This window comes from Notolepis coatsorum (genome assembly GCF_963971535.1).
Source record: "Notolepis coatsorum genome assembly, chromosome: 4".
Classification (NCBI taxonomy): domain Eukaryota; kingdom Metazoa; phylum Chordata; class Actinopteri; order Aulopiformes; family Paralepididae; genus Notolepis; species Notolepis coatsorum.
This window is the reverse complement of record NC_140168.1, coordinates 18,860,255-18,932,343: the sequence shown is the minus strand read 5'-3', so window position 1 is coordinate 18,932,343 and position 72,089 is coordinate 18,860,255. Positions and strand designations below refer to the sequence as shown.

Genomic DNA, 72,089 nt, shown 5'->3' with positions numbered 1-72,089 from the left:
TCGATGCCGACTCATCTTTCTGGCGAGGTCAGAAAGCCTAACTATGTTGATCTTTGTGACCTCAGAGACCTTCATCCTACAGTCATTATTTCCGACGTGTATAACAATATGGTCGAATTTATCTTCAGTGGGTGGGATATGTGGGTTACCTTTTGCCTTGACTATGCTATTCGCCAGAAATCTCAGGTTGGCTTCAATGTCGGTAGCTCTGGCTCCCCCATAACATTTGATCTCGGCTGGCTTACCTAGCTTAATATGCCGGGTGATGGAGTCGCCAATCACAAGGACGGGAAGACGGGGTTGCAGTGGAGGCCGCTGCGTACTGGGACCGGAACCCGCAACACATGTAAAATCATGTTGCGGAGCAGGTGCTGTTGAGGCCGAGGCCGAGCGGTTACACTGCCGCTCCGTAATGGGCGCAAAGGCCTTGTCCTGAGCACTATGTCTGGGACTCTCCAGACGAGAAGACCTCGCTAGAGGCTCCTCAGAAAAGCCTATAGTGTCCGAGACGTCTAAAGCTGACTGTTTTCCTGACTCAAGTTCAAGGACACGACTCTCTAACAGAGTTAACCTTTCTAGGAGAGAGGGACAGACAGGACAGACAGAACACATAGCCAAGCTTACACCAGGTAGAGCAGGAACAAATAAAGATACGAAGTACTATGGATCAACTGCTAAAGGCTATGTGTATGACGCCGATTGAAGGTTTAGCTAAGGAGCTAAAACCAGTGGGTCGAGTAAGTTGACAAGCTAACAAGGCAAGACCAGAAAATGCAGGTACAAAGGAGTGGCCTGCTAGAGGAGGGCAGGTGAGGGGCAGTAGATACTCTAATGCACTCGGTTAACTCCAGCAGGAAAACTCCAAGTCTTTGTCTGTCTTAGTCGGTCACCGGCGCTCTGCTGGCGCTTGGATAGGCTACACTTAAATCCCTAATGAATATTGTCCCACACCTGTAGGGGGCTGGTCTCTGAGTGATTGGACTAATTACACAGGCTGCTCAAGTCCAACCCAATAGGTTGAAGAGAGCCTGATTGATTCATAGAAAAAAACAATTACCAAAATATACAATGGATTGACTACTAACTTACATTACTCAGCAAGATCACAGTGTAGTCAGCTCAGGTTTAGCTAATGAAGAGGCTAATGAATTTTGAGTTAATTTTCATAACGCGATAATTTGCTGTGTAATTAATTAATCTAATTAACGCGATAAACTGACAGCCCTAATTATTATTATATGAGATATATAGTACATGATATATACAATATAATATGGTACCATAATATAATAGTATATACTGCAAATATAGTTCAATATAATATACAAATTAATTATAATACAATTGTTAAGGGGATGCAGACCATAGAAAGACTTTCGACTTGTTTACATCAGGGTCCCCCATTTTCAATTCGTAATGAAATTGCTATTGTGTCTGCATGAACACACAACTGTAACTGTACTCAAAAATAACAAAATAAGGGTTGTCTCAGTTCACAACTATATTGGTCAAGTTTTGGGTGGGACTTGTTTGCGTACCTACAGCTTCTTATTCAATTGAGCGAGATGCTCGGTTATGTCACACAGCCAGTTTGCATCTGACAGTTCAGACAATATTTCTTCAACCCTTTGTTACCTATTCCGCCTGAATCTTTTTTGTATTTTGGGCTGTAAAATTGTCAAAGAATGTCTGAGGAGTAAGTGCTTTTGGCTTTTTTCCTTTGTTACTTCATCAATACCTCAGATGTTCAACATACATGTATGTGTAAGAATGTGTAATAACTAAGGCTGTCAAAGTTAAAGCTTTATTAACGCATTAACCCACAATTCTTTTAACGCCGCTATTTTTTAACCCAAGATTAATGTTTAAAAAAAAGAAAAAAAAAAGTTTTACCATAGCTCTTGGGGGCCACATCAAATGACTTGACGGGCCACATTTGGCCCGCGGGCCATGAGTTTGACACCTATGCTAGACGCTACTGCTGTGTGCTGTTGATCCGAGCCGAGCGGATACGACACATGGGATTTTCAAAATAAGAGTATCGCAATATGAATCGATATTTTTACGTTGCATCAATCCTATTTGATTATTGATAATATATCGATCTGGATCGATGTATCGTCCCACCCTTAGTAATCAGGTCAGTGTCTGCCGAGAAGGTGTGTGTGTGTGTGGGGGGGGGGGGGGGGGGGGCTAGGCATTCAAGAGTCAAGAGAAACTGTTTGTCAGTCTCGTAGTTCTGGCTTTCAGACTCCTATATCGCCTGCCTGATGGCATTCGGTTGAAGAGTCTGTGTTGGGGGTGTGTGCTGTCCTTAATGATGTTGTGTGCTCTCCTGGTGGCCCTGGTAGAGTAAATGTCCTGTAGTGAGGGGAAGGCTGCTCCAGAGATGTACTGAGCAGTTTTAATCACTCGCTGGAGTGCCTTCCTCTCCTTAGCAGTGCAGTTTCCATACCAGACCGTGATTGAGCTGGTAAGGACACTCTCAACCGTACTTCTATAAATTTTGGGTGGCATGCCACATTTTCTCAGCCTTCTTAGGAAGTACAGTCGTTGGTGGGATTTTTTAATTATATGTTGGGTGTTGTGAGCCCAGGTGAGGTCCTCGCTGATGTGGATACCGAAGAATTTAAAGGTTTTAAGCATGATGTCAGGTCAGTAGAATTTTTTAATAAGTCAGTACAAATTAATCAGAATGTTGCTCAATGTTGGGGTTTAAGGTTGAGGGACGGAGGGAGGGGTAAGAAATGGAGAGTTGAAAAAGGGGTAAGAAATAGAAAGGAGAGTAGAACATGTTTGTTCATTTAAAAGTGTTACAAAATTGTATGTAGGCCCTACATATGTTATGAGGTGGTGAGCAACTTAACATTACACTCTGATTATTGCTGTGATGTACTTTTATAATTAATTAAATAAATACATTTCATATACATTTGAAATTCATGGTTTGTTGTGTTCTTTATCAGTAGTTTATAAATGTATGTTATGGCAATTCATGATGTATTTTTGTAAGTTTGGGTCCCGGGGAAACACCAAATTTCTCTTTTGGGTCTCGAGCTGAAAAAGTTTGGGAACCCCTGCTTTAACCTATACCGTTGCACAGGTAAGATGTGACATTACTTTAACCTATACCGTTGCACAGGTAAGATGTGACATTACTTTAACCTATACCGTTGCACAGGTAAGATGTGACAAATGAATGGTTTAATAATTTTCTTGTTCTGATTCAGACAAAATGGCTTTTAAAATCACAGCTTTTCAAGACAAGAGTTTCTTCATTCTGTTCCCGGTCCCTCACTAGTTCAAAGTCAATGCAACTCAACCACAGCAGAATGGTCTCTCTTTCCTGTGTCTTGCGTTCTCATTGGTTGTAGCTCAGTGCTAGATATCTGTCGGGTGTCTGCAACACATCGGTGAGTCACTCTTGGCGCGTCTTGGAACATTTCACATGTAACAATCGAGCTCCGATGCACACGTGCAGAGCGAACACTGAGTTGCCACTGATCTGATCTTTTTGTCGACAATCTCCAAGAACTGTCGGCGAGCACTAAATCAGGGCTGTAATCGTGTCGGATGTGTGCATCAGTGTGTGGTGAGAAGGGGGAGTGAGAGAGTAGAGGTGTGTGTGAGTCTGAATCTTCCTCAATGGTCATGTGTCTTTATTTACACTACAAACTAAATGCTTTATCTCCTGTATGAGTTAACATGTGTGTCTGCAGCTGTGTCTTCCTACTGAACCCTTTTCCACAAACTGAACAACTAAATGGTTTCTCTCCAGTATGAGTTAACATGTGCATTTTTATCGATCTCTTCTGAGTAAATGTTGTGCCACAAACTGAACAACTAAATGGTTTCTCTCCTGTATGAGTTAATATGTGCATCTTCATCCCTCCCTTCTGCGCAAATGTTCTGCCACAAACTGAACAACTAAATGGTTTCTCTCCAGTATGCAATCTCATATGTTTCTTCATATTAGCTTTTTCATTGAATGCTTTTCCACAAACTGAGCAACTAAATGCTTTATCTCCTGTATGAGTTCTCATGTGTGTCTGCAGATGTGTCTTCCTACTGAGCCCTTTTCCACAAACTGAACAAATAAATGGTTTCTCTCCTGTATGAGTTAACACGTGTCTCTTTGCTGTTACCTCATGAGTAAATGTTTTGCCACAAACTGAACAACTAAATGGTTTTTCTCCAGTATGAACTCTCATATGAATCTTCAGATTACCTTTCGCACTGAACCCTTTCTGACAAACTGAGCAATTAAATGTTTTTTCTCCAGTATGACCTCTCATATGACTCTTCAGATTACCTTTCTCATTGAACGCTTTCTGACAAACTGAGCAACTAAATGGTTTCTCTCCTGTATGAGTTCTCATGTGTGTCTGCAGCAGTATCTTCCTAATGAACTCTTTTCCACAAACTGAACAACCAAATGGTTTCTCTCCTGTATGAGTTAACATGTGTGTCTGCAGCGTTACCTCATGAGCAAATGTTTTGCCACAAACTAAGCAACCAAATGGTTTCTCTCCAGTATGAGTTATCATGTGTGTCTGCAGGTTTAACTTCCTACTGAACCCTTTTCCACAATCACTGCAAATAAATGGTTCCCCCCCACTGTGACTTCTCACATGTCTTATAAATTCAACATTTGTAGTAGATTCTTCATCACCAACAGTACATGTCCTGTGAGATTCAAGGTGAACTGCAAAGCTCTCTGTGGGATCTAAATGTTTTCCACACAAACCACAATCACTAGAATGAGTGTGAATATGCAACATTAAAGACACCTCATCAAGAAAAGATGTTCCACACACTTTACAACAATGTGTGGACAGGATGTGACTGGATAATTTGAGTTCATGGGACAATTCCATAGATCTCTTTGAAGTCCTGCTGTTAGATAAACTTGGTATTTTCTGTGTCTTTAAACCTGACTGAGGTTTCAGACTCTCCTCCCATTCATCACTGTCATCAGTCTCAGCTCCAGAACAGCCACCATCACTGTCATCAGTCTCAGCTCCAGAACAGCCTGAAGAGAGGAGCTGACTATCTCTAGTTGGTTCCAGATCACCAGCTGGATCTAAGTTACAGGCTGGTTCTGATAGTCCACAATCCTCTCCACCAGGTTCTGTTTTCATCTGTTCAGTTGAGGTGCTGGGTAAAGAGTAAGCCTCTCTGTTTTTCTCCCTCTGGGTTTGAAGAGACTGGAAGGGCTGACTTTTCTCTTGACCATCTTCACATTTCACTGGGATCCTGGAGCCATCATCCTCCTCTAGATCTTGAGATAGTTCCTCCTGTTCCTCTTTAATCTGTAGGGCTTCTGGGTCCTGGGTTTGGCTGAGCTGTGAGGACTGAGTCTTCTCCCCATCGTGTTGACATTTCACAGAGACAGGACATAATGTGAGCTCTGTGATATCAGTCTGCTCCAGACCTTGAAGGAGACTGGGGCTCCTCTCCTGCTGCTCAGGGTGGACCTCCTCTTCACACATAAGGAGCTGCATAGGGAGGGAGTCTAGAGGGAGGAGAAAACAAATCAAACAGCTTATTTAACTATGTTACCTTTGGTTTAATAGTAATAATGTTAAAGGGTACGTTAGGAATCTTTGACCACTAGCTCTATTTCCTACTTGAGTCCTTTTCTCAGCACAATCCATGCTGATCTTAATACTGGATACGTGCAGAGCTAATGTAAACTAGTAAATGCAGCCACGCTCCAGTCTGTACAAACCCTGAAATAAACGCTGATGCCTACTTTGGGTGCACTGTGGAGTAGTGTTTCAGCATTTATTTCAGGGCTTGTACAGACTGGTGGATGGCCCCATTGATTTTGTATTAGTTGTATCCAGTATGAAGAACAGCACCGATATAGGAAGAATGTGGGTCTTGTGTAATGGAAGCAACTAGCTCTAGTTCTACTAACACATTAGCCTCTCTCTCTCTCTCTCTCTCTCTCTCTCTCTCTCTCTCTCTCTCTCTCTCTCTCTCTCTCTCTCTCTCTCTCTCTCTCTCTCTCTCTCTCTCTGTATTTTGGGTTAGAGAGTTTAGAGTCTGGCTTCTTTTTAAAGGAAACACTATGAGGGCAAATATTGAGAGATTGTACAACTCAAGTGTGTCTGAGTAATTGCCATGTGAGATTTGCATGCCTAGTGCAGAATATTCCAGATTGCTAACAACAGGTACTTAAGTTCTCATATTTGTATGGGTTATTGTCTATTCTGGTGCAGTGGTATTAGGTGGTGTTGTTACCACCGTCACAGATACACTTGACACTAGATATTCTAGAACCCCCCTACACTATAGATACACTTACATTTACATTTACATTTAGTCATTTAGCTGACGCTTTTATCCAAAGCGACTTACAAGTTCTGTACGACAAGCCATCAGGAAGGGCACAACTCTATCAGCTGAGCAACAATGTTCATCATTCAAGTGTTGAGTGCTACAGTGTAGGTTAGTTTATTAGGACAAGTGCATGACAGTACGGTTAGTTAGGGTTAGATTTTTTTTTTTTTTTGTAGTTTTTTTTTTTTAATTCAGATAATGGTTGAAGAAGTGCGTCTTTAGTCGACGGCGAAAGATTGGACGTGATTCGGCTGTCCTAACTGGGGTGGGTAGTTCATTCCACCATTGTGGGGCAAGGACTGAGAATAGGCGACTTCTCTTTGATGACCCTCCCGGAGCTTGGATAGGAGTAGGTCTGAGGCGGCCAGAAGATGCAGAGCGTAGGGGTCTTGAGGGTGTGTAGTTAGAGACCATTGACCGGAGGTAGGCGGGAGCGGTTCCCTTTGCCGCCCGGTATGCTAGGTCGAGGGCCTTGAAGCGGATTCGTGCAGCAATGGGGAGCCAGTGCAGGTCCCTAAGAAGTGGGGTGACATGGGCCGACTTTGGTAGGTTTGAGATCAGGCGGGCCGCTGCGTTCTGAATGAGTTGAAGAGGCTTAGTGGCAGTGGCCAGGAGGCCAGCGAGCAGTGCATTGCAGTAGTCGAGGCGGGAGATGACTGTTGATTGGACGAGGAGTTGGGTGGCTTCTTTTGTCAGGAAGGGGCGGATCCTTCTGACGTTGCTCAGGAGGAATCGGCAGGTTCTGGTCGTCGCTGCGATGTGAGCAGAGAAGTTCAACTGGTCGTCGAGGACAACACCAAGGTTCTTGGCGGTCGGGGACGCAGTCACAGCTGCATTCTCGACTGTGATTGAAAGGTCGGTTAGGGGGGAGGATTTGGCCGGCAGGTGGAGCAATTCTGTTTTGCTTAGGTTCAGTTTGAGGTGGTTGGACGTCATCCAGGCGGAGATGTCGGACAGACAGGCCGAGATCCGCTCAGAGACGTGGATATCTGAGGGAGGGAAGGAGAGGAAGAGTTGAGTATCGTCGGCATAACAATGGTAGGAGAAGCCATGAGACGTGATAATGTTACCCAGTGATTTAGTGTAGAGGGAGAAGAGAAGGGGTCCTAAAACCGAGCCCTGGGGGACACCCGTCCGCAGGGGGCGGGTGGCCGACAGGGTCCCTCTCCATGACACTTGGTAGGAGCGGTCATTGAGGTATGATGACAGCCATGTCAGCGCAGAGCCAGCCACTCCCATTCCTGCGAGGGCCGCAAGGAGGATCTGGTGGTTGACTGTGTCGAAGGCTGCAGATAGATCTAGGAGAATCAGGACAGAGGAGAGGCCTTTCGCTTTTGCTAAGTGAAGTGCCTCTGTGACCGCAATGAGGGCTGTCTCTGTGGAGTGACCAGTCCTGAAGCCTGACTGATTAGGGTCTAGGAGGTCATTCTGTAAGAGATAAGCAGTAAGTTGGTTGGATACAGCACGTTCAAGTGTTTTTGAAAGGAAGGAGAGAAGAGAGACAGGACGGTAGTTGCCTATGACGGTAGGGTTCAGGGTTGGTTTTTTTATGAGCGGCGTGACTCTGGCTTGTTTTAGGGAGGTGGGGACCACCCCCGAGTTGAGTGAGGAGTTGATGGTTGCAGTTAGGAATGGGAGGATGTCTGGTGCTATGGTCTGGAGGAGTGGGGAGGGTAGCTGGTCCAGCTGGCAAGTAGTCGGACGGTTCGACGTTACCAGTGTCAGGGTTTCTGCTTCTGTAATGGGAGAGAAAGATGACAGAGTGAAGGATGAGGTTCTCGATTCAGCATTCACTTGACACTAGAGCTGTCCCTGAAGCCTGTTTTTAGGATTCGAACTTCAGCAGGGTTTTTCGAACGGATCTTCAAACTATCGTTTTTAATCATATGAATAATTTTTCCGGCTCAGTACTGTCGAGTCTTGACTTTAGGCACATAGCACACATTTACGCATATAACGTAGTGTATATTACATTTACGCATATAACGTAGTGTGTAACGTTCTCCCCTGCTGGACTGGCCATTGGACTCTCACCACCTCCATTCATAAACAATACTCTACGGCCATCTGGTGGCCTGATTCAGGTGTTGCAGCTCTGTGGTCTGGCAATTCATCTGTTTTATATTATTTTCACCAATCTGTGTTTTGTACATTTATTGTCTTTGTTGTCTGCATTGTTTCCACTGTTTTAGTCTTGTGTTCCTACTATCTGTGTTTTGTAAATGTTATCTAGTCTTGTGTGGTCTCAGTATTGTATATTTGATTCTAGTTTATTCCCCTGTGTGTTTCAGTCTTGTGTTAGTGCTGTTTTACCACAGCTGTGTCTATTTACCAATCACCCTCATGTCTCTAATTAGTTTGTGTATTTAAGTGTTGTCTGCCCAGCATGCATTGCTGGGTCATTACTCCTGTTACCCTTGTTCCTGTGTGCTGTCTACCTTGTGTACCTCCCGTGAAGCTTCCTGTTTTTCCCTGAGTCGGTTCGTGTATTGTTTGCCCTCGTTTTCCAGCATTGCTAAGTTTTTTTTCCGAGTTTAAGTTCGCTTTTGTTTTCTGCCAAACACTGTAATGTTAACCGTTTGCTACGTTCAGTAAAGCTGGTTATTTATTACCTCGACTCATGCCTCGTCTCTCTCACTCTCCACTGCCTCTCCGTGTTTAAGTCTGTATTTGGGTTCCACTCGTCATGCCATCTAAACGTTCCACTCATCGTAACAGTAGTGTACATATATGCGCATTATTGCTGTGGTCAATATTGGTTAGTAAAAGTAGTAGTCTCTACTCACTGGTCACAGGAGTCTTCAATAACGTTTGGATGGTAATCCATTTTGCGCATATTGCTGTGGTCAAAAATGCATTTGTTGAAATAGCATCTTAGTTGGCAGATGGCTCCTGCTATATTAACGTTAGCAAGCCAAACCTGCATAGTGCGACTAACGTGCATAGCATTTTGATTTATTACCTGATGTATGACGGTTACCCCTCCTCACACGACTCGTTGACTGTGTTGTCTGTGTGTTCGTGCGTGACTTTCGAATTATTGTAAACACAACATAGTACTGTGATATTCTGATATATATCACATTCTGATATATATTTTTCGTGTAAAATAAATAAATAGAAAACGAAAAATTAAGAAAAAAATTCAAAAGCGGAAGTTCGAACCCATTAATTAAGATTCGAGTGCCAATGTAATGAATGAAGGTCCGAACCTTCGAACGTTTGGGCTCAGCCCTACTTGACACTAGAGATTCTAGAACCCTCCCTACACTACAGATACACTTGACACTAGAGATTCAATACACTTGACACTAGAAGTCCAATAGACTAATACAGGCTTTTTCATCACCATGTCATTTTGAGAAACATAAATCAAAAGCTAAATTCACTTAATTTTTGCAATGGTACAAATTGGCACATTATTATTATTTTTTAAATACCGGTATACAGTCAAGAGTTTCTTTATTTTCGGTTTTGGTCAAGATTTTTCATTTGGGTCCATCTCTACCATTTAGAAACAAAAGACAGTTTTGGGGGGGATACTCTTTCATTTCTCTAAAGGTTGTTTATACAGAAAACAGTCTAGATCTAAATTCTATCTATATTCTAAAAGGATGTGCAAAGCATAGTGAACCTTAGTCTATACCGTCCAACCCTCTCATACTTAAAAAGAGAACCCGGCTTCCGGTTTGCAAATGAACAGTTAGGCAGCTAAAAGGAGGAGCTCCCGGTCAATAAGTTGAAAAAGGAAGTAAGAACACCCTAAAAGTAACAATTCAAAACCTGCAGAGCTTTTTTCTTTTTTTACTTTACCAAAATCACTCCTAATCACTCATTTCTGAATGGATATTTATGAAATTTGGACATGTACTATACAAGACTTCAGGCAATGGACCCAGGGTTTTTCAGCCATACCAATATTTTTGGAAATATACTTTTGGATATTGCAACTACTACAGAAAAACGTGAGTACACAAGTTCAAGTTCAACTCAAGTTCAGAAATGTTACTCTATTTCAATTGCACTAAAATTGGATGAAGTATAGTTTTTTGGTTTGCAAAAAAAGTATGCAGTCCTCATGTTCAAGTAAAAAAATTGCCACTTTTCTGGGCGCCAGTTAAGAGGTTAAATTTCATTATACTAGAATTCATATATTCTGAGTCAGGACAAGGTTGGGTAGGTCAGGTTTATCTCTCTCGGTTTCCTCATTGACCTTCGACCCCAGCTGTCTAATAATAATACCCAGTACTAGATTAGTCTCCGAACGAGGGTCCGCTTTGAACGAGACGTGAGGGATTGCAACATTATGTGTTTCACGGAGACATGGCTGAAGGCAACTACTCCAGATCACATCATCTCTCCGTCGAATTCCGTGCGGACCGTACAGAAGAGTCCGGTAAGAGCATCGGTGGGGGACTCTGTCTCCTGACCAACAACAACTGGGTCAACCCAAGGAGATAAAGATACTTTCCCGTTCATGCTCGCCGGACCTGGAACATCTGTCCATCCAATGTCGCCCCTTTCATCTCCCCCGAGAATTCACCGCCATCATCATGACAGCGGTGTACATTCCACCACAAGCAGATACCGCCAGGGCCCTGGCGGATCTACAGGTCCATCTAAACAATCACCAGATCAAACATCCAGACGCAGCCATGATCGTAGCCGACGATTTCAATCAGGCGAATCTGAAGAAAGTGATGCCAAACTTCTTCCAGCACATCGCTTGCCCCACCAGGGGAGGAAATACGCTGGATCATTGTTACACCCCGTTCAGAGCCGGTTACAAGGCAGTACCGGCTCCTCCATTAGCTGGATCAACGAGCACATCGGATCACGATGCCATCTTGCTTATCACCGCCTACCGGCAGAGATCACTTGACGCTGTCGTGTCACGTGAGGTAAAGAAGTGGTCCGACCAATCAGAGGCCATGCTACAGGATGCACTCGATGACGTCGACTGGGGGATGCGTCAGGCGAGCTCCAGTGACGTCAGTGAGTTTGCTGATGTTGTTGTCAGTTTCATAACAACACTAGCCAATAGCATTGTACCCACGAAGATGGTTCGAGTGTTCCCGAACCAGAAACCGTGGGTTGACAATACTATCCGAGTGGCCCTGAATGCTCGCACCACTGCTTATAACCTGGGCAGAGCATCAGGAAATATGGAGGAATATAAGGCTACAGTCTATACTCTGCGCAAGGCCGTAAAGCTTGCTAAGAGGACATACGCTGGCAAGATGGAGGCACAAATGGCCCAGAACGACACAAGAGGTTTATGGCGAGGACTACGGACGATAACTGACTACAAAGTCAGCACCCCCTCAATCGGGAGTGCCGACGCCTCTCTCGTGGATCAACTTAACTCCTTTTACGCGCAGTTCGGTGCAAACAGTGGCGACGCTAGCTCACCGGCTAACGACGTCACTGATGCGCCGACCGTCGTGGAGGGGGGGGGGGTGTCCGCGGGGGGGGGGCACTCTCTCATTGATGGAACACAGTGTGAGAAGAGCATTTATGCGGGTGAACACCAGAAAAGCAGCTGGCCCAGATGGGATAACACGACGTATACTTAAGTCATGTGCTAACCAGCTAGCCCCAGTGTTCACCACCATATTCAATCTATCCCTGGCTGAGTCCGTGGTCCCTGCCTGCTTCAAGGTGTCCACCATAATCCCGGTACCAAAAAAATCCTCTCCAGCAGGTCTCAATGACTACAGACCAGTGGCACTCACCTCTGTGGTCATGAAATGTTTTGAGAGGATGGTTAAGGATTACATTTGTGCCTCTCTCCCCAGTGATATGGACCCTTTGCAATTTGCATACAGGTCAAACAGATCCACTGAAGATGCGGTCTCTCAGGTACTTCACAACACCCTCTCTCACCTAGACAGCCAGAAGGGGGGCTATGTGAGACTGTTGTTCATTGACTATAGCTCAGCGTTCAACACCATAGTCCCCACCAGACTGGTGGACAAGCTGATTGAGCTGGGTCTGAGCTCCGCTCTGAGCGCCTGGATACTGGACTTTCTGAGTGAAAGGCTTCAGGCGGTCAGGGTGGGGGGTCAGACCTCCAACACCATCACCCTGAGTATCGGGTCCCCCCAGGGCTGTGTCCTGAGCCCCCTGCTGTATTCTCTCTACACACATGACTGTGTGGCCAGGTTCACCTCCAACTCCATAGTGAAGTTTGTGGACGACACAGTGGTGGTGGGGCTGGTCTCTGACAACGACGAGAAGGCCTACCGGGAGGAGGTTGATGTACTGGCACGCTGGTGTCAGGACAACAGCCTGCTCCTGAACATTGGTAAAACCAAGGAGCTGATCGTGGATTTTAGGAGAGGACAGCAGGAGACACACACACCACTGTGGATAAACAGGGCTACCGTGGACAGGGTGAGCAGCTTTAAGTACCTGGGAGTCCACATCTCAGAGGATCTGACATGGACAACACACATAGACTCAGTCGTAAAAAAGGCGAAGCAGCTTTTTTTACCACCTGAGACAGTTAAGGAAGTTCAGAGTATCGGGGAAGATACTCCAGTCCTTCCGGAGCTGTAGAGAGCATCTTGACTGGAAACATCACTGCCTGGTATGGAAACAGCAAGGCACAGGACAAGAAGGCCCTACAGAGAGTGGTGCGCTCAGCTGAGCGTACTACGGGTATTGCACTACCACCCCTGCAGGACTTATATAACAAGAGGTGCAAATCCAGAGCCTGCAGAATAATGAAAGACCCTCACCACCCCAATAACAGCCTGTTCAAGCTGCTGTGGTCAGGCAAACGCCTGCGCACACCAGCAACTAGGACAGAGAGACTTCGGCTCAGCTTCTTCCCCCAGGCCATCAGAGTCTTGAACACTGAACTCTCCACACACAAGCACACATGATCACACACACAACACACATACTGTATACGCTCACACACTAACAGTCACTTTAGCACGAACACACACACACACATGCTGCACACGCTCACACTAAACGGTCACTTTACAAAATGAAAAAGGTCACTTTACTTTATAATTATTATAATTTTTTTAATAATGAATGGGAGTGGTTCTTGTATAGCAATAGATGGATTATATATATAACTGTATATTGTATAGTATAGTATTGTATAGTTGTAGCTGTGGCCATTATATGGTTTCATAATTTATATGTTATTTGAGTTTGTAAGTCTAGTGTAATATTTGAGAATGTATTTATGTTGCATTTCTTATTTTCTTTATTATTTAATTTGCTACAATTTATAGTATATTCATTTTGACGTCTGGTTATATATGGTGTCCCGTTAGGCTGCTCTTGCGTTTTACTTTAGGGACTGATTACGGCACCTGCGAGCAAGCGGCAGGGATGGTCGGAGTCAGGGGCGTCGTTCTGGTATGGCAAGGTATGGCACTCGCCATACCTTGGCAAATACAAATAAAAAAATAAAAAATAAAAGATATATATTTTTTTTTAATAATTTTTTTTAATTCGAATGTCAACATTATGAACGAAGCTTCGAACTATTCGGTACAGCCCTACCATGTTTTGATATTGTCAATTATCTCACTTTTACTCAGTGACTTTTACTGTGACTAACTAATATGCCCAAAAAAAAGGAAAATGGACATAGGGATGTTTTTTTATCAAAGGGCAGCAGAGACAAGTGATACGGGGACACAGGTAAGGTCTTACAATGGCTTAGTGATTATAACAGTGCAGTTCAGCATTCAGTAACCCATACTTTTTGTGAATGTTTTTGATACTACATTCTGTTGAACACACACCTCAAAACCGTACCTAAGGAAAATTGGCTCAATTGCAAGAAAAGTAATAGACAGTTATGATATTACATTCTGCATAATTCGTATGCAAAATATTGTGGTTCCCTGCTTTAGTCTGTTGACACATTTCTATACTAAAAATGCTTGTGTAGTCCTGTGTCATACCTAAATGTCATATAACTGAATTGTGTAGAAACAACTCACCAAAAGTGACTATTGCACAACTGATTTGACAAAAAAAATCCACCAAGGGGGGGTAACCCCCCGTTCACCCCCCCCCCCCCCTCCCTCCTCGCCATACCTAGTCTTTTACTGAAACGAAGCCACTGGTTGGAGTTGTACAGGTTCTACCACTATCAAGACTGTTGCCAAGAACAGAAGAATGAAACCCCCTTTTATGTAGCATGCAGCCAACGAGGTATTTAATGTTTGTTTGTATTTTGCTTTGCTGACGTGTTGTTTTTCATACTGTGTATATTATTGTTTGTGTTGACATAACGCGACTTATGTTTTCTGTTTGGATGGATTGGAGGTGTTACTCCTCACCACTGAGAGTCCGCGCTGGCTGGTGAAAAGATGAGACAGGCTGCCTCCTCATGTACCGGAGGGGACACATGATGCAAGGCTTCTATCCTCACTACAACTGACCAGTGGGGGGCATAGTCTAGCAATGTTCAAGACAGGGGAGGAGAGAATTGGCAATACAAAATAAGGATGGGAGAAAAATTTTAAATGAGGAGAAAAAGTGAATACAAAAAAATTATATAGTGTAGGAGTGCGGAACAAACGGACTGCCAGACGGTTGTTAGATGCAATACACGTGAAGTGCCATGTTTACTTCCCACTTCCTTAATACAATCTAATACGTCATCACATCAACCCGTGTGACTACATAACGTCAATGCCCTCTAACCACACCCTGTGCAAACATTGAACATGGATGTGACAGAATGTGAATGTGAATTCTATTGTCCATTATTGTCCCCCACATGCGCCCGCGCCAGAATTCACAAGAACTGGCAGCATGAGCCGATCCTGCCGAAACGGCTTCGGGTGTCCAGAGTCTGTGTAGCGACGGGACCAGTGACCACCAGAGGGTGGCCTGAGGACTTAACGGCCAGGGGGAAACCCTGTGTCATGGTGGAACCCGTAGACCCCGGAGTGTGGTCTGAGGTTTTGATGGCCGGAGCGCGGCCGGAGCGCGGCCGGAGCGCGGCCGGAGCGCGGCGGCTGAGCTACAGGAACCGGACGGTCCAGGTTCACATGAGCTGGTTTCAGACGGTCCACTGAAATGTGGTCCGGTTTCCCTCCTATTTCGACTACAAATGACTTGTCCCCTGTTTCCAGAACACGAAAAGGCCCCTCATATGGTGGCCGTAGTGGCGGCCGATGGGCATCATGGCGGACAAAGACGTACTTTGCTGTATGGAGATCAGGTGGAATATAAGCCTGGGGCACAATGTGCTGTGACGTAGGCACCGGCCTAAATACCTTGGTATTGTCCAGAAAAACAGACCGTTGGTGGCCAGCAGACCAAGGCGTTGTGGTGTTGGGTATGAAATCCCCGGGGACTCGCAATGGCTGCCCATAAACCAGTTTGGCTGAGGAGGACTGAAGATCTTCCTTAGGGGCTGATCGGAGGCCCAGCATGACCCACGGAAGTCTGTCAACCCACCCATTGTCCCAGAGACTGGCCCTGAATGCAGCCTTCATTGACCTATGAAACCTCTCGCACAGTCCATTAGCTTGAGGGTGATAGGCTGTTGTGCGGTGCAGCTTCACCCCGAGACCCTGGGCCACAGCATTCCAGAGCTCCGATGTGAACTGAGACTCCCAGTTGGAGGTTATGTCCGATGGAGCACCAAAACTGGCAACCCAGGTGCCGATGAATGCTCGTGCAATGTCGGCAGATGTAGTTGAAGATAGTGGAACGGCCTCTGGCCAACGAGTCGTCCTATCAATCATGGTAAGGAGGTGGGTGCAACCGTGTGATCACGTCAGGGTCACCAATGTAGGAGTGCGGAACAAACAGACTGCCAGACGGTTGTTAGATGCAATACACGTGAAGTGCCATGTTTACTTCCCACTTCCTTAATACAATCTAATACGTCATCATGTCAACCCGTGTGACTACATAACGCCAATGCCCTCTAACCACACCCTGTGCATAACATTGAACATGGATGTGACAGAATGTGAATGTGAATTCTATTGTCCATTATTTTCCCCCACAATAGAATATCAGGCATATAAATTACCTTATTATAGCCAAGTCGCACATCTATGGATCGGGCCAAATCTCTTTCCAATGGCAGAGTTCAATCTGGACTTAGTATCACCAGGCGTGCAGCAAAAACCATGAATGAAATCTACTCTAAGTGTAACGGAGGTCCGTGAGTATATCCACAGTCGCAGAAACAGGGGTGTTGACAAGCGACTGTGGCAGTAAGCGGGCTGTGAGTTAAACTCACTTCCTCATAACAGGGTTAATAGACGCATAAGTATGGTACATAGCAGTGGATTCACTTCTTAGTGCAGCGGCCTATGTCGTCGCCCGCGGTGCGGTAGCTCCCCTGTTCGACTCCCCCTCGGGACATCAGCATTTAACAACAACACAACGCAGACCAATACGATCCGTCACAGTGGTGCCCAGTGACCCGGATGTCCTGAGGGGTGTGAGTTTAGGGAGGTGAGTGTAACGGAGGTCCGTGAGTATATCCACAGTCGCAGAAACAGGGGTGTTGACAAGCGACTGTGGCAGTAAGCGGGCTGTGAGTTAAACTCACTTCCTCATAACAGGGTTAATAGACGCATAGGTACGGTACATAGCAGTGGATTCACTTCTTAGTGCAGCGGCCTATGTCATCGCCCGCGGTGCGGGAGCTCCCCTGTTCGACTCCCCCTCGGGACATCAGCATTTAACAACAACACAACGCAGACCAATACGATCCGTCACATCGTAAAAGTACAGTTACTTTTTTATTATGTAGATTCCTCCACCATTTCATCAGATTGCAGATTTGCTAGATGTTCACAGAAAGGTAGAGAAACTAACTGCGTTCTAATTTATGCCAATATCGTTCAGGTTTGTGGTAGATAATCCGGAAAATAAGAGAAATAAGGAAGTTTATCCACAAGTCATTTGATTGACAAGAGCTGGCTTGAGCTGGGTAGTGTCGTTTTTTCGGAATTCCAATGCCCATTGAAAGCCCTGGGTCTCCTCTCCTTATAGGCGAAACAGGTTTGCCACCACAGATCATGTGTCCAGCACCCTCACAGCCGTAGCTACAACCACTTACGTCAAAGCTCTTGTTCTTTTGAGAACATACTGGGTAGATTTCAACTTACAGGAAACTGTTAAAGATAGCGTAGAAGCGTGACTCAGGGCCCAGATCAGTGTTAATTTTGGCAGCTATTTTCATTTTAGTTTGAGTCTTAGTCATGTGTCAAGTGCTACTTTTTGTTTTCATCATATTTAGTCATCTTCATTTATTTTTCATTTAGTCAGTTTTAGTCAACTAAATGTCTGAGCATTTTAGTCTTAGTCAGTTTTTGTCTCAATTTTGTCTCTTTTGTTTTAGTCTAGATTTAGTCGATGAAAACGGATGACATTTTTGTCTATTTTTAGTTAATGGAAAAAATGTATTCAACATTTTCTTTTGAGACTCCGCCTCAGACTCTTATCATTTGGCACTAAAAGCTAAACATTGTCACCGGTATGGCTGTCTGCATTATGTCATTACATGTGTGCGAGAGTTCGATCAGTTAGCCACGTTAGCGTGAGCTAGGTTAGCCACTAGCTAACGCGAGCTAGATGGAAATACAAACAATGTGGTGAATAAGTGATTTACCTTGGAGGAATACTCCTTTGCCAACTTGCTGTACTTTGCTTGCAGGTCAGCAGCTGGATTATGAATAGTCCCAACTAGCTTTTCAAATAGCTCCAGGCTAATGCTAATAACACAGAGCTCCCGTCAGAACACTGTTCTGTCGGGACAATGGCATTAAGAAAAGTTATAATTAGTTTGTCTCGTCTTGTTTTAGTCAACAATATCAACATACATGAAGAGAAATTTCATCCTGGTTTTTGTAAATTACATTTTTGTGTGCTCAGTTGTGGTCAACGATATTTAATAAACTATTTAGTCTCGTTAGCGTCACATGGTATTCAATAACGTGACGTCACGTCTCGTTGTCGTCATGAAAAAAACCTTCGTTGACGAACATCTTTCGTCATCAATTTAGTCAACAAAATTAACACTGGCCCAGATAACGGTAAATGGTCGACTCGATATAGAACTAGCTAACCACAGAGACACACAGCATTGTTCTACATTATACACATGACCCAGACGGCAGATATGAAACTGGCTGACCACAGAGAACGCCTTGAAATACAACACTCTAATGTTGCACATTCCATAACTACACAATCTAATGTTGAACATTCCACAACTACACTCTAATGTTGCACATTCCACAACTACACTCTAATGTTGCAGATTCCACAACTACACTCTAATGTTGCACATTCCACACAACTACACTCTAATGGTGCACATTCCACACAATACACACTCTAATGTTGCACATTCCACAGCTTATACATCAGACATACATCCATATGTCGTGCTTTGGCTTTTCCTGCAGTCACACCTGCTTTTGGTGGAAGACACAGATGCCATTCATACAGATCGCTATCGTATACTGTATTTACATTTAGTCGTTTAGCCAGCGCTTTTATCAAAAGCGACTTAACACTCACAGACTCACACCTTGATAGCAAAACGGGTTGAACTTTGATAACCAAACCATTGTTAGGGGCGTGCCCAGCCCACTGTATAACTGTAACTCGCTCTATCATTCTAGAGCTCATTCAGACAAGCTCTCTTGTGACCATGTCACTTTTCATGACCCGTTTTTAGCTTAATAAAAACTAATCTTGAGTACTATGCTCTCCTCTCCGGTTTTTCTCTAAGCTGACAACAAAATAATTGGGTCTTTCACTCTAATCAATATTCATTAATTTGATCCCCCCATGCTCCATTTCTCCCCCCTTCCCCCCTCCAGACCCTCATCTGTACCTTTGATTACACTGCCTACTCATTATGCTTATAATCATACTTAATTATATTGTTTACACTCTTTATTCTACTATAATGTTATTGCCTATATTTATGTATTCTACTATGAATTGAAAATGGAGGACCCTTAAGTCAAAAGTATTTTTCTGGTCTTCATCCTCTTATTTATGTATTTGTTTATTTAGACGGGACAGAGCATTATTACTGGACACTACAAATAAATGCAGTGTAAATACACCAGATTTAGCAAGGATGCTAATTTTCGTCCACAGTCCCCACACGCAGTGGCGAATCCTTATGGAAGCCAACGGAAGCCAGACCTCCCTATCAAAATATGAATTAATATCAAATATGAAAGAAAAAAAAAAATATATATATATATATATATATATATATATATATATATATATATATATATATATATATATATATATATATATATATATATAATTTTCTTTAATATAGTTTACATTCTTTTTCATCTGTGTTATAATTATTATTATTATTATTTTTTTTTAATGTCTCCCTCTTCTCCTTCTCACTCTCTAACACACTGTCAGACTCACTATGCTCACTGCAGTTAGAGGAGAGGCAGGGGGGAGGTGGGTCCGTGTACGTTTTGATAGTTCGTTTTTCGTTTCAAACGGAAAAACAAAAAACAAAAAAAAACGGAAATACGAGGTGTTTTCCTATTTCCGTTTGAAACCAAAATCGAAAAAACGGGGAAAAACTGAAATACGGAGCTGTTTTTTGGTCGTATTTTGGTGTCAGAATCAAATGAAAAAAGGAGTAAATAATGGGCCGTGTACTTTTGATAGTTCGTTTTTCGTTTTTGATGTGAAGAATGGAGAACGGAACCACGTGACAAGTACATTTTTCAATGTAAAAGCCATTCACGATCTAACGTTAACGAATATGTATAACGCTATGAATAAATACACATGCATACAGATCTATACCAGGGTAACGTTATATACATACATTTTTTGTTTTGTGCATTTCATTTAGATATGATATTGTATGTGAAGTAATAGCCTAATCATATGGAAATAGCCTGTGTGGTCTGTCCCAAATAGTGTTGTTGTCTAAACGCACGTTATACAGATATCCTATAGTTCAGTGCAGTGGTCGGCAATAGGCGGCTCGCAGGCCGAAATAGGTCCGCCAGCAATCTGCCGGTCAGATTATTTTGAGAATATGATTTGTGATGAAGACTCGCTTTATTGTATCGGAATCGGGAGACTTAGGTAAAGTTAGAAAGATATTCACAGATTCGAATTTCCGTGTCAATAATTCTTAAGCAAAATGTTTTTAAAACACAAAGGACACCTCTTTCCTATCGTAGTAAGGTAGACAATGAGCTACAACCTTACTTTCACCTAAACAAGGCGAGCCGGCCTCGGAGCTGTACATTTAATAATAATAATTGTCTACCTTAATACGATAGGAAAGAGGTGTCCTTTGTGTTTTAAAAACGTTACCTAAATCTCCCGATTCCGATACAATAAAGCAAGTCTTCATCACAAATCATATTCTCAAAATAATCTGATCGGCAGATATTATTGCTGGCGGACCTATTTCAGCCTATTGCTGACCACTGAACTAGGATATCTGTATAACGTGCGTTTAGACAACACAGCTTGGGACAGACCACACAGGCTATTTCCATATTATTAGGCTATTACTTCACATAAAATATCATGTCTAAATGAAATGCACAAAACAAAAAATGTATGTATCATAACGTTACCCTGGTATAGATCTGTATGCATGTATTTATGTATTTATTCATAACGTTTTATACATATTCGTTAACGTTAGATCGTGCATGGCTTTTACATTGAAAAACGTACTTGTCACGTGGTTCCGTTCTCCATTCTTCACATCAAAAACGAAAAACGAACTATCAAAACGTACACGGCCCATTATTGACTCCTTTTTTTCATTTGATTCTGATACCAAAATAGGAAAAACAGGTCCGTATTTCAGTTTTTCCCCGTTTTTTCGATTTTGGTTTCAAACGGAAATATGAAACACCTCGTATTTCCTTTTTCTTTTCGTTTTTTCGTTTTTCCTTTTGAAACGAAAAACGAACTATCAAAACGTACACGGACCGAGGTGTCTTTCTCCAGCCTCAACCATGTGATTCATGTATGTAGAGTCCAAAACCGATACTACCCAATCAGATTCGAGCTGACTGCCACACCTTAAAAGTTTAAAACGGGGCTGTGAGCAGAATAATTAATCTGGCATCCCCTCTGCACACCTCCCCTCTGCACTCTGAAAATTGTATTAACCCGTGACTGCTCCCACGAGCCGAATATTGCCCCGATCCTCGCGAGATTAAATCCACGGGTACCTCTCGGCGTGCCGAAGCTTTTCCTAAATCACTTCCATCATCGGAAACGAGGGGAAAAGGTCGGCTCGCGACCCTGAAAATGTCGCGTGATTTTAGAAATGCTGTATTAAGTGAGCCTATTATGGGATCCACGCGAGCTTTCTATCGTGGAAACATCTGGGCGTCCCGCAACTTTTTCTCATTCACATGTAGCCCCGGAAATGCTTAGAAAAGGAAAGCCGAAAGCGTGGAATAAACTCGCCGAAACGGAAAAGTGTCCCACGGGCGCGCCGTGATTCCGATCCGCGTGAGAATATTCACGGCCATAGAGGAGACCGTGGGACACCTTTTTTCAACCGAATATGTGTCTCGAATTTGCTCCCACGTGGCGCGCAAAATCGTGCAAGGAAAGATCGGACCAAAAATGAACCAATGCTCCAGCAGTATTAATGACCCTGATGTAAACAAGACAAACGTCTTTCTCATCCCCTTATAAAATTGTGTGTATTGAGCCGTACTGTATTGTACCCATTCTGCAATCTGTTAAATAAATAAAAAGAAAGTTTGACTGGCCGCCGAGCCATACTGTAGTGTACATGGTGACTGCTTGACTTAAAAAAAAAAAAAAAAAATATTAATAAAAATATTTAATAATTTTTTTTTTAATAAATTTTTTTTGGCTTCCCCTGTTATTTTACCCACGCGACGCCACTGCCCACACAAAGCATAAAAACTAAACATGCAGGCAATGAATCATAACATGCTATGAGACACGGCATAAAAACATACAGAAAGAATATTTTTTTCAGATATCTTCAAGTTCGGCACTATATCGAGCAACTACTGAAGCGAAGTAAACAAACGCTTTTGGAAAATATTTTATTAAAAGTCTTCAGAGAGGCTTATGTCTCGAACTCAAGCCAAAAAACCATCTCAAGACTCTATATCGGATTACAACAGACGAAAGGTAATTCATTGTATGTAAAACAGAAATGGGAAAGGGAGGGGAACCTAAATATAACAGAAGAGGAATGGGAGGATTTATGTGAAATACAATGGAAAACATCAAGTTCACCAGTATGGAGATAATTTAGTTGGAAATCCCTGATTAGGTTCTTTAGTACTCCAGCTCAAGGGAGCCACCATACCAAATCTTCCAACTGCTGGAGACAGTGAGGCCTCTCAGAGGCAAATCATTACCACATATTCTGGTCTTGTCCCTTGCTGATGCCTTTCTGGAGGGAGGTCCATACAATTTTTGAAAATATATATCAGGACGACATCCCATTTAAGTTGGAGAGTCTATATTTTGGCGCCAGGCCATCAGAAAATGGGGATAGATATATATTTCAGATACTAAGCGCGGCTAGCAGGAAAGCCATTACTAGAAAGTGGTTAAGAACAGAAATTCCTACAGTGGATGATTGGATTGATATTATTTATGATATTTTTAAGATGGAAAGAATTACTTTTTCTTTTAGGTTGCAACAGGATACGTTTCGGAAGAAATGGGAAAGATGGATAATGTACATTACACCGTTACGATCGTCATTTGTTTAAGGTGTATAGAAAGGTCCATTCGGGATAATTGTTAATTGAACCTTGTGTAAAGGGAGTTGAGTGTCAGGAAGATGCACCCCAACATATTATTTTGTTATTTGTTTGCTTTATGGTAGATGCAGATCTATTGGAGATGTACCCTAACATATTATTTTGTTATTTGTTTGCTTTATGGTAGAGGCTGATCTATTGGAGATGTACCCTAACATATTATTTTGTTATTTGTTATTTTTGGTTATTGTTTTTGTTTGTCAAGAAAAAAAGAAGTATAGGATGTTATTGACTGTATGGGTCCTCATGTATGTACTTGTACTTCTGCACCGTAACTCAGAATTATTAACAATTGATGCAATTTGTACTGCAGAAGGCTGAGATAAATGAAGGAGAAGTCAAGATATTGTTTGAATGGACCATGGTGAAAATCAATAAATTTAAAAAAATAAATAAAAAAGAATTTAAAAGATGGAAATGATGTACAATCTTGTATGGTCAGTGGTAGATCATTCCAGATTAAACAGCCCTGACTGAGAGGGTGTTTTTAGCAAAGGCGGTTGGCCGGAAGGGCACTTCGCAATCCCCTCTGGTTGCTCTAGTGCTGATTCCTCTATCTGGCTTCCTTTCTATGAATTCCCTCAGAGGGGGCGGGCACAGACCATGTAGGGTCTTGTAAATAACAATAGCCTGTTTAAAAAATTTAAATGGGCCAAACTAAAAAAAATTTACCTCTGAAGAATGTGACAGTGATATGAGTGAGGTTTCTTATCGAATACTTTAAGTGCACTCTTGTATAGCTGTTCTATGGGTTTGAGGATCGTCACACCTGTGCGAGACCAGTTTGTGAAGCAGTACTCAATGTGTGATAGAATCATACAGTGAAGATAGGATCTAGCAGCACTGACTGTCAGGAAGGGTCTAATATGTTTGAAGTTTTGAAGGTTGAAGGTTAGCAGTTGTGTGTATTGAGCTGTACTGTATTGTACCCATTCTGCAATCTGTTAATAAAGTTTTCAATCAATCCCTCCCCCATGCTGCTATGATGCCTGAATTTCCACAAGTAGCTACGATTTGCTTGCGATATGAAGCAACAGGGATGCTAACTGTTAGCCATTCTGTAATTTAGTAACGTTCAAAGGTACCGTAAGGAGAATAAGCAAGAGGTCACTGCTGTCAGATTAGCTAAGAACAAAAGTTAAGATCGCCAGTGTATCAAGAACATAAATTAAGATCGTTGGTGTATTAAGAACAAAAGTTTGGATAATCGGTGTACTAAGAACAAAACGTAGGATAATCGGTGTACTAAGAACAAAAGTTAGGATAATCGGTGTACTAAGAACAAAAGTTAAGATGACAATGTTGAACAACGTTTTGATTTTACAGACCTGTTCTAATCGCAGTTTTCAGAGCATCCAGCTGCGTACGTTGGTGATTGATCTCGCCTTCATATTCTTCTATGGTTCTTTCAAATACTCCAAATATTTCTTCAGCAGCTGCAGTTAGTCGCTCGTTCACCAACAATCTCAACATTTGTATTCTAGACATGTTCAACAAGTCAAACGAAGACAAATATTGGCTATTAGATAGCATTAGCTCAGAAACAAGGAACCGGACAACACAAGCTGTAACCTGTGTGCTCTGCTGAGACACCTGATGTTATGTATAAATGTATCTGTCATCTGAATCTGTCGCAGAACAGGATAATCCTGATGCTGACTCAACCTAGTCTCAGTGATATCAAGTTCCAGTCCTGTGTCTGGAAATATTGGCACAGTTCCCAGATTCGGCTCGAACAAGGGACTAAACACGTTTAGTAATTATGCCACATCAATGTGGAATGCCCACAGCTGTAAAGGAATGCTATCACTACCCTCTTTCAAAACCACTCTGAAAGAGCACCTACGGCTACAGGAGACTGCAATTCAAAACTGATCCCTGTAAATGTCCAAACCCAACCCCCTCCAATGTACAGTTTCCCCGCCCCCCCCCCCACAATTTTTTATCAATCAATCAATTGTAGAGCTGCTATTGGTTTATGTTTTTATTTATTGTGATGTAATTTGTTGATTATGTTTGTGTGTTTTTTTTGTGGACCCTGTGTCTGTTAATAAAGATGATTGATTGATTGAAAAACAATTGGTCGCAGTGTTGCGACTTCACTTTTGTTGTTTGTTGTTTGTTTTTAACTGACAGTAGCAATAGTATACAAGGACAACAATAAATAAGGGAGAAAAGAGAAAGGAAGAGTGAGAACCAGAGGGAGAGAAAGGGAGAGCGAGAACCAGAGGGAGAGAGAGAAGAAAGGGGGAGAGGGAGCAAGGTAGGTGAGGGGGCTTAGGGGGAGGAGAGAATAGTCTGAGGGCTATGCATGCGATTGGGAGGCAGTCAGCAGGTCGGTTAAGATCTGTTGCAGATTTTGTTTAAAAGCAGTGAGCGATGTGAGGGCAGTGAGTTTAAGGGTGTTTTGTAATGTGTTCCAGTCAGATGCAGCAGCAAATCGGAAGGCGTTGCGTCCAGAAACCGTGCAGGCTTTGGGGATGGTGAGTTTGATGAAGTTGCTGGACCTTAGGTTGTAGTTAGCCTCTTAAGCTGCAACGTCCCTCATATGGGACGTTTTTCTGACTTTTTGCAACCGGCACTTTGGTGACCCCTAGTGGCTCGGGTGTGCATATTTTGTAATACAATATATATATCGAATTGAAGGCTTATTTGTTGCCTGTCGATAGCGACAAAATCCGACATAATCCAGTTCAGCGGTTCTCGAGTTACATGCCGGTATTTGAGGCTTGTGCAAAGTACACGGTATTGCGCAAAATACCACTCCCGACTCAGGCAGTAGTAGTTCCGTCAATCTAGATCCGATCTCGAAAATGATTGTGGATCGTTGTCAGTGTTGGGCAAGTTACTTTTTAAAAGTAACTAGTTACAGTTACTAGTTACTTCTTCCAAAAAGTTACTAAATTACTGTGGGACAAAGTGAGACTAGCCTCCAATCAAATGCCATGTATGTGTAGATATTATAATTACTATGTTTATATAGTGGATCATACAAATACAAACACAATAGATGTTTTGGAACTTTTGATATGTATTGACCCTCAACAGGCCACAACTGGGCAACATTAAATTATGCTTGTTAAGCACTATACCAAAAATAAATAACAAATATATACTGATTGATTGAAAATTTTAATTAACAGATTGCAGAATGGGTACAGTACAGTACAGCTCAATACACACAATTGTTAAGGGGATGCAGACCAGAGAAAGACTTTCGTCTTGTTTACATCAGGGTCCCCCATTTTCAATTCATGACATTTATGACATACATACACAACATACAGATATAAGAATCTAATCTAATCATCTAAACTAATCTAATCATGACATTTAAGACATGCATGACATACAGATATATATATATATTTGACTCTGAGCACCTGAAGACTGTGCTATTAAACCAGGAAGTATAGCACTATGTTGATTAGCCCCTTTCGTGACTGCGATGCAAGCCAGGGGCTCGAATACGCAGTCACTTTTGCTCCGTAGTAGCCAGGTTAATTTGCACCACCAAGCACTGCTTAAAAGCTAGCGGTGGGTCCAAAATATATCAGATATAAATTTCAAAGCTTCATAGTAACGCGCCGCATTATTTGGCAGTAACGGTAACGCCGTTATTAAGATTGGAAGAGTAATCCGTTAGATTACTCGTTACTGAAAAAACGAATGCCGTTATTTATAACTGTTACAAAGGGTCAGATTAAACCGAATATATGTATTTACTGATTGATATATATTGCATAATATTTGTATATCGTTTTGATATCCCTTGTATATTCTTTGTACATATACACTGAATATCCCTTTAGTCTACTACAGCCCATAATAGTTCATTCTCTCATTGGACAAGAACCTGGCGCCAGCAGACAGGCCCCTTGAGTCAAGTTCAATAGTGCCGACGAACATGTCCCTACTAGCCCCGGTTCCGCGTAGGAATACGGCTACCGAAATACGAATGGTACTATTTGTTCACCGTGCATATAAATAGGGCGCAAGAAATGTAGAATTCCTCTTAGTCCCTTGTCCCGTTCAGTCTCGTTCAGTTCCAGTTATCCAAGTGACGTCTCTCCCCACTACGCAACGTGGGCAGAGTAGGGCTCGCATCGCCCCAAGATAGAGTCTCGTGTTATCCTACTACGTTTGTTTAACGTATCGTTCGCTCCCTACTAGTAAAAGCCTTCATTACGAGTCAAAGACCACGTGAAGTGGGTAATTGTGTGTTTACATAGAGCACTTATTGCCGCGTGCTAATAAGGATAGTAACGTCAAGTTCAACTGTGAACTACCGTGCACCACGGAGGATACCTACACCGGTGATTGCAGAGCCATTTTCCGGCAGGATTATTCTTCATTGCTTTGACTGTGGCTGCTGGAGCAGAGAACCGTCTACACCCACTGCTGTGGGATATACACATTCCCGTGAGGACATCACTCGAGCCCGTTTCTGTCGGAGCAGAGACTCCACGGCTTCATCTGCGGCGCGCACCCTAGGATTACAGCTGCTGCTTTCCCCGCTGACACAGGGGTGATATCGCCTCCGTGGACCCTTGACTTTGTATAGAGCATTGCCTCCCCCTGCTGGCTTACAACCGGTAGTACCCCCCTTTCAGTATCTCCAGTATCTCTCCTGAGTACCATAGATAATTACTAATATTCATTATTGATTTGCCTATGCACATTCTATTTGCCTTATAAGCGCAATTAAAGTAATGTAATAATACCCTTTTGATGTAATAAATATTCTAAACAAGTATTTGTGTGGAAACCGTGTTATTGTGGAGAAGTTCTCATCATATACTTTTGTACAGTAAGGCCAGTAATGTACATAATACGGTAGTGGTTTAATGATACCAATACTTGATTAATACAGTCAGGGAATTGTACCCCTCAGTTACAATTGGTCCTTCGAGCCGGAGAATAATTAGCGTAATATTAATATAATATTAATATTGACATGGCCGATGACGAACACTCCACAAACGGTTCTCCTAAGCTAGATCGCCCGCAGCGCAGACGGCAGCCACCTCCCTATCTAGAGGCATACTCTGTCAGTCCAATACCTAGCTTTAAAGGGAAATTAGATACGGATAAAATAACTAAAGCGGATAGTAAAATTATGTCCGACCCTACCAACCAGGCTACCCCGCCAACAGAGGCCCTAGTGGGTTCTAATGTAACTGACCAAGCTCACGGTGGGGACCAGGAGGGAACTGACACGACTTTATCCCCTGACAACGCCGACGAGGTAGTCCCCGGAGCGCTCCAGGATAAAGAAAGCCCTCCCGGGATGGAACCCGACCCACCACAAGAAGAGACGCGCACCCAGGGGATGGATCTCCTCGGTACGCAACAGGAGAACGGGTCTCCAACAAGTACTGCCGGGAGCCGATCGCCCCGAACGGCGTCTTCCCCCAGCGCGGCGGACAAGATGCTGGCGCAAGCACTCATCGCCACCCTGGCAGCCTCCACCGAACGCGATCGACTTCAAGCGCAACAGACGCGCGAGCGCGAACATTTTGCAGGCGAGCGAGATCGCTTCCAGGCGCAACAAAGGAGTGAAGACGACCGCATAAGACTGGAGACCAGACGCCTCCAGACAGAAGAGAACATTGAGAGAAGCCGCGCCGATGCACAGCACGCCGCCGCCAATGCACAGCGCGACGTCGCACATGCCCAGCGCGACGCCGCCAACGCACAGCGCGACGCTGCCCAGGCCAGCGCCAATGCGCAGCGCGACGTCGCCAATGCCCAGCGCGAAGCAGCGCGCGACGCCGCCCATGCCCAGCGCGAGGCAGAGCGCGACCGGCTGCAGGCGGAGCTGATGGACAAACTGGTTGCCATGGCGACACCCCCTCACTCCACACGGAGCTCTCAGAGATCGTCAAGACATGGGTCTAGGACACATTCCCCTACCCGACGAAGCGACCCGGGACCCCGCCAACAGGAGGATCCTGTCCACGTCTCCGAACCCCCTCCCCAGCCGGTCCATACGAGACCCAGCAACCGGGAAGAATCGGACCACGCCGAGAGACTGAACAGAAGACTCCAGGTCCTAGCAGAGGAAGAGGAGGAGGAAGAGGAGGAATGTCAAGCCGACCAGCAGCAACGTACTCTGGCCCAGGAGGCCCAGTACAGCCCCGACCAGCAGCAACGTACTCTGGACCAGGAGGTCCAGTACAGCCCAGAAGTCAGCCCCGAGGCCCTGCGCTACAAACCCCCGACTCAACTCACGGGTGAGTTTGACGCACCGCCAGCCCCGAGGGACAGCACCTGGGTACCCGACCTTCGGTACCCACCAAGTACCAGCCCAAGACGACACGCACGGGGAGACTCGCCTAGGAGGCCTCTTCCCCAACGCTCACCGATGTGCCAGTCATCCATGGCATCGTACCTTGGCGCACCGACGTTTCCAGACTTCACCCATGAGAACCGAGCACAGTACACGGAGCTACGGATGTGCTTAGAGACAATGATGGTTGATGTAGCTGATGAACGCCACAAGTATGCTACCCTATTGAAGCACCTCAAGGTGCCCCGAGCGCACAATATAGCGCTGGCCTATGCCAACTCTACTACCCCATACACAGCGGCTCTAGCAGCACTCGACCAACGGTATGGACGCGTATGGGACTACGTGATACAGGAGATAAGAGACATTGACCGTCTCCCCCCAGCCAGAGACAACAGAGCGCTAGATGACCTGTCTATCAAGGTACAGTCCCTGGTAGGGATGCTGGGGTCCCAAAAGGAAAAGGGTATCTACGAACTGTACGCTAACTCTAACGTAGAGAGGATATTAGAGAAGCTCCCTCCCGCCCGACAAGAGCGCTTCAGGCGGCAGAGAGACTACCGCGACCCCAACGGTCCAGAGGCATCCCTCCTAGACCTATCTGAGTTCCTCGCCAGGGAGGTCAGTAGCCTACGACTCGACACGTTCGTATGGAGTGGACCAAGCCCAAGACTCGGACCTCGGGGACAAACGGATAACCGCCGGTTGGTGACCGTTATGCACCAAGCCGAATCAGTACCACACAAGAACCACAACACCCCCTCGACGAAAGAGGACCAGTGGAAGATTGAGTGCCAGTACTGTGAGGGAGAACATCGGCTGTATCAGTGCGAAGATTTCAAGAAGCTGACCACGGATGATGTGAGTCAGTGGGTCAAGGACCACCGCCGCTGCTTCCGCTGCGCGCGCAGCCACCTAGCGGCTGAGTGCCGCTTGAAGAAGAAGTGCAGCAGGTGCGGTGGCACCCACTTGGAGGTCCTGCATGACATCAACAGGCGTCAGCCAGGACAACAGAGTGGGCCCGTCGCGGTAATGTACCATGCCGAGGCGGTGGCACCAGTACCGAAGAGCCACCAGACCGCTCCTACTGTACCTACTGCGACGGCGGACACTGGCTGGCACAGTGCGCCGAATATAAGACACTGAACCCCGTCCAAGTGGACCAGTGGCGTGAGGCGGTCCAGGCGGGCGCCGCTTACCACGCAGGGGCGGCCCAGGCGGGCGCCGCTTACCGCGCAGCACGGTGCGGAGCCCACCAGAAGGTCCAAGGCAACCAACCAACAGGAGTGCTCCACATTGACCAGCATAGCGGGACCCCCCGTGTGCTCCTCAAAGTGGTCAGAGTGCTCCTGAGCTACGAGGACAAGGTCCTGGACACTTACGCCGTCCTGGACGATGGGTCTGAAAAGACTCTCCTCCTCGCTTCCGCAGCAGCCCAGTTGGGCCTGCGAGGTGTCAAAGATACAATGACCATACGCACCATCAGAAGGGACCAGAAGACCATAAAGGGTGAAAGGGTCTCCTTCGAGATAGCAGCGGTGGACCAGCCCGAGAAGCAGTATAGTATAACTAACGTCTTCACCAGCCACGACATAGGCCTGTCTCAGTACACCTACCCCATCCCACAGCTGATGGCTAAGTATGTGCACCTACGTCAACTACCTATACCGCTTATCGACGGCGCCACACCGACCCTGCTCATCGGCTCCGACCACGCGGACCTCATTCTCCCAATTGAGGCGGCCCACGTCGGACCCAAAGGATGCCCAGTCGCGGTTCAGACCCGACTGGGATGGACGCTCCAGGGCCCCCTCTATGGACTTGACAGTCAACCCACGTCTACACGCTGCCTACACACAGAGGCGAGCGACACCGGCCTCTCCCCCGTACAGCAGAGGCTATTGACATTAAGCGAGAGGCCCGTGAGAGAACCGTGGGTACCAGAGGGAGTTCGGAATTCCACCCCCCTCAGCTGCGCTCCAGACGTAGCTGACCTCGAACCCAGCACCCCAAGTGACTCCTTGACGGTGCGGCCGGGACCGGCCCCTCCTCAGATGGGGTACAGAGCAAACAAGAGAAACAGAAGGAGGAGGAGGAGGCACAGCCAAGCACAGATCAAAGCAGTCTCAGGCCCGCTCCCTCCTAAGCCCCCCTTCATCTCGTCCAGTCGTCATGACCATAGACCAGTCACTACCCCGAGCTGCGTGGCCGGCCGGCCGCGTAAGCAAAGTGACCACTGGTGCCGATGGAAAGGTCAGAGTGGCAGAAGTGCTCGGCCAAGGGCGGACCTACAACCGACCCGTGGCGAGGCTGATAGAGTCGCCAAGGCTCCCCGACTCGCTTAATGACGACCATGACCCATGACTTTGTGAACTGACCGACCCCTCACAACGGACATTGAGTAGTGGACAGTGCGGTTAATCTGTCTCTGCTTAGCTAATTAGGTGGGACTAATTAGGGGGCGGCTGTTACAAAGGGTCAGATTAAACCGAATATATGTATTTACTGATTGATATATATTGCATAATATTTGTATATCGTTTTGATATCCCTTGTATATTCTTTGTACATATACACTGAATATCCCTTTAGTCTACTACAGCCCATAATAGTTCATTCTCTCATTGGACAAGAACCTGGCGCCAGCAGACAGGCCCCTTGAGTCAAGTTCAATAGTGCCGACGAACATGTCCCTACTAGCCCCGGTTCCGCGTAGGAATACGGCTACCGAAATACGAATGGTACTATTTGTTCACCGTGCATATAAATAGGGCGCAAGAAATGTAGAATTCCTCTTAGTCCCTTGTCCCGTTCAGTCTCGTTCAGTTCCAGTTATCCAAGTGACGTCTCTCCCCACTACGCAACGTGGGCAGAGTAGGGCTCGCATCGCCCCAAGATAGAGTCTCGTGTTATCCTACTACGTTTGTTTAACGTATCGTTCGCTCCCTACTAGTAAAAGCCTTCATTACGAGTCAAAGACCACGTGAAGTGGGTAATTGTGTGTCTACATAGAGAACTTATTGCCGCGTGCTAATAAGGATAGTAACGTCAAGTTCAACTGTGAACTACCGTGCACCACGGAGGATACCTACACCGGTGATTGCAGAGCCATTTTCCGGCAGGATTATTCTTCATTGCTTTGACTGTGGCTGCTGGAGCAGAGAACCGTCTACACCCACTGCTGTGGGATCTACACATTCCCGTGAGGACATCACTCGAGCCCGTCTCTGTCGGAGCAGAGACTCCACGGCTTCATCTGCGGCGCGCACCCTAGGATTACAGCTGCTGCTTTCCCCGCTGACACAGGGGTGATATCGCCTCCGTGGACCCTTGACTTTGTATAGAGCATTGCCTCCCCCTGCTGGCTTACAACCGGTAGTACCCCCCTTTCAGTATCTCCAGTATCTCTCCTGAGTACCATAGATAATTACTAATATTCATTATTGATTTGCCTATGCACATTCTATTTGCCTTATAAGCGCAATTAAAGTAATGTAATAATACCCTTTTGATGTAATAAATATTCTAAACGAGTATTTGTGTGGAAACCGTGTTATTGTTGAGAAGTTCTCATCATATACTTGTGTACAGTAAGGCCAGTAATGTACATAATACGGTAGTGGTTTAATGATACCAATACTTGATTAATACAGTCAGGGAATTGTACCCCTCAGTTACAATAACGCTGTTATTCCCATCACTGATCGTTGTAGCCAATAAGTGTGGCTTCCAATGATACCCCATGTGGGGATGTGTGAATCAGGGATCTAGGTGAACAACTAAATTCTTTAACAGGAAGCCAAATGAATGGAAGTCTATGAGAAAACTGAGTTTTTCTTTGTACACAGTTTACCAAAATCACTCCTAATCACTCATTTCTGAATGGATCTTTATGAAATTTGGATATGTACTACATAAGGCTTAATGCTATGGCTCTGTCTGGATTTGTAAGCCATACCACCTTCTGGGGAAATACTACCTCTGGACTACTAACTACTACAGAAAAACTTGAGTAACAAGTTTTTTTACAACTCAAGTTCAGACCTATGTTACTCTATTACGTTAGCACTAAAAGTGTATTCTTCTTCTGGAATCAGAAACTTCAGAATGTCATCTTTCAAAAGAGACCAGGCGCATGCATGTGCTATAAGTATAAAGTATGTTGTTTTGGTTTGCAAAGAAAGTATGCAGTCCTCAAAAACAAAAATGAAAATGGCCAATTTTGGAGGCGCCTGTATAAGAGGTTAGAAGTGGAGACGTGCAGAAGGGAGGAGAGGTAGAGAGGTGTTTTACCAAATACGGTTTTGTAAATTATTTGAAGCCAGTGAAGAAGCCTTCTGGTGTGAAGAGATGTCCAGTCCACCAGGTTATAAAGGTCACAATCGTGAGTAGTGAAGGGTGCACTAGTGGCAAAACAGATGGCGGAATGATGGAGTATGTCGAGTTCTCTGAGGGCACACTGGGATGCCATTCTATAGATGGTGTCGCCATAGTCAAATATAGGGAGGATGGTCATCTTGACAAGAGCGGCCGAGCGGGTGAAGGAAGCTTTGTTGCGGTACAGGAAGCTCAGATGAGCTTTGACTTTGGCCTGCAGGTGTTTTATGTGAGTAGAGAAGGAAATGGATGGGTCTAGCCAGAGGCCAAGGTATTTATAAGAGGTAACAAACTCCAGCTCTGAGCCGTCGGCACAGGTGATTTTAGGGGTCCCAGTGTCATGCTTTCTGTCAAAGAGCATACATTTAGTCTTCTTGGAGTTGAGAAGAAGGTGGAGACTGTGAAAGGACTGTTCAATAGAGGTAAGACTATTTTGAAGAGTGGATGCCGCAGAGTGGAGTGAAGGTCCTGCTGAGTACAAGATGGTGTCGTCAGCGTATAGATGGATCTGTGAATTTCCAGCAGCCTTGGCTACATTGTTGATGTAGATAGAGAACAGCAAGGGACCCAAGATGCAGCCCTGAGGCACCATTTAAAAAATGTTGAGAGGGTCAGACAAGATGTTCTCCGTCTTCACCTGATGAACACGATTAGCAAGGTAGCCGGCAAACCAACTGCAGGATTTTTAAGAAAGGCCAATGCTGGAGAGCCTCTGTAGGAGGATGGAATGGTTGACTGAGTCAAAGGCTTTCGCTAAATCAATAAAGGTGGCGATTACAGTAAGGTGTACGAGTTGTAGTGCAAATCCTTTACTAATAAATATAAAGTGTGTTTAGGTGATCTAAAGTGTGGAGAGTGGGTGCTGCAGTGTGTTGTTTGTTTAAAGTGAGTGTGTGCGTGTGGGTGTGTGTGTGCTGTGTGCATTTGATGGTTGTTGCATAGTGTTTATTGTTCGTTGAGCAGCCTGATGGCCTGGGGATAGAAGCTTCTTCTGAGTCTTTCTGTGCTCGCCTTAAGACTCCGGTATCGCTTGCCTGACCACAGCAGTTCAAAGAGGCAGTTGTTCGGGTGGCTGGAGTCCTTGATGATTCTCTTAGCCTTACCCCTGCACCGCTTGTTGTAAATGTTCTGGAGGGTGGGAAGCCCCCCTCCAATTGTGCGTTCGGCTGAACGTGTCACTCTTTGTAGTCTGCTACGGTCTTGTGCAGTGCTATTCCCAAACCAGTGGCTGCCACCTGTTCGTATACGCCCGCCGCATCTCCACAGCCCAGGGGGGTTGGGTAGGATTGGTGGGTGGGTGGGGGCCACTGTACAACTGTACAAGCAAAACTGTACATTGGAATATTGACAAAACCATACTTGGTAATTTACTGTACATTGGAGGGGGTTGTGTTATGACATTTACAGGGGCCAGTTTCGAATTGCAGTCTCCCGTAGGTGTTCTTTGAGAGCGTTTTTGAAAGTGGGTAGTGATTCACATTCCTTTACAGCTTTGGGTAGGGCGTTCCACATTGATGTGGCATAATTGCTAAACGTGTTTAGTCCCTTGTTTGAGCCGAATCTGGGTTTAACATGATTTGTGGAGCTCCCTCTGGTGTTGTGATCGTGGTATTCACTGACCTTTGGGAAGTATTTTGACATGTACATGGGTACCTTGGTCGTGTAGTGTATCTTGTAGACCAGGCCCATTGCAAGTTGCTGTACTCTGTCGTCTACTCTAAGCCATCCTAGGTTGTCAAAGTGGGCAGGGGTGATCAAAGTCTTTTTAGCTTGGCCCTCAGAGCCCACCACTTCTAAATATTCTCTATATTTTTTAAAGTGACATATAAAAAACGCCACAATGTGTGTGTGGGGGGGCCTCCACAAGAATCTGGCCCAGGGGCCTCTGAAGTCTTAATCTGGCCTTGTTGTGATGCACCCGTGGCCTGGCCGGAACCCGGACTGCAGATTAGACAGGCAGTAGCGGCTGGTGCCGCTGGTGCCTTGTGGGTCGCAGTTCACGTTAGGAGGTCGAGTTGAAAATGTAATGCTCTGAGATGCTCTGGAGCAATCTCTCTCTCTGTCTCTCGGATCAATCAAATCAAATAATTAACACATGTATGTTGTCATTTTAAACAACTCACCATTCATTCATTATGCATCAGCAGCAGCTAAATTAATGTTATAGTTCACAACACAGCAGCGCGTTTTGAATCGCTAGCCTATTATCGTCTCAGCAAGCACAGTCAATACTTTTTTCCGTAGCCGCATTTCGCGGAGACAGCTGTGTATAGCGAGAGAGAGCGAGAGAGAGAGAGAGAGAGAGAGAGAGAGAGAGAGAGAGAGAGAGAGAGAGACTCACTGTTTAGTTGAAACGTCCAGGGCAGGAGGGCTTCACTTGATAAAGTGTATAATCCACTGTTGATGTATTCCAGACCACTGTCCACTGTGTCCAGACTGCATCCGGCATATAGCTTGTTAGCCAAGTGTTAGCTTGTTAGCACTGCAGTTAGCACCACACAACACAAGTACATTTCTTTGTCCATTTCCGCGTCGAACAGACTGCAAACTACCTGGCGTTCTATCGCCATGCTCTAAGACAAACTCTAACCTTAACCAACTTTGAAAGAGTGCCTAAGCTTAACTGTCTAAAGAACTTGCAGTCACGCTCTAAGACAAACAGCTGCATCTCACAACAACACAACTAGTATCTCTACCACCAACCTAGGAATAAGCTAGAATTGGAACATTAGAAATTGGATTCGGCCAATCAGAGATCGTCTCCGCGAAAATTCTAACCAGGGCAGGGCCTGGGGGGGGGGCGGCGCCCGAGCGCCCCTAGTGGCGAGCCGCCACTGTAGACAGGATGTTGTTTGAGGCCATGAAGTGACTGAGCTGTTTGTGAACCAGCTTCTCTAAGACCTTAGCCAAGCAGGGCAAGATGGAAATAGGCCTGTAGCAGTTGGGGTCAGAGCCAGAACCACCTTTAAAGAGTGGGAAGACTAGGGCAGTTTTCCAATCAGGAGGAAAGACAGATAGCTCAAGAGACAAGTTGAATAGCCGCGTGATGGGGGCGGCAATGATATGGGCAGCAGCTTTTAAAAACATAGGTTCAAGACCATCAGAGCCAGCCGACTTGTTTGAATCCAGCTTGGTGAGCTCCTCAAAAACCTCAGAGCTCAGGAAAGGTTTAAAGGAAAAAACGCCAGAGCTGGGAGAAGAAGGAGGCTGAGATGAGGCAGTGATGGGGAGCATAGCAGAGAAGACATCGGCAGAGTTGACAAAATGATTATTGAAAAGTGATGCCATGCGAGATTTATCAGTGACAACAGTGTCATAGAAAGTCATCACGTTGGGAAGATGAGGAGAAGCAAGCTTATTCTCCATGGATTTTACAGTTTTCCAAAACGTCTTGGCATCAGAGGAAGAAAATATATCCAAGAAATAATTGATTTTGGCTTTCCTGATAGCCTGGGTAGATTTGTTTCTACACTGCCTAAAGGCAAGCCAGTCAGCAGGGGACTGAGAGGAACGGGCTTTCCGCCATAAGGTGTTTTTATGGCGGATTAAAACAGCCAAATCATGGGAGAACCAGGGGCTGAAGCGATCCTTTATCCGTAATGTTTTAAGTGGGGCATGTTTATTCATGATCCGGCTAAAGGTATTTTTTTTTTTATTTTTTTATTTTTTCTCCATTTTCCTCCGATTTTTCTCCCATCCCAATGTTAGCCGTATGCCAATTCCCAATCCCTTCCTGGTCGCTGCGCACTTACCCCCCACAGTCAGATCATCTGGGAGAGTGGAGGCTATCACGTGCTTCCTCCGACACACGTCCAGCCAATCAACCGCTTCTTTTCACCTGGCAGCGCGGATCCTCCCTGAGAGGGCGTAGCGTGTGGAAGGATCACACTATCCCACTCAGGTCCTATCCGCGCTTAGCAGGCGCCCCGACCGAACTGTAGGAGTCGCTGTTTACAACAACCCGGACCCACCCCGCCAGCTTCTCCCACCCTCTAATACAGCTAATTGTATTAGTGTGAACGGCCAGCCAAGCTGGTGACAACCCCGGAGCTGTGAGCTGGATTCGAACAGGCGAATCCAGCTCACAGCTTCGGGGTTGGTGACGAACGCAATCTCCGCTACGCCACCTAACCGCTCGGCTAAAGGTATTTTTAAAGTATGACCAGACAGCATCAATAGTGGTGATAGAATTCATTCTGTCCCATTTCTCAGCAGCAACGTCATGGAGAAAGGCTTCCATAACAAACTTCTTCAGGGAACGCTTGGTTACGGTCACTGGTGGTCGTTTGACTGAGGAGCTTGAACGGATGCAGGCAATGGTGTAGTGATCACTCAGATCTTGACTGAAGACACCAGATTTAAAGTTAGATGGAGCGTTAGTAAGGATAACATCGATCAATGTAGCAGATGAAGGGACTTTCAAATTGTGTTTGGTGGGCTCAGATATTATTTGAGAGAGGTTTAAAGCGTCAAATTGCTGTGTGACTATGTCTGGAGGGTTAGTCATGTCCCAATGTCCCGGGAGGACAAACTCGGATGAGATGTAAGGGGCCAGGAGTTTACTGAGTGCAGTTAGAGTGCAGGCTGGGGCAGAGGGTGGTCTATAGCAGACAGCAACAGAGAGAGAAAAGTTAGCGGACAGTTTGAGTTTTAACACTAACAGTTCAAATTGCTTAGGAACAGATCTTGACAGTGAAATAGAGCATTGCAAGTGGTCTTTAACAAATATAGCTACACGCCTCCTTTAGTGGCTCTGTCTTGGCGAAAGACATGGTAACCTGGTATGGAGATGTTTAGGCTAGACACGCTATTCTTAAACCACGATTCAGAGATAGCTAAAACATCAGGAGTGACAGTGTGAACCCAGGATTTTAGCAGGTCAAGTTTGGGTAATAGGCTGCGAATGTTAAGAACGGGTTGATGAATGCGGCAGTGGCTTTTCTTATTTGTACTGTATCTTAACAGACAGTTAAGAAAAAATATAAGAAAAATGTATAAGAGTATTGGTGAATGAGGCCCAATGTACATATTTAACATGTTCTCAGTGTTGAGACAACCCCTCATTCTGTAAAAGCAATGCAACACACAGGAAAAGGACATTTTCACAATAGATCCCCATTAACCATAAAATAATATGTTGTGTTCCTCAGTAATGAATCATAATTTCTCCTAAAGTCAGGTACTGTCTTATGTTCTTTCTTGTACAGGGTGCCGTTGTACCACAAGGAATTGACTCAAACCTTTTAGATAATTTTTTTGCACATTGGCTTTATAAACACACAAACACACGTACATACAAACATGACATCATAACTTGTGATTTCCAACCCTTGCAACGAATAACCACACAAGTCCATTTTGAATTCTTTTTTTTGGAACAGCCTGTGTATTTTCAGTTCATCCGGATAGACTTGGGAGTGTGAACGTGATACATCGCCAGAAAGGATTCGGTCCTTAACATTCCTGAGGGTTGAGCCTTGTTTACATCACTGGTTTTCCCGCTGTTTGTATTACCGTCTTTTAGCACAGACACACTGGTATCGTATAAAACTAGAGATCTTGAGGAATTCAAAGCTACCAGCTTGTCATCGCTAGCTTACTGGCAAAGGGGTAGATTTTGGTCCAAATTTAAGCTACTTGAAGCTAGCTTAAATTTGATGGTCCCTTGACTTCTCACCTCAAGATATCTGAATGAAGATGGACCCAATAAAACCACGCAAGACTCCTCTTTACATTTATGCTAGTGCAGAATTAGGCCCAAACCAGGCAATATAACATGTTTAATTCATAAAATGTGGTTTAGGTGACAACATGAAGCCCAAGGCAGGCTGGGCTTTAGAACTCTGGTGAGTTAGCTAACGTAAGCAACTCTTTATACTTTTAGATAATTGGGTTTGAAAAACACCATACATGTATATGGTTCTTCCTCGCAAGGGTTCACTTTGTATTTAGTTTGCACAGAGAATCACATGATACTTTGTGATTTTGAAAACACGTCATAGCCTATATCACACATTGAAAATTCTAAATGTACATAGCGGAATTGTCGTACATTGTGAAGTGATCAAAAATAATCGTCTGTCCTCCACTCTCTGAGACTAGCCTGGATCCAACCCCCGGAATTTGCTACATGTTGACACATTTTTTTTAAAATAAAATTGTGATAATTATTTGATTCAGTTCAGGTGATTCTGAATCGCTTTAATTGAATCATAGCATTATGAAATTTGAAAACTGGCAGAAACAGGTGGATTTTGGGGGGCTGTATCCATGCTACTAGTAGGCTACGTTCACACTGCAAGCCTTTGTGCTACGTTCACACTGCAAGCCTTAGGCTTAGTGCTGCGTTCACACTGCAAGCCTTTGTGCTACGTTCACACTGCAAGCATTAGTGCTGCGTTCACACTGCAAGCATTAGTGCTGCGTTCACACTGCAAGCCTTTGTGCTACGTTCACACTGCAAGCATTAGTGCTGCGTTCACACTGCAAGCCTTAGTGCTGCAAGCCTTAGTGCTGTGTTCACACTGCAAGCCTTAGTGCTGCAAGCCTTAGTGCTGTGTTCACACTGCAAGCCTTAGTGCTGCGTTCACACTGCAAGCCTTAGTGCTGTGTTCACACTGCAAGCCTCATTGCTGCGTTCACACTGCAAGCCTTAGTGCTGCAAGCCTTAGTGCTGCGTTCACACTGCAAGCCTTAGTGCTGCGTTCACACTGCAAGCCTTAGTGCTGCGTTCACACTGCAAGCCTCAGTGCTGCGTTCACACTGCAAGCCTTAGTGCTGCGTTCACACTGCAAGCCTTAGTGCTGTGTTCACACTGCAAGCCTTAGTGCTGCGTTCACACTGCAAGCCTTAGTGCTGCAAGCCTTAGTGCTGCGTTCACACTGCAAGCCTTATTGCTGCGTTCACACTGCAAGCCTTATTGCTGCGTTCACACTGCAAGCCTTAGTGCTGCGTTCACACTGCAAGCCTTATTGCTGCGTTCACACTGCAAGCCTTATTGCTGCGTTCACACTGCAAGCCTTAGTGCTGCGTTCACACTGCAAGCCTTATTGCTGCGTTCACACTGCAAGCCTTAGTGCTGCGTTCACACTGCAAGCCTTAGTGCTGCAAGCCTTAGTGCTGCGTTCACACTGCAAGCCTTAGTGCTGCGTTCACACTGCAAGCCTTAGTGCTGCGTTCACACTGCAAGCCTTAGTGCTGCGTTCACACTGCAAGCCTTAGTACTGCGTTCACACTGCAAGCCTTAGTGCTGTGTTCACACTGCAAGCCTTAGTGCTACGTTCACACTGCAAGCCTTAGTGCTACATTCACAATGACAGCCTTAGTGCTGCGTTCACACTGCAAGCCTTAGTGCTGCGTTCACACTGCAAGCCTTAGTGCTGCGTTCACACTGCAAGCCTTAGTGCTGCGTTCACACTGCAAGCCTTAGTGCTACATTCTGATTTATTGCTCAGATCTTATCTTTTTTGTTTGGCTGTTCACATTCTTTTTTAAATGTGGCCAATATCAGACTCCAGTGTGAACTGGTGACACTCCTGAACTGAACCGCATGCACAAATGAACAATAAAGATGGACGTGAGAAATTGTGACAAATGTTGATCTAGAGTGACGTAAAAGTTACAATAAAGTCACATGACTGTTCAGACTGAGGTCACATTGCAAGAGATGATACCTGTATCTGATTTAGGGCCACATATGAAAGTGGCCCAAATCAGAATTGAAAAGATCCGATTCCATGTGATTTGTACTGTTCACACTGTCGTGAAAAAACTGATCTGAGTCACATATGAGCAAAGAAATCAGATTTGGGCCGCTTTTGCCTGCAGTGTGTGAACGTAGCCTTAGTTACAAAATAAAGTAATCTGGTTTTATTCACAGTCCTGCCAATATTGATGCATTGACATTATATTGTATCCTTGCCCTGCATCTTAAAAGAGAATGCTATTTTCTTAATATAATATATATATAGTGTGCTCTTAAAGGGATAGTTGTGATTTTTGGAAGCCTAGACCTATTTTCTACTTACTGCTGTTGATCGGTAGAGTGGTGGTGACCTTGGAATTATAAGAGTCCATCTGACATTCGGGTAGAAAAGGTTGTTCCTTCCTATAATGGAAAAGTATCTTTCTTTTGCTGCATTTAAAAGTATGATCTCTGACCACTGTTTGTCGACTTGTCTCAGCTGATTTTTTTATTGTTTATTCTTATTTATTGTGCCTATATGTATGAATTTAGTGATGAACTGTGTTAAACTTGTTTTGTAAGCTCGTCGTCGCTGTAAATTAGGGTAACCTCAGCGTCTTACGAGTTGAAGTAAAGGTTTGAAAAAGGTGCTATAGATAACATTTTAGGTAGAGAAATATATTTTTTTCTTTTTTTAATAATACATCTACAGAGCTTTTAGAAAGATGCAGAATAAAAGTATTGCCAAAAATTATTGATTAATGAATTTATCATTTAGAAAATGTTGGTGGGTCCAAAATTAATGTTGTTGTTTACATGTTGCATGCATGTATCACCTCCCTACTTCCCATTTCCCCACGTGGAATGCACCTGATTGGATAAATGACATGCTAGTGCTCTAGTGCAGCATCTAGTGGCTGAATGTTATCTATAGCACCTTTAAGCAGTGGTGGAGGTGCAGGGTCGGGGGGTTGGTTTATGGGATCTGAACGTTTTAATTAAAGTTCAGTTTCTCAAAACTACTCTGATCCCTGAAGGAAACGTATAATTCCAGGCTTGTGCTTCGTTTCACAAAAGCATTTCTGTTTTTGTTTTGTTTTTCACTCCTCGGCATCAGGTGCTGGATCGGTGTAACGGAACGGATCGAAGAGGTCGCGGTTGAAGTCGTACGGGTCGAAGTAGTTGTACGGCTCCGCGGCGGGCGTGCTCTCCTGAACCACCTCCTTCTTCTCCTCCACCACCGGCTCCTCCTTCTTCTTCTCCTCCACCACCGGTTCCTCCTCTTTCTTCTCCTCCACAAGCGCCGCCGGCGCCGGCTCGTCCTCAACATGGCCGCTCAACTCGACAGGGGCGCTCATCTCCACGGGGCGGGGCGGGTGGTCGATGAGGCAGTCGGGATCCCAATAAGGGTCGCAGTCGTACTCCATGCCTTTGACTGTGATGGCGGCAGGGGGAGGGGGCGGGTCTAGCTTTTTGGGAGGTGGAGGTGGAGGTGGAGGTGGAGGTGGAGGTGGAGGTGGAGGAGGAGGAGGAGGAGGAGGAGGAGGAGGTGGGGGCGCGGCAGCGGCCTCGGCAGCCTTCTCGGCTCGGAGCTCCTCCGGTGACATGGGTCGGCAGGCGCGGTTGTACCTCGGGTCGCACAAGACCGGTACGGCGCCAGTCGGCATGTAGACTATACTGGGCTTGCAGAGTTTGTCACTGGGGTTACACAGGTAAACCGTCTCGGCGTCAGCCAGGGGGTTTGTCGTGGTGGGGGGCGGGGGAGGCACGGTGGTGGTGGTGGTAGGAGGCACGGTGGTGGTGGTGGTAGGAGGCACGGTGGTGGTGGTAGGAGGTGTGGTGGTGGTCACCACCCTCAGGGCGTTCTGGTAGCTGGAGGCATCGGCACCGTGGACCAACTCCAGGTGGCGCATTTGCTGGTAGAGCATCCGGATCTTGTCGATCTCGTACAGCTGAGGGAGGGAGAACGCACGTTTGAGGCTGTTTTGAAAGAACACGTCAACTTTAAAGGAAACATGCAAACGGTCTCCTGCAGAGTCAGACAAGAAGATAGATAGATACCAATTTCCTCTCTGTGTGTTCAGCAGAAAGCTATCCGGCTGCAAGCTGGCCTATAGCCTAGCACAAATTAATGGAAGCGGATATGGTGGAAGTGGTCCGTATCCACTTCCATTAATTTGTGCTAAGAACATTTCATCATCTATGGTATCTATCTTCTTGTCTCACTCTGGAGAAGACAGTGAGAACATTTCATCATCTATGGTATCTATCTTCTTGTCTGACTCTGGAGAAGGCAGTAAGAGCATTTCATCATCTATGGTATCTATCTTCTTGTCTGACTCTGGAGAAGACAGTAAGAGCATTTCATCATCTATGGTATCTATCTTCTTGTCTGACTCTGGAGAAGACAGTAAGAGCATTTCATCATCTATGGTATCTATCTTCTTGTCTGACTCTGGAGAAGACAGTAAGAGCATTTCATCATCTATGGTATCTATCTTCTTGTCTGACTCTGGAGAAGACAGTAAGAGCATTTAATCTAATATGGTATCTATCTTCTTGTCTGATTCTGGAGAATGCAGTAAGAGCATTTCATCATCTATGGCAGTGGCGGCTCGCCACTGGGGGCGCTAGGGCGCCGACCCACCTGTTAAATGAGAGAAGAAGAAATTTTTTTTTTTTGTTTTTTGTTTTATAGCCCTATAAATAATATAAACATGTTTAAAATGAATAATATTTACTCATTTTAAGTATGTTTGTGTTTCCAATGCACAATATAACTTAATTTTACAAAGATTAATAATAGTTTTCCTGAACAGGAAGTGACGATTCTGTCTGATATAGACCTTTTCATTACCGTAGCCGCAGGCATTTCTCCTCGCCGTATTTCTCTCTGGGCTAGGCGCAATTGCGCCTGGAGTGCGCGTGCCCGCCGTGCACTGGTTCATCGCTGTATCCGTCGCAGCCACGTGCTGTATGATGTATTATGATGGAACTCGGGCGCTGGTTTGAAACGACCTAGCAAGCAGCCGAGCGTCTAAAAGCTCTCTGATTGGCCGACGCGGTACTTTCCGTAACCGCAGTTTGCAACATGAGTTTATGCTGTTGTTGTGTTGTGTGATGCAGATATTTGTCTTGGAGCGTGATGGCAAGTTCTTTCAACGGTTAGGCTTAGGCACTCTTTCAAAGTTGGTTAAGGTTAGAGTTTGTCTTAGAGCATGGCGATAGAACACCAGGTAGTTTGCAGGCTGTTCGAGGCGGACATGGACAAAGGCACTCACAGTACTTGTTGGCTATTAACAAGCTATATTATGGATGCAGTGTGGAGGGACATGCATGGACAATGGATGGACATCAACACAGGCTGGATGGACAATGCCATGGAGTGGATATACTTTATCAACAAGCCCGGCTTCTGCCAACAACAAGGTAGATCAGCGATCTTTCTCTCTCTCTCTCTCTCTCTCTCTCTCTCTCTCTCTCTCTCTCTCTCTCTCTCTCTCTCTCTCTCTCTCTCTCTCTCTCTCTCTCTCTCTCTCTCTCTCTTTCTTTTGGATTGAAAATACGTGGATTATGGCTTGTTCAATATCGTCTATGTTTGAATGAATGAAAACTTTAACAGATTGCAGAATGGGTACAATACAGTACGGCTCAATACACACAATTGTTAAGGGGATGCAGACCAGAGAAAGACGTTTGTCTTGTTTACATCAGGGTCCCAGATTTTCGATTCATATCGATAGTTTAATAGCTAGCCTTGGCTCGTTTAACAATATGCAAAATATGTGTACAGCCCTGTACTCATACTGAAGTTATTCTTGGTATATAATACTACATATACTAGGTCTGATTGTGTAACGAATCGATTCCACGTCGCGCTGTGTGTGAGAGAGAGAAGGAGAGAGAGGGAGAGATCTGCGTGTGTTTGGAGACGGAGCGAGTTTTGTTTCTAACTTTTCTATTTATATATTGTGTTTCAAGTTGTGAATTAGACTATACTTTATTTGACTGGTTGTGTGTTGTTGTAGTAACAGCTGAGCGACTCGTTCATAAGAGCCGATTCATTGCCGTGAGCGTGAGTCGAATCGCTCACGTCTTGCCATGAGTCGGTTGCGTGGTACTGTACATGTTTGCAAAATGTTTTGGTATAGCGCCTCTAGTGGAGAGAGAACCAGCAGCCGCTACTGATCTATGGTATCTATCTTCTTGTCTGACTCTGGAGAAGGCAGTAAGAGCATTTAATCATATATGGTATCTATCTTCTTGTCTGACTCTGGAGAAGGCAGTAAGAGCATTTCATCATCTATGGTATCTATCTTCTTGTCTGACTCTGGGGAAGACGGCAAGATCAAAACTTAATACGACTTGTAAATATGTTAATTATTGTTAGATAGTGCGGCTGTATTATTTCCCACGCTGTGTGAAAACACTACAGTTTTGTCGGAGGGGATTGGCTCGAGTGTCGGAGACGGAGATGTGCAGAAATGACAGCTGGCAACAAAATCCATTCCGAGACAACGGACATGGACCAAGTACTTTGTTGGCGGTGTGAAAATATGCAGAGAAACGTTAAATATCTTTGGAAACCGTTTGTGTTCAATTGTATCTGAAATGGGAGATTATCTTCTCTCCGTCAAAATGTAAATCGTATCTCTCCGTCGCATAAAGGCTGACTTGACTGGCAGTGCGCAGAGAATAAGGCATAGAATAAAGGCATAAACACATCTATTTCTATATTTCCTAACGTTTCTCTATCTACTTGAGTGCACTCGCAGATTCGGCATGTTGAACGTAAACGTACTCCTTCAACATGACCGATGCTGTTGTAGAAGCGGTAGTAGGACTGGAAGTCAGGCGTCCCACGATGCCACTTGGGATCAACACTGCGTTTGGGTCGGGACAGGAAGTTGTGTGCTTGAGCAGAGCCTATGTGTAGGCCCCCCCCAGGTACACTTGCTGTGGCGGTCAGAGAAGAAGAGAAAAAAGAAAAAATGTCATATTAGGAAAAAACTAAGAATGTGTAATTTTGGTATACATCTGAAAAAAGCAACAAAAAGGTGATTGCATGCTCTGCAAATAATAATAATAAACTTTATTTCTATAGCACCTTTCATACAGAAACTGCAGCTCAAAGTGCTTCACAACAGAAAAAATATAAAATGAGCACATAAAGTGCAGACATGTAAAAATCACAGTTTTTTACATTAGGATCTAACATCCCAACAGGCCACCTTGTTTATGGTTTGATTCAGTTTTAGTTTTAGTTTTAATTGCAAATGTAAACAATGTAACCCTTGCACTGAATAACCATACAAGTCAGTTTTTATATGTTTTGGACAGCCCATGTATTAGCAGGTGTATAGTTCATCTAAATCACCTGGGCCCTCATTCATCAACGTGATGTAGAAAATGTTCTATTTCCACACGTAAGCACAGAATTTAGAAGTTGTGCACGCACAGAAATATTGGGATTTATCAACCGTGCGTACGCAGGTCCTATGCTCCTCCGTGTTGATAAATACCACCTTGTTCTACCGTCAATGCTCGTGCATGATTATCCATATATGGTCATGAAAGTGATGAAACACCCCCCATGGGATGTGAAATAATGGACTGACCCGAGCGGAACTCTGAGAAACTTCGCAGAGATTGTTCACTGCTGTCGAACCAAGAAGACACAACGCATGTTATGGGATAAATAAAAGGCGGACTTGTAAACGGTGATGTCAGATATCAACGGCTCCCTAAGACCATAATAATAATAATAATTTAGGACCTGCTCAGAGGTCATCAATCATTGCTGCAATTCTGCCTGGACAGCTCAAAATACTAATAAAGACCGTTCGTTGACCACTGTTTGGCGTTGGTTGTGTGTCATTATAACCGTGCTGTAATATGAATGCCTTTATTAGTTGTGTTCGATTGGCTATATGATTTTTAGAGGCATCTATTTTGTTGTCGGTATTACCGACAACAAAATAGATGCCTCTAAAAATCATATACTATTAGGTAGCCTATATGAATTACATATAATAGCAGCCATAGCCTACATTATGCAACAGTAACTTGCGCATACCAGTGTATGCGACGGACCAGTGTATACCTTATATCATATCATATTCATATAATAGTTTACTCTATCAGCATACCAGCATGTAATATGTTCTTTGTTAGAACTCAACTCGTTATTATTTTGCACATAGATTGCAGAAATACGGGAACGTTTTGATTTACATTAAAAGGCTTTGACATTGTAAAACTAAATACGTGGAATTCTGTAAGCATAATACAAGTCATATCACCCACACGATATGCTCTGTGTCCAGAGCATGTATGCTTTTCATTAATTTAAGACACATTATTGCAAGGGTTTTGTAATACACATACACCCTGGTGTCATTGCAATGCGTTTTTTATTCTTTCTTATACAGTAAAAAGGGGGAAGAACACTATATCGTGGGTGTTCATATGACTTGTATTCTGCTTACAGCTTCGAAATTCCACTTGTTTCGTTTAACGTAAAGCCTTTTAAATATAATCAAAACGTTCCCGTGTTTCTGCGGTCTGTGCGCAAAATAATAACGAGTTGAGCTACGCGGAGCGCAGTCAGTCAGTACACCCTGTATATTCCGATAACGCTATATAAACCATGCTGCATTCATTCTGAGAGAAAGATCTATTATTCCAAATGCTATTTATAGGGTTTTGACCATAATTACACTACTGTTGCTATTTTACAATGAACTATAATGAATTACGGTTCATACAGAACATGCCAGTGTTGAAACTAATGCACAGAAGCTCATTTCCTTGTTGTAATAATATATTCTACCAACGGGCGCCAGGTACGCATGGTCCGAGCTGTGCGTAAATATAAGCACGAAGTCAAGTTCAAGTTGAAATTGATGAATCCCACACTCTGCTTAGAAATGGTCGTACGCACAGCTTAAGCACATATCTGTGCGTAAATCACGTTGATGAATGAGGGCCCTGGAGTGTGAATGTGATATATCACTAGAAACTCAAATGTCTCTTTCTCTTTAACTATGAGTGAACACAACACTCTAACTTACCATCTTTAGATAAGAAAGTACTCAACATCTACTGTCTTTAACTGTGAATGAACACAACTTGTAACTGTCTTATCTGATTTTTTTTTATTATTGTTTATTCTTATTTATTGTGCCTATATGTAAATGAAATTGCTGATAAACTGAGTCTTTGTTTTGTAAGCTTGTCGTTTAAATGTCCTACTTTCCATCTCTGCACTAGGGCTTGGCCTACATAGAAACAAACTAACACACAAGGAAACAGCAACACAGGAAATACAGTAACATAAAGAGCGGCTGTTTAACCTTCAGCCTTCCGTGTCTTCAGGAGAGGCGTCGCTTCCAGGAGGCCTGCAGGGAGGACAGAGACACTGTTCAGAACCTTGTCTTCCTTCTCTTTCTGTCACTTTCACTTTATTACTTTCACATATTTGACATAAACGCAAAAAATCCCAACAGATGTGTAAAAAGAGGTGAAATGACGGAAGGAACTGAAGAGGAGTTGAACATAAAAACGGAAGAAACTTTTCAGCGACATGGAGAGCTCCGTCAATCAGCCAGAGAATGACATCATTTCACTTTTTGTTTGGTGGTGGAGCCGCCCTTTTGTTAACATTTTAATTACAGATTAGGACTTTTTTTGTGTGAAGTAAAAGTGTTATTAGCTAAATGTGAGTTTATAGAAATCTCAGTGCATTGGATCGGAAACCAAAGTCCCGACATTGTGGAAAACCTCCTGTGTGGTCCCTGTCCCTAAGTGCTCGCGTCCCAGCACGTCCAAGGACTACAAGCAGGTGGCTCTAACCTCTCATATAATGAAGACCATGGAGAGGTTAGTCCTGGAGCAACTCCGGCCGGCGATTAAACCCCACCTAGACCCACTCCAGTTCGCCTACCAGCCCCGACTGGGGGTAGAGGATGCTGTCATCTACCTGCTGAACCGAGCCTACACTCACCTAGACAAGCCGGCGAGCACTGTGGGAGTCATGTTTTATTTTTATTTCTCCAGTGCTTTTGATACCATAAGGCCTGGGCTGCTGGGTGAGAAGTTGGAGGCGATGCAGGTACTGTAGAGGCCCCCCTGGTGTCCTGGGTTGTTGACTATCTGACGGGCAGACCACAGTACATGCGCCTACGGAGCTGTGTGTCAAACAGACTGGTCAGCAACGCCGGGGCCCCTCTCCCTTCCTCTTCACAGTCTACACCAACAACTTCCACTATCGGTCAGAGTCCTGCCACCTTCAGAAGTTTTGTGATGACTCTGCGATAGTGGGATGTATTAAGGACTGTGATGAGGAGGAATACCGGGCACTGGTGGTGGACTTCGTCACATGGTGCGATAAAAACCACCTGCAGCTAAATGTGGTTGTGGATCTGGGGAGGAGGAGGAGTGGATTTTTGACCCCCGTTTCCATCAGGGGAGTCGATGTGGACACGGTTGAGGATTATAAATACCTCGTTGTACACATCGACAATAAACTGAACAGGTCAAAACACACAGAGGCACTCTACAAGAAGGGCCAGAGCCCACTCTACTTCCTCAGAAGGCTGAGATCCTTCAACGTCTGTACAAGGATGTTGACGATGTTCTACGAGTCGGTGGTGGTGGGTGCCTTCTTGTACGCTGTGACCTGCTGGGGCAGCGGACTGAGAGCGGGGGATGCAAACAGGCTGGATAAGCTGGTCAGGAAGGCCAGTAACGTGGTAGGGGTGGAGCTGGACTCTCTAGCGGTGGTGGCGGAGAGGAGGAGCCTTGCTAAGCTCCATGGCATCAGGGACAACCCCTCCCACCCAATATACATAGACTCGGCTGACAGAACGAGCATGTTCAGTGCTAGACTAAGACTCCCAAGATGTAGCACTGAACGGCACAGGAAGTCCTTCATTCCTTATATATTACTGTATATTTCTGTATATTTTTACTGTATATTTTATATTAGAATGTAACATAGGAAATGTATATCCCGGACCGTATTTTATTCTTAGGCTTATTTTTATTCGTATTCGTGATTTTTGTTTTTGTCTACCTAAATGTTTACTGTTTACTGTGAGCGATTTGTAGTGCCAAATTTCCCTCGGGATGAATAAAGTATTTCTATTCTATTCTATTCTACTGTATTATAGAAAAGTAACTGTACTTACAGTAGATTTCATTCACAGTCTTTGCTGCCCTGTAACAGGTGCCTGGTGGTACTAAATCCAGATTTAACTGCCATTGGAAAGAGGAGATTTGGCCCGATACAAAGATGTATGACTTGGCCATAATAAGGTCAATTATAAGCCTGATATTCTATATTCTATATTCATATTTCAAATTGCATGTGTCCGGATGGCAAAATTCAGTACTGTATCTACAAAACCCCCTGTAAATCATCTGCTCTTTATTAATTTGCTTAGATTTTTTGTACACTTGATTTCAAGAAGAATAAGAGTTGGTCAATGTTAGCATGGTGTTATTCACCATCAAAGATGGATTTTATTTATAATAATTGATATTCTCCTTTGGTTCATTACAATTTACTCAAGCATAGTAATGGACACAATATTTCTGACACTGGGAATACATTCCCTGAGGTCCATAGATGTCCCTAGATACCAAGAACTGTAACGCTTCCCCCGGTCCTGCGGGACCAGACGGCAACCCTCCTCCCGGTTCGGCTGGTCCAGGTTTCAGACCTTCACAACTCCCGTTCAATACACCACTTCACACTACAACATTGCCAACCGGTGGGCTGATCCAGATGTGGCAGATCTGGCATCAGCTCACTCACCTGATTAACATTATTTGCTGCCATTTATGTTTGATATATTCGTTGTCTATGTTGTCTTTATTATTTCCACTGTGTTAGACTTGTGTCCCTACTGTCGGTGTTTTGTAAATGTGTTTTAGTCTTGTATGTCTCAGTTTGTACAATTGTTATTGTTTTCCCTGTGTGCTCTGTATTCTGTTAGTTCTGTCTACCACACCTGTGTCCTGTTAGTAATTACCCTCTGTCTCTAATTAGTGTTTGTATTTAGGTGTTCTGGGCCAGCATACACTTGCTGGTTCATTGTTTCATGTTACCTGTGTGTCAGTCGTGTTTCCTTGTTTTCTGTTTTGAGTAAACCTTGTTATTGTCACAACGCCGTCTCCTGCCTCCTGTTAATTATCTCTCCGTTATCTGCTGCAATTGGGTTCCACACTCCACCATGCCAACGAAACGCGCCATTCGTAACAAAGAACATGCAAATGGACTTTGTAGAAGTTGAACAATCTTCCATTTACTTGGGTATGTACTTTTAGGCAACTTTTCTGAAAATATGGCTAGGGCTTATTATTATATAGAGGTTAAAAGAACAAACTCATGTAAACTTTGAGTACCTGGCAAAGATAGATTAGAGAGAGAGAGAGAGAGAGAGAGAGAGAGAGAGAGAGAGAGAGAGAGAGAGAGAGAGAGAGAGAGAGAGAGAGAGAGAGAGAGAGAGAGAGAGAGAGAGAGAGAGAGAGAGAGAGAGAGAGAGAGAGAGAGAGAGAACTGGGTCTCATTCCCCAATATTTTCCAAAGAGTTCTCTTGGAAGACTTATCTTGGAACCAACTGAGAGACTGTTCATTCATTAGACACGTAGGCCATACTGGTGCACACAAGACTTGTTATGGAATATTAATGCAGTCTATTTCCACGCGATTAGCTTTAGTTCTTATTTATTTATTTATCCACTGTCATTTCAGTGTTGGTGTATTGTTGATTAATGATATATTCGAAGGAATGCAGGTTTTAGCTATATCAAACAAAGGTCTGTCCCTGTCAATGGGATATATTGCATGTTGACCTGCATTCCTTCAAATGTATAATTAATCATTAAAACAGATATGTAACAAATAAGAAATACAAATTCCACAGAAGGCATTAAATAATTATTATTTTCAATCATTTCACAATAATTGCATAATTGTGTTTGAATATCTGAGTAATTAAAGTAGGTATACATTTGTCCAAAATAGATGGTTCAGATATGGTTAATCCAGCTGCCCTGTGATCAGATGAATCCATATTATTTATTTTTCCGACATCAAATGCGTAATTTCTTATCGTACAAATATTGTCATATTTATTTTAATTATGATTAAGTAATTAATTCCAAGGAGGCCTCTAGCGTTGACATGAAGGAATCACTATGAGAACACAGTCTGTCAAGTTAATAAAATGTTCAATTAGTCAATCAATCATAAGTGTGCTCCTCAGCACTCTTAAATCTGCTCTCAGCCACGGTCAAATCCGATCTCAGGAAAATTTGGGGAATTGCGCTACCAGCCCTAATATGTCTTAAATGGGCAGAAATCTGCCTAAGAAGACATTTTTGGTCGTAAATCCGTTCGGGAATGAGACCCACTGTTTTTTTTTATACGTATTGATGATGTTTGTCAACTTGTGAGTCTGCTTCATTATGAAAAACTTCTTCTACAGACCTGACAGTAACAGCAGGCACCACAGCGCCCTCACCAGGACCTCCTTGGAACTCATACTTGGTATCTGCAACAACAAACACGTCAAGGAGGGAATTCAATTGACATTACGTTGTAATTCTGCATTTTCATTTGGCAAGATTGTTTTCTTTCTTTTTTTGTTTTGAGTTATGACCTCAAACGTTTTGTACACCATTTTGTTAATAACAAGACATATAATTCACTTAAGTATTTACTTTTGGTATATACATTTACTTACTCATAGTATAAAACTTTACTTACTCATAGTATATATTCAGATTCTAAGTGTTCAGACCCAAGTTTCAGCACTGTTTCAGATTGTTACTCAGCTGAAAGTTGTACCCTTTCTGCTGACCTGTTGTACTGAACTTGTAAGTCACGTTGGATAAAAGAGTTCAGATAAATGATCAAATGTAAATGTAATGTAAAATTTGAAAATATTGACCATATTTATTGTAACATTATGTAACTGATAGTTATAACTGGCACACAGACCCTCATCTGCACCTTTGATCACACTTTACTTGCTCATATATTCAGTGTTAATTATATTGTTTACACTGCTTATTTTTATCTTTACTATAATTGTATTGCCTATATTTATGTCTTTATACTATTCTCCTGTCCATACCTGTACCCCCCCCCCCCCCCCCCCCCATGCTGCTATGATGCCTGCATTTCCCCAAGGGGATCATCTTATCTTATGGTACAATAATGCTGTATATATATTTATATTAGGGATAATCGATATTGGCTTTTTTACCGATACCGATATACCGATATTGTCCAACTCTTAATTTCCGATACCGATATCAACCGATATCAACCGATACCGATATATGCAGGGTTCCCCCCCCCCCCCCCCCCCCCCAAAAACTGAATAATTTCAGGTAATTAACATTACATATCTCTTGTTGTGGAATTAACACAACATTATGCATACTTTTGACAATAAATAAAATCTGAATGTGTTCTTACTTGCTTGCCTGGGTAAATAAATGTTATAGAAATGTAAAAAGAAATATATATTAAAAAAAAAATTATTATTATTTTCTTTTAACCGATACCGATATCACATTTTAATGCCAATATCGGCCGATAATATCGGACATCCCTAATTTATATTTTATGCATATATATATACCCATATCTGTCTGAATATACATGCATATAATCCTTCTATATACCTACTTATACACTTGCATATAACCCATATAACTCTGTATGATAGCATGAACAATAATGCTGTGTATATATATATATATATATATAGCCAGTATGACTTATTACCATAGTGTCTTTATACCTGTATCACTGTACATAATAATACTATATCTATATCTGCACATATCCCTTAACTACTCTTACTATGCTGCTGGCCAGTATGACTTACTACCATAGTATCTTTATACCTGTATCACTGTACATATTAATACTACAACTCTGTACATGTGATTAGCACTATTACTCAGTATAGTACTCATTTATATATTTCATACCCAGTTTAATCACCTGTACATTGTATATTACTATTGTACTTTACTGTTACATTTCCACTCTGGTTGGATGACAAACCTCTTTTCGTTGTACTGTACACTGTATGATGACAATACATTAGAATCTAATGTAATCTAATGTAATGTAATCTAATCCAATCTAATGGGAAAATGTATCGGTGACTAAATGCATTGCTAGATAGTTTGTTTATTGTTGTGATACAGTGTTAATTAACATTGTTACAGTGTTACTATTTTTACGTTGTTACAGTGTTAATATTGTTACACAGTGTTAACATCGTTACAGTGTTAATATTGTTACAGTGTTAATATTGTTACATTGTTACAGTGTTTCTATAAGAATACATAACTAGACATTGTTTCTATATGAAGACATAACTGGACATTGTCCAAACTGCATTACCTAATTTTTGCAATGGACCTCTGGACCATGCATATTTCATTGATTGGCACTATTACTCAGTAGTACTCATTTATATATTTTATATCCAGTCTATATATTAATCACTTGTACATTGTATATTACTATTGCACTTTACTGTTACATTTGCACTCTGGTTGGATATCAAACGTATTTTCGTTGTACTGTATACTTGTGCTGTATGACAATACATTTGAATTTAATCGTATCTACTTAATAAAGCACCTAGAGTTAGTACTGAACGTGATCGTTCTGTATCCTGTGGAACGCCCTGCAGAGGACACGAGATGAGGGACACTAGTGTCTATGTGTTCATTTAGAGTCCTGTGGAACGCCCTGCAGAGGACACGAGATGAGGGACACATGTCTATGGTCAACACAATCTGTAATCGTTTTAATATTGTGTTTGAGTGTGTAATGTTTTAATTAAATGAATCTATTTTTATATTCTTATAGTCGTTTTTCAGTTTATTCTTTCCTGTACTTTGTATATTTTGATGACCATTGATGACTATTGTTGATGACTATGTGAGACTGGACGACACTGTAAATGTCCTCCAGCTGACTCTGAAGCTGAAGGTTCTTCCTTCTCTTGCTGCATTTAAAAGTACGATCTCTGACCACTGTGTGTCGACTTGTTTAGCAGATTTTTGTATTGTTTATTCTTATTTATTGTGTCTAATATGAATTTGCTGATAAACGGTGTCTTGTTTTGTAAGCTCGTCCTCAATGTAAATGAGGGTAACCTCAGTGTCTCACGAGTTGAAATTAAATTAAATTAAATGAGGGTTGCAGTGCACCTCAGTGTAAGTTTTCGAGTCAAAATAAAGAATGATTGAATGAATGAATGAATTAATTAATTAATGATTGAATGAATGACGCTCCAGCCTCTTTATTGCCTCTAAAAACAAAGCTATACGTTGCCATTTAAATGCAGATATCATGGTTATAGTTCCTCACTATCCCACATTTCCCCAAGTGGATCAATAAAGGAACATCTTATCTTATCTTGTACAGTAATTGCCAGGCGACACAACGGGAGGCGCCCATATCGTGTTCATCATGGAGGTGATATTTTCAGATATTATTTTGTTGACAATAAAGTTTATATCTATCTAGTCCGTTCTGTTCTCGAATTTCTAATGAATAAAGGAACACTTGACTGTGTTCCCCGCGTCCCGAATATAGACCTGCTAACACACGTTCACAACATCATTCATTGGGACAAAACTTTTAAACTCTACATGAACATTTCAATTTCTACTAAAGAAGAGGGGAAAGAAATGTTGCCACTCACCGGTAATCGCATCAGCCCTGTGTTCTATCCTGTCAATATAGAAGCAAACTGAACGGAAATACCTGCCTTTATCCTGCTCTTTTTGTCTCCTGAACCAAGTAACTCCACCCCTGCGCCGCTGTCGCCAGAGGACCTCGTATCTCCAAATTGTATTTTATGGTCATGTTTGAACATGAAGGTTTGAGGGAGTTGGTGGAGGCTAGACGTAGACCAGACTGTATATGAATACTACAACTCCTTACATACATCTGATTAGCACTATTACTCAGTAGTAGGCCTACTAATTTATATATTTTTTACCAGTTTAATCACCTATTACATTGTATATTACTATTGTACTTTACTGTTATATTTGCACTCTGGTTGGATGCCAAACTTCTTTCCGTTGTACTGTACTTGTACTTATACATTTTAATCTAATATAATGTAATTTAATCTAATTGTATTGTTTGTGAGGTGGAGTTTACCTTTTTAACCAGATCTTACTGATTTCAAATTCTTGGTATAGATTATAGTATATAGATTATAGTATAGTATATAGATTATAGTATACTATAGATTATAGTATATAGATTATAGTATATAGATTATAGTATATGAATGATAGTATATAGATTATAGTATAGTATAGATTATAGTATAGATTATAGTATATAGATTATAGTCCAGTATAGATTGTAGTATATAGATTATAGTAGTTTTATATCGATGCAAGTTTGTGTGTTTGTTTGTTTTATTTAGATCCCATTCGCTTTTGCATACTGTAGGAGCAGCTATTCTTCCTGGGGTCCAATCATTTAGATGTCTCAAATGTATTGTCATCATGCAGCACAAGTACAGTACAACGAAAAGACGTTTGGCATCCAACCAGAGTGACAATGTAGCAGTAAAGTACAATCGTAATATACAATGTACAGGTGATTAAACTGGATATATAATTTAGTACTACTGAGTAATAATGCTAATCAGATGTATGTACAGGGTTGTAGTATTAATGTATTGATACAGGTATAAAGACATATATGGTAGTAGTAAGTCATACTGGCCAGCATCGTAATAGTATCATAATAGTATCTTACATATATGTAAGAATGATTATATGCAGGTATGTACACAGATGTGGATATATATATATATATATTGCACATGCTATCATGCAGAGTTATATGAGTTATATCCAGTGTTACTTACTTACTTATCCCCATTACGCCCCGGCTGGCGCAAAGGGCAGCAACAAAGTTTCTACTTGCATCTGCGTATATGCAGGTGTATAAGTAGGTATATAGAAGGATTATATGCAGGTGTATAAGTAGGTATATAGAAGGATTATATGCAGGTGTATAAGTAGGTATATAGAAGGATTATATGCAGGTGTATAAGTAGGTATATAGAAGGATTATATGCAGGTGTATAAGTAGGTATATAGAAGGATTATATGCAGGTGTATAAGTAGGTATATAGAAGGATTATATGCAGGTGTATAAGTAGGTATATAGAAGGATTATATGCAGGTGTATAAGTAGGTATATAGAAGGATTATATCGCTGCTGTCGGGACAAAACCTCATAACTCCAAAAACCCAACTTTTCAGCAGATGAAAAAAACTAACACAGATTTGAGGGTGAATAGAGTTAGGAGGTTTAGACAGATGATCGTTTTAATGCTTTCCCATTGTTTAAACTTTGTAAAACCCACACACACATATGGAGGATGATCTACGGAGTTGATTTATATAATAAAAAAAAAATTCAAAAAATGGAGTTATGAGGTTTTGTCCCGACAGCAGCGATATGCAGGTGTATATTCATGTATAGATTAATTGAAAATGGGGGACCCTGATGTAAACAAGACGAAAGTATTTTTCTGGTCTGCATCCCCTTAACAATTGTGTGTATTGAGCCGTACTGTATTGTACCCATTCTGCAATCTGTTAATAATGTTTTCAATCAATCAATCAATCAATCAATATAAGTAGGTATATAGAAGGATCGTATTTCATAGCCCATGTAACCTTACTCCCCAATGATGACACCACCGCAAAGTTACTTGAAAGGTATTTATTTTTCATTCATACAGTACATATGTTTATTTTTTGTATCTTACACTTTTGGTAAATGGTGCATTTTATATTATGGTACTTTTAATTTACAACCAACTGTTGACATCTTAACGTCTCCTCTCCAAAGCCAATCATATGTAACCCAATCAAAACTCATCCTCTTATGAAGTGAGGCTGATAAGATAAGATAAGATAAGATAAGATAAGATAAGATAAGATAAGATAAGATAAGATAAGATCAGATCAGATAAGATATTCCTTTATTGATCCCCTTGTGTAATTCTGGTGTCATAGCAGGAGGGGGAGGGGAGGTACAGGTATGGGCAGGGTAATAGAAGAAAGACATAAATATAGGCAATACAATTAGATCTGAATATAAAAATATCAGAAGAATAAACAGTGTAACCAATATAATTAACTCTAAATATAAAAATAAACAGTGTAAACAAAGGTGCAGATGAGGGTCTGTATGCCTTATCGGTTCTATTATATGTTACAATAAATATAGGCAATAAAGAATCTGAATATATACTATGAGTAAGAGTAAAGTAAACAGTATACACAAGGTACCCTACATACGAAGGCCACTTTTCACGATACAAGGATGTCCTTCTCAGCGGTGGAGCAGCCTTGGAGAAGTGAAATGCCTCATTAGGGCACATTGAGGAAATAACCATAAAAAGGGGGGCGGGGGACTTCAAACAAACTTAAGACTCCTTGTAAAAGCCATAACAGCAGGCCGGGGCCCCTACTGAGAGCAGAAGCACTCTGCTGTTACTGCACCCCGCTCAGGCTCTGGAGCAGGCTAGCCTATTAGCAGATGTAGAAATATTCACTCAATTTCATTTCAAACCTTCATATAAACTCGAAAGGCAACTGATGTTTTCCCTCATTTACAGTTATGATGAGTGTAAATACAGACATGAGCATAAAAGCATATCAAATCACACAGCATATCAAATCATAACAATAAGACAAGTAAGGATAACAATCAATTAAACATGTACAACTTGATTAACAAAGGTTGGAGATCAACGTCTTAAACTCAAGCTTTAACTGTTGGAGTTCATTCCATAAGCTAGAGGGACATCATAGCAAAATGCTGATTTACCCTGTTCAGAGCAAACTCAGGGACCAGCCAGTCACTAGAACAAGTTCCATAGGTACCACAATTCCATTCCAATAATGATGTAGTTATATTAGATTAGATTAGATTAGATTAGATTAGATTAGATTAGATTAGATTAGATTAGATTAGATTAGATTAGATTAGATTAGATTAGATTAGATTAAAATGTATTGTCATCATGCAGCACAAGTACAGTACAATGAAAATAAGTTTGGCATCCAACCAGAGTGCAAATGTAACAGTAAAGTACAATAGTAATATACAATGGGTGATTAAACTGGGTATAAAATATATAAATGAGTACTACTGAGTAATAATGCTAATCAGATGTATGTACAGAGTTGTAGTATTAATCTGTACAGTGATACAGGTATAAAGACACTATTGTAGTAAGTCATACTGGCCAGCAGTGTAACTAGTAAGAGTAGGTAAGGGATATGAACAGATATAGATATAGATATAGTAGTATATTGTATACAGATATAGATATAGTATAATATGTGTAGTATAAGGAGGTAGCTTACCAATAAGGGCCTTAAAAATGAACAAATACCACTGTTTGTTGTGCCTCTCTGTCAAAGAGGACCAACCAACCTTCTCATTGAAAACTAAACTACACTCAAGTACATTTTTACATATACCAGGATTTTGTGCTCTGCATATAATCCACCCTAACTATTTAGGAGCAGTGTGGAGACACAGTGCAGCACCCGGGGACCAACCCCAGCTGTAATGCCAGTACATTGGTCAAGGGACCAACCCCAGCTGTAATGCCAGTACCTTGGTCAAGGGACCAACCCCAGTTGTGAGGCCAGTACCTTGGTCAAGGGACTAACCCCAGTTGTGAGGCCAGTACCTTGGTCAAGGGACCAACCCCAGTTGTGAGGCCAGTACCTTGGTCAAGGGACTAACCCCAGTTGTGAGGCCAGTACCTTGGTCAAGGGACCAACCCCAGTTGTGAGGCCAGTACCTTGGTCAAGGGACTAACCCCAGTTGTGAGGCCAGTACCTTGGTCAAGGGACCAACCCCAGTTGTGAGGCCAGTACCTTGGTCAAGGGACTAACCCCAGTTGTGAGGCCAGTACCTTGGTCAAGGGACCAGCCCCAGTTGTGAGGCCAGTACCTTGGTCAAGGGACTAACCCCAGTTGTGAGGCCAGTACCTTGGTCAAGGGACCAGCCCCAGTTGTGAGGCCAGTACCTTGGTCAAGGGACTAACCCCAGTTGTGAGGCCAGTACCTTGGTCAAGGGACCAGCCCCAGTTGTGAGGCCAGTACCTTGGTCAAGGGACCAACCCCAGTTGTGAGGCCAGTACCTTGGTCAAGGGACTAACCCCAGTTGTGAGGCCAGTACCTTGGTCAAGGGACCAACCCCATGCCACTTGCCAGTACCTTGGTCAAGGGACCAGCTCCAGTGTCTAATTTCCCACGGGATAATAAAAGTATTTCTATTCTATTCTATTCTATTCTATTCTACTCTATTCTATTCTATTCTATTCTATTCTATTCTATTCTATTCTATTCTATTCTAATGCCAGTACCTTGGTCAAGGGCAAAGACAGGAGTATGTACCTAGCATGCATGTCTCTTATCTTCTAAACTGTACTTAGCCTAAGTGTAGGACTTGGGTAAAAGTTACTTTCCACCTTTCTTTAGAGGCTGAGAGTGGCGTAAATATGGTGCAATGCAGCCAGGCTGCTATACACCGCCTGACAAAACAAGTCTGGGGGTGAAAAGTTGGTTCGTCTTCTGAAACAGCTGGACGTATCCTTTTAATTTAGCTCTCGGCGAGTTAGAAAACAGAGGGGAAGTTGAGACAACTGCTGTTTCCAGAAATATGCAGGAATTATGGGCTAGCTCATCCAAGCGCCAGTTCCATCTGACACAGCATGGGAACTCTGCAGACGGACGAGAGAACAGCTCAAAGCTGTTAGGAAGTCACTGTTTTAATATCGGTGGCATATTTGTTAGCTAGATTGAGATTCACCAGTTTTAAATGGTAAATGGCTGCTTTTTTATATATGATATGATTGGAAGGAATTCAAGTGGTTCAAAAAGAAAACAATGACATTCAGTTGATGCGACTTGAGCTGATTGGACAATATCTGGTCCCATGACCAACACATCATTAACCTGAACTGATTGGACAATATCTGGTCCCATGACCAACACATCATTAACCCCAAGGTAAGTACAACATGAGGTCATTACAACATGAGGTCATTACAACATGAGGTCAGTACATGAGGTCATTACAACATGAGGTCATTACAACATGAGGTCAGTACAACATGAGGTCATTACAACATGAGGTCATTATAACATGAGGTCATTACAACATGAGGTCAGTACATGAGGTCATTACAACATGAGGTCATTACAACATGAGGTCATTACAACATGAGGTCATTATAACATGAGGTAATTATAACATGAGGTCATTACAACATGAGGTCAGTACATGAGGTCATTACAACATGAGGTCAGTACATGAGGTCATTACAACATGAGGTCATTACAACATGAGGTCATTATAACATGAGGTCATTACAACATGAGGTCAGTACATGAGGTCATTACAACATGAGGTCAGTACATGAGGTCATTACAACATGAGGTCATTACAACATGAGGTCAGGTCATTACAACATGAGGTCATTACAACATGAGGTCATTACAACATGAGGTCATTATAACATGAGGTCATTATAACATGAGGTCATTATAACATGAGGTCATGACAACATGAGGTCATTACAACATGAGGTCATTACAACATGAGGTCAGTACATGAGGTCATTACAACATGAGGTCATTACAACATGAGGTCAGTGCATGAGGTCATTACAACAGGAGGTCATTACATGAGGTCATTACAACATGAGGTCATTACATGAGGTCATTACAACATGAGGTCAGTACATGAGGTCATTACAACAGGAGGTCATTACAACATGAGGTCATTACAACATGAGGTCATTATAACATGAGGTCATTATAACATGAGGTCATTACAACATGAGGTCAGTACATGAGGTTATTACAACATGAGGTCAGTACATGAGGTCATTATAACATGAGGTCATTACAACATGAGGTCATTACAACAGGAGGTCAGTACATGAGATCATTACAACATGAGGTCATTATAACATGAGGTCATTACAACATGAGATCAGTACATGAGGTCATTACAACAGGAGGTCATTACAACATGAGGTCATTACAACATGAGGTCATTACAACATGAGGTCATTACAACATGAGGTCATTATAACATGAGGTCATTACATGAGGTCATTATAACATGAGGTCATTACAACATGAGGTCATTACAACATGAGGTCATTACATGAGGTCATTATAACATGAGGTCATTACAACATGAGGTCATTATAACATGAGGTCAGTACATGATGTCATTATAACATGAGGTCATTACATGAGGTCATTACAACATGAGGTCAGTACATGATGTCATTATAACATGAGGTCATTACAACATGAGGTCATTACAACATGAGGTCATTACAACATGAGGTCATTACAACATGAGGTCATTACAACATGAGGTCATTATAACATGAGGTCAGTACATGAGGTCATTACAACATGAGGTCATTACATGAGGTCATTATAACATGAGGTCATTATAACATGAGGTCATGACAACATGAGGTCATTACAACAGGAGGTCATTACAACATGAGGTCATTACAACATGAGGTCATTACAACATGAGGTAATTACAACATGGTCATTATAACATGAGGTCAGTACATGAGGTCATTACAACAAGAGGTCATTATAACATGAGGTCATGACAACATGAGGTCATTACAACATAAGGTCATTACAACATGAGGTCAGTACATGAGGTCATTACAACATGAGGTCACAAAAAAAATATTCGACCCTACATAAATGGCATAATCATACTCCCTTATTCAATAACAATGCACTCTGGATAGAAAAACAACCTATAAGATTCCCTAGATGGGAAAAGCAAGGCATACAATCATTAGGAGATAAACAGGGTTTTTGTAGTTTCAATGAAATACGCAAAAAAATTTATCTCGCCAAGTCCACATATTACTTTTACGCACAGTTATTGGCATGTTTGAAGGCTCACGGTGTTCCATTAAATATACCAATTGTACACCACAGATACCACAAATTCTTCTATGAAAGAGAGACATCAAGAGGTTTTTTTCAGATTTTTATCATCAATTACTAACGTCCTTATATGAAACCCTCCACCTAGACTCCGTCTGGAGGAGGGATATACCAGACCTGGAAAGTGATTTTGATTGGCAAGAAGCCTGGGCAAATATTCGATTCACATCAAGGAACCCGGACCATCAACAAATCAATCTTAACTATATTCACAGGACATACTTGACTCCTATAAGACTGAAAAAATGGGTCTTATACAAGACTCCAAATGCTCCGTATGTACAAATGGGGACGAGGGGACATTTATGCACATGTACTGGGACTGCCCACCAGTTAAGATATTCTGGAAAGAGGTGACCCAGCAACTATCAAACCTCTTAAATTGGAATATACCTGTACACCCCTCTGTACTACTGCTGAATGATGTTTTTGAGTATGCAGTACATCCACAGCTAAAGAGATTGGTTTTATCGGGTATCACAGTGGCTAAAAAGCTGATAGCATCACGATGGTTCCAACCGGAAAAAATTTGCCGAAAGGTCTGGATTATTACATATCTCGATGTGATCTATCAAGAAATATCTACAGCAAGAATTTTGGGTCTCAATGAATCCAAAATGACATTGTGGTTAGAAGTGGTGGAGAAAATAAAAGCTAGCATATAATGGTAATGTCTGGTTAGGAGCGAGGGAAAATGGATGGATTATCCAATGGGGGGTCCGGAAGGGGGGGGTACGAGCTGGAGCATATGTGTGTAGGTTTTTAGATAACAGGTATTAGGGGTATATCCTATATAAGACAATTAACTAAAATGTGATTTCATTGGATGTGCTCTGACAACTGATGCTTGTATATCTTATCGTGTGTTGTCATGTTTGTTTATGTGTTTGTTTATAAAATAATAAAAAAATAAAATACAAAAAAAACATGAGGTCATTACAACATGAGGTCATTACAACATGAGGTCATTACAACATGGTCATTATAACATGAGGTCAGTACATGAGGTCATTACAACAAGAGGTCATTACAACAGGAGGTCATTACAACATACTGTATTCATATACTCTAGATATTCGTTGTATACTGTGCAATGACAATTAAAAGTCTATTCTATTCTATTCTATTCTATTCTATTCTATTCTATTCTATATGTTACTATTGCACTTTACTGTTGGATCTAATGTAATGTAATGTAATATTAAAAGGCATCATCTGCTTCAGTTGCATTGCTGTTAACATGCATGTCTGTAGACTTTTCTGAGATTTGTGTTCTAGTAAATAATAATAATAATAATAATAATAATAATGCAGGACCTCTTTAGAGACATCTTTATTCAAAACGGCATAGGACATGCAATGGGCGGCACACACACAGGAATACACACACACACACATGCATTGTCTTTCTCATGGTCGCCGATGCGATGCGAGCAGACAGGGCGTCGGCGAGGTACCGCGCCCGGGGACCAATCCAAGTGCTCCTGCCCGTCTTCGTCAGAGATGCGACAGCGCCAGCGATCTGTTGTGCATGTTTTTCCATTGGATTTCTCTTATCAGGGGGGGGACCCTTGCGAGCACGGGGAGAACATGCAAACTCCACACAGAAGGGCCTGGGAGATACCCCACCTGGGTACCTGGCATCGCGGAAACCTGGTCCCCAAGCAGGAATCAAACCCTGGACCTTCTTGCTCTGAGGCGACAGTGTTAACCACTACACCACACTGCCGCTAGTGTTAGTACTACTGAGTAATAGTGCTAATCAGATGTATGTACAGAGTTGTAGTATTAACACATTAATTGCCAATAACGAGTATACTCGTTATGCGTTGAGTGCCAACAACGAGTAAACTCGTTTTTATGATCGTTATTTCTTTTATTCGCTATTGGCATTCATAATTCATCCAGGAAGCCTCCAGGAGCCAGCTGGACCCTGTCTGATATTGCAACGCCTCAATACCGCCGCCTGGTGGATTTCGGGTGAGTTACACTCCACTCTAAACCGGAAGTGGCGCTCTGTGCATCAGGGAAAAAGCTGCGCCAGAGATATCTTGTAACGTGGATCAATATTGATTGATTGATTGAAAAGTTTATTAACAGATTGCAGAATGGGTACAGTACAGTACAGCTCAATACATACAATTGTTAAGGGGATGCAGACCAGAGAAAGACTTTCGACTTGTTTACATCAGGGTCCCCCATTTTCAATTCATCATAACATATATGACATACATGACATACAGATAGACAGTACTGCTACATCTATACATTTATGACATATCAGATTTGCAAATACAGTACTGTTTGTGATACAAAAGTGTCCAGAAAAGGAGTGTATATACATTTGGCATAGAAACTGTACATTGGAGGAGGTTGGTTGGGTGGGGTGGGGTTGGGTGGGTTGGGTGAGGGCTGTACATTGGAGGTGGGGGGGGGGGGGGGGGGTTGGGAAGGGGACACACACACATTTTACACTGTACATTTGAATATTGACAAAGCCTTACTTGGTCATTTACTGTACAACTAGGTTAGGACATTTGTAGGGGCCAGTTTCGAATTACACCTTGAGTGCATGGGACCGCTTTCGAGACGAAACAAATCAATATGCTTTCGGCGTTTATTGCGTCATACAAACGGAAAATGGATCTAGCAGATCAACATCAAATAATTGGAAACGGCTTCCGGTTCCGGGTCGGAGGGATGTGAACGTCTTTGAGCCACGCTGCCGCTCCCGAACTTTTATTTTACTTTAAAAAGCCTATTTTTTTTATTTTCAAGGTGATTGAACCACTAATATACAACATCCGTATCTAAGACTGTACTATTCGACCCAAAAAGGAAAAAGAATAACGAGCATGATGAATGCACGAGTCTTGAGAAGCGAGACCGCCCCTGTGGATGGGGCTACCATGGCTAAGCTAATGGATGAGCTCAAACAGGCCTTTACCACGGAGTTCCGAACGTTTGCTGCCTCGCTCGAGACTAGACTCGACGGCTTCCAGCAGGAGGTCGCAGACCATACCCAACGCCTGACCTCCGTGGAGGACGGCATGAATAGGTGGTCGGACAGGATGGTGGAACTAGAAGACAGATGCACAGCTCAGGATATAGTCATCGACAAGCTAAGAAACAAGCTAATTGATGTTGAATCACGTAGTCGGCGTTCTAACATTCGCATCCTGGGCCTGGACGAATCCCTGCACAGCAACCGTCCCAGTGTCTTTTTCGCTGAGGTCCTGGTGGAAATCATGGGGAAAGATGTCCTCGCTACACCACCGGAGCTTGACCGATGCCACAGGACGCTAACACCCAGACCAGCACCAGGCTCCAGGCCTAGGGCCGTAATTGCCCGCTTACATCACTACAAGATCAAAGAGACTATTATCCTGGAAGCTCGCAAGAGGAGGGGGAATCTGACATACAGAGGGAAACCAGTCGCTATCTTCGAAGATTATCCCCCCGAGGTGGTCGAGCAACGTTCACAATACCGTGATGTCATGGGGCCCCTGTACAAGCGCGGATTTAAACCATCGCTCCAGTTCCCTGCGAAGCTAATCATCCGGACCAAGGAGGGCAGGCTGCATCTACCGTCGCCCAAGGACGCCGTGGACTTCCTGAGGGCCCGACCCAGAGGGACCTCGACACCGGCTTCGCCAGGTCAAGACGCAGACCCGACACCGGCTTCACCAGGGCAAGACGCGGGCATGACGCTGGCCCCACCGGGGCGAGACGCGGACCCGACACCGGCTTCACCAGGGCGAGGCGTGGGCCTGATGCTGGCTCCACCGGGGCGAGTCGCGGACCCGACACCAGCTTCACCGGGGCGAGACGCGGACCCGACGCTGGCTCCACCGGAGCTGAACGTGGACCCGACACCGGCCTCATCAGTTCCTGACGGGGTAGTAGCGATGGAGCGTTAGCATACTGCTACGGCTATCACACAGAAAGGGGTCGCATTTGGTATCTTATTACATATGTGAGTATGGATGAATACCTGACATTAGGCCTCGCCTGGAAAGTTATCTTTTTATTTTTCTCTCGCTATCTGACATAAGGGGAGGGGGGGGACAAGTATGTTATATATGACTGTTGTACTGATGCACGATCATAGCCACGGGCTAGGTTGCTAACTGTTAACGTTTCGGAAGGAGCGGGACCTATTCTATTCCGTTTCGGATATTTCTGCCACGCTTATGACTTTTGCGCGATATACCAGCTCCCGGCCATGTTTTTGATCATGGCCACCGGGATGCATTTACTGTTGATTACACGTCGAGCGAGATGGGGTCTCGTGACTGCGCCACCTGTTTGACTCGACCGGTTCATGCAACCCGCATGGCTCCCATTAATGTTTGCTGCTGACAATGTGCTCGCGGGAGCGGCGGGCGGCCCCCGGCACAGCGCCCTCCTCTGGTGGGGAGGCATAACTGTGTAGCGTCAGGGGAGATAACAGTCTCGCGGACAGGGTATCGCCCCCTCCCGGCCTGGTGGAAGTACTGCGCGCCTGTTTGGTCGCAGCATGCCTGGCAGATACACCCCCCCCCCCCCCCCCCCCCCTTTTTACCGACAGTTCTGAACTCCAGCCGTTGACCTTACTATTGGCTTATGGTTCAATTTGATTTTTTTTTTTTTCTTTTTTTTGTTTGCTTTACACTCTGAGGCACTTTTGTATACAGGGAAATGTGGCAGTTGGCCATGGAGATGGTTCTACGAGTGGTAGGTTTGAAGTCTCTGGAAATGTTGGTGAGTCCCTGTGATGTTGGGGAAAGACCCACCGGTCCCACACATTTATATGTTTTTTATGTCATTATTATATGTTTTATGTATGGCTCGAAATACGTGTGCATAGTGTTTAGGTTAAGTGAATTCTACATGCCCACAGGCTTGCCCAGGTCTGCCCCACCTACACGCCCTTCAATGTTCTATGGCTACGGCTAATTCTGAGAGCTTCAAGCTCTGCTCCTGGAATGTTCGAGGCCTGCAGAGGTTGGCTAAGAGGAAGGCGATTCTGACCTTTTTAAGGAGGGAGAATGTGTCGATCGCTTTTTTACAAGAAACTCATATGGGGCCCAACGACACTGCTAAACTCCAAAAGAGCTGGGTAGGACAGGTCTTTGCTACAAACTATTCTACGTTTAGTAGGGGCGTGGCCATATTGATCAATAAAAATCTCCCCTTTAGACTTATAACTTCCTCTGTGGATAGCCAAGGTCGCTATGTGATTATCAAAGGGGTTCTTAAGGATAAAGAAATGACATTTATGAATGTATACTGTCCCCCAGGCTATTCCCCTGACTTTCTATCCAAGATATTTGCTGAGTTTAATGGCCTGGCCTCTGAGAACGCCTTTGTGGGCGGAGACTTTAATTGTCACCTCATACCGTCTCTTGACAAACTCCCACCCAGTCTGGCCCCCCCCTCTAGGCAAGCAAAGACGCTCACCTCCCTATGCAAAGACACTGGATACTCAGATGTCTGGAGAACCCTTTGCCCATCAGAACTGAAGTTCACCTTTTTTAGCGGCCCACACAAGAGCAACAGTAGAATTGACTATTTCTTCATCCCTTCCTCTAAGCTCTTTCTAGTATCGTCCTGCACAATCGGAAGCATCGTTCTATCGGATCACGCCCCTATATACCTGGTCTACTCCCTGTCAGAAGAGAGAGCGCTGTCGAGGCGTTGGCGCCTCAACCCATACCTCCTCAAAGATGATATATTTGTCTCCTATTTCAAATCGGAATTAAAAATGTTCTACTCAATTAACTTTCGCTCTACGGATAACCCGTCTCTACTCTGGGAAACATCTAAGGTCTTTTCTCGTGGACTGATTATATCTTATGTATCATCCAAGAAGCGCAAGAAAAATGAACAATGTAAACTTCTTGAATCCAAACTAGCCGACCTTGAAAGTCAGCATGTTTCAAACCCAGCCCCAGCTGTGCTTACGGAGCTTACGGCCACCAGAGCGGCGCTAAACACTCTTCTGATCCAGGACGCAGAATATTCTCTTAAATTTGCCAAACAGAGAATGTACGAACACGGTGACAAGCCGGGTAGGTTCCTGGCTAACTTGGCAAAAAAAAGGGCTGACACCCAAGTAATAGCCTCAATCTCCGACTCCAACGGGGTCAGGTCCTTTGACACCAAAACTATTAACAAAGAGTTTGCCTCTTTCTATGCCCAACTCTATAGGACCGAGCGACCCGATGGTGCTCTCTCTGACATGCAGGCCTTCTTCGCTGAATTACACCTCCCTAAGGTATCGAAAGATCAGAACTTGCTCCTTAACGCCCCAATTACGAAGGAAGAAGCTCTGGGCGCCCTTAAGGCTATGCCATCTGGTAAGGCTCCGGGCCCGGACGGTTTCGGATGCGAGTTTTATAAAGAGTTCGGTCATATTCTATTAGATCCCCTGCTGGCAATGCTTAATCACTCCGCTGAAGTGGGAATACTGCCCCAGTCTCTACGGGAGGCTAATATCTGCCTTCTCCTTAAGAAGGGTAAATGCCCTGAGGAGTGCGCCTCCTATAGGCCTATAGCCCTACTCAATTCGGACCAAAAGTTGCTTTCCAAGATCCTGGCCATGCGCCTGGAAAAAGTACTCCCTTTTATTATTAATGAAGATCAGACCGGTTTTATTAAGGGTAGGAACTCTACCGACAACATGAGACGGCTCCTCAATATCATCCAAATGACTCGTGAGACAGACCACCCCGCGGTGGTTCTGTCTCTCGACGCGGAGAAGGCGTTTGACCGTGTAGAATGGCCGTATCTATTCTTAACCCTCGCTGAATTTGGCTTAGGTGGCACCTTTATTGACTGGGTCAAGGTTCTTTACAACTCGCGAATGTCGGCGGTCCTGACTAATGGACTTAGGTCTAGCAACTTTCCTCTGCAGCGCGGGAACCCCCAGGGGGATCCTCTTAGCCCTTTACTATTCGACATGGCCATAGAACCACTCGCACAGGCCGTAAGGCAGTCAGCCGAGATCTCAGGTATTAGAGTGGGCGGGAGGGAGCACAAAATCACCCTTTACGCGGACGACGTGCTGATCTTTGTGTCTAAGCCTGACTCTTCAATTCCATGTCTGACCCGCATGATTTCCACATTTGGAACCTTCTCGGGGTACAAAATAAACGTTTCCAAATCCGAAGCAATGCCACTTGGGACACTCAAATCTATCCCGATACTGCCCGAGCCCTTCCCATTTCGCTGGTCGCCCTCCGGCTTCGTTTACCTAGGAGTATTTGTGACACCCACCTATGATACGTTGGCTAAGGCCAATTTTCCCCCTCTTTTAGACACCATAAGGGCAGACTTAGTTAGATGGGCCCCCTTACCGATCTCCTGGCTGGGTAGGATTGCCCTCGTCAAGATGAACGTACTCCCCAGACTGTTGTACCCTCTTCAAATGATCCCAGTACTGCTGACAAACAAGGTTATCAAGGTGCTGGAAGGCTGGCTAAGCTCATTCATTTGGAATGGGAAGAAACCGCGTCTGAAAATGGCTAAATTACAGATGGATAGTGAAGATGGGGGTCTAGACCTACCTAATATTAGACACTACCAGCTGGCGGCACACCTTAGGGTGATGGTCGGCTGGTTCAGAGCAGACCCACTGTCAATATGGCTGGACGTTGAATCCTCGCAGTCTAAGTCCCCCTTGTGGAACCTACTATTTATCAAAGACTTTAGGTCTGTGAGGAAGGCGTGCTCCAACCCCATCACATTATGTTCCGTCAAGGCCTGGAAGACTGTCCGTAAGGTGGAGGGCCGAGCCAAGCTGACCTCTCCTCTTACCCCGATTGTAGACAATCCCGACTTTAAGCCGAACCAAGTCGGCGGCGGCTTCAAGACCTGGTATAGGCAGGGCATAACCGATCTTGGCCACCTGTTTGATGGCCGGACCCTAATGTCCTTTACACAGCTGCAGCAGCGATATGGCCTATTGAAAGCGGAATTTTTTAGATACCTACCAATTAGGCAGTTTATCACCAAGGACACCTCACTTTTAACTGACATCTCCACCTCGCAGGTGGAGAAAGCCCTCTCCTTACAGATCCCCAAAAAACAAATATCTATCTTCTATAGTACTCTGAACCTTAATTCATCTTTATCTTCCTATGTTACTAAACAGTCCTGGGAAGAGGATTTGGACATAGAAATCACAGATGCAGACTGGCAGGATACGTGGACCTACGCAAAAAAAATCTCGGTTTGTAACCGCACCAAGGCCATCCAAATTAGAATATTGCATCGCATTCATATTACCCCCGCCCGTAAAAGTAAAATGGATCCCAATACGTCCCCACTTTGCTTTAAATGCAAGATAGAGATTGGAAATCACGTCCACTGTTTTTGGACCTGTGTAAAACTACAGAGCTACTGGTACGACGTTGTAGAAGAACTGTCTGACATATTTCACACCCCCATCGAGCTGGATCCCCTCTGCCTTTTGCTGGGCCTCCCAGAT

The 72,089-nt window shown here is 43.5% G+C and overlaps 1 protein-coding gene across 1 annotated transcript; it reads right to left on the bottom strand.

Moving 5' to 3' along the window:
* Positions 1–15,127: 15,127 nt before the first annotated feature.
* Positions 15,128–53,058, bottom strand: LOC311226438 (uncharacterized protein; the record flags this gene model as incomplete). The annotated part of the gene is made up of 4 exons (XM_084311864.1): positions 15,128–15,355; positions 42,778–43,458; positions 46,308–46,462; positions 53,004–53,058. 4 exons carry the CDS (start codon positions 53,056–53,058, stop codon positions 15,128–15,130), a joined length of 1,119 nt encoding a protein of 372 aa, XP_084167990.1.
* Between the last annotated feature and the right edge of the window lie 19,031 nt (positions 53,059–72,089).